This window comes from Akebia trifoliata, chromosome 1 (assembly GCF_017979445.1).
Source record: "Akebia trifoliata isolate Shusen 1 chromosome 1, ASM1797944v1, whole genome shotgun sequence".
In the NCBI taxonomy this organism is placed as follows: Eukaryota; Viridiplantae; Streptophyta; class Magnoliopsida; order Ranunculales; family Lardizabalaceae; genus Akebia; species Akebia trifoliata.
Genome location: NC_141375.1, coordinates 26,986,709 through 27,049,356, shown reverse-complemented (window position 1 = coordinate 27,049,356; position 62,648 = coordinate 26,986,709). Strand labels below are relative to the sequence as shown.

The window sequence follows — 62,648 nt, the reverse complement described above, 5'->3', positions numbered from 1 at the left end:
ACTCAAAGTGCCTAAAAATACAAACATGCCCCAAGTCCCTAACTCTAAAATCTATCTATTTTTCAAATAAATAGCTTAGGACCCCTTTTACTTGACACATCAAATCATATGTTTACATTGATCTAATCAAGTTCAACCCAACTCCTAAGTCCATTAGCTCTAAGTCATCTCACCTTTCAACCCAACCCAAAACCTAAGCCCAAATTTTAACTCAAAATCCTATGATAATATTTAATAAGACGAAATCAAAGATAAAATATTTAATCTTTGCTCAAGCATAGTTTAATTTGATTTTATCTAAGTTTAAATTATCAAAATCATACGATTACTTATTTTATTCAATGATTACTAAAGAATCTAGTATCATAGTAAAATATTCATGCATAATCGAAATAAATAACTATTTAAAATGATGTTTTTGGGGTTTTATTGACATTTCTAACAGAGATCTAGTCACAAATCATATCAAGAACAATAAAAACAAAATAGAAATAAAAGAATAGGAGATTAGAGAAGAGAAAGAAAATATCTTTATTAATCTTGATTTGAATCTGGCAAAGTAGTCTTTCTATTTACAAAGTTTGCACATAAACTAACCTAAAAACTATAAATTAAGGGAAAAAAAAGAGTTGAAAGATTATTTTTCTCTTTTTTTTCTTCTGATATCTTGATCTCTTATCTAGCCTTTTATTTATAGAGGTAGGATTAAGATTTATCTTGAATTTGGATTACTTTTGTGTTTTATAAAAGTCAAAAATCTAATTTATTTCGATATGGATTATGTTGTCTTACTAATGTATGAATCTCAAGGAAATTTGTCGACATCACCGCATCGCCCAAAGAGTTAAAGGAGGCACATATCATAACCTCAACCCATCTCTATAATTTATCTACTAACCCTATCACCTTTCTCTAAAACACCAACCTACCCACATTATTCAATCCAAATCCATCATCTCTTTCGCATAATCAACTCACCTAACACACCCCTTTAACACATATCACAATATCTTCCACTCTCCCAAAAAATCAACAACTACTCTTTTACACCCACATTCTTCTAATCAAAACTTATTTCATTCAACTCACCTAAAACTCAATTCAAATGGGTTGAAAGATTTAACCCATTTACACCATCTTCCACAACTATCATTCCACCACCTTTAATTTATACAAATCTCACACCATTTTATCTTTTTCACATTTTCACCATATTTTACCCTTAAAAGTCCCCTCAAAAATCCTATATACACCGCATTCTCACCACAATACCCCCCAAGGCTTGAACACCCCCCCCCCCCTCAAGTCATTTCCTTCAACACTTTCAACCTCATCTAAAAACCTTACACACTCTTAAACCTCTCCTCAATCTAAAATCTCTACTCAACTCAATTCTCTCTCATATTTCTTCATCTTTCTAAAATCTCTCATCCTTAAACCATCCATTACTCAACTCCTATTTCTACAAAAATTTGAAGAAATGAAGCTTCAAGATAAGGTGTTGTAGGGATGACATAATCCCCATTTCTCCACTCTCTCTTCTTTCTTTTCTTTTCTTTTTTTAAAAATTTTTTTTTTTTTTCAAAAATGTAATTTTAAGGCAAGATTTTAGGGTCTTCATCTATCAATGAGGAGACCCCTGTGATATGTGTCAAAATTAAGGTCCATTCATTTATGAACACAAATAAAATGTTTTTTTTCTTAAATTTTACTTCTTTTTTATTTTCATCAAAATGGCCATGTTTGTAATGTTATCATCTACGATGGAGAAAGAGGGGTGACTCACACCTTTCCCAACCTCTAATCAAACCCTTACCTAGATCTCTAGGTAGATTGGCTTTCTTATCCAAACCTCAGAGTCACTAATTACTTAAAAAAAGGAAATTTTCAAAATAATTAAACGAGTGACCATTATACCCTTTTCTAAAAAAGAATGATGGTGACTCCAAGCCAACGTGGTATCTTAGGTTCACTCGGTGAATTTGTCATGTTTACAAGAGTGTGTCATAGGGGGGGGGGGGCGTCATATTATCACGACTCTGATTAAAATTCCCCCGCCTAGGCATAGGGGGGGGGGGGGGTCATATTATCACGACTCTAATTAAAATTCCCCCACCTAGGCATTCATTGAACTCATTTTTCACATGCATATTTTTGTTCATGAAAAAGAATGGCATTTTAAGAAGGGCTAAATGGTATAAAGGGATGGTAAGTGAAACCCTTAAATAACTATAAGGGAGCAAGTGCAATTATCAAAATGTTAGGAGTCAAAATGGAATTATGCCAAACTACAGGGGGTTAAAGTGTAATTTACCCTATTAAATATTCACCAAATCGTAAAGGTGCATGTATAAATCAATCTAAAAATTACTACTGTAAAGTGTCTAATCCAAAGGTAAGAAGTCTCCAGTGATCCTGAATTTTGATGCGTAGGCCCAGTACAAAGTCAGCCTAATATTCATAAACCTTAATGGGCCTGGACAATATTCCAGATGACACACTGGGATGTACCAAAAGTGTGCTTTGTTCTGCGATATTTCGGAGAGAGAAAATTACCAAAACAGTCATTTATGAGTCCAGAATTACCTATATTTCGTAGAGGGAAAAGTACCAAAACAGTCATGTATTAGCCTAATATTCATAAACCTTATTTTGGTTTTTTTTTTTAATTATTTTATTTTACACAAACAGGTACCTGGATGCCCACATGTGCAATTCTACATTTTCAGTGTTCTTGTGAATCTAAAACAAAATATTATATTTTTTCTTTTAAAATTATCACTAAAAGAAAACAGAATTATATTTAGTGTTTAGGTTTTGCTTCAGGTTGAAAAATAGGTATAAAGGTAAATTTGCCTAAATGGGTTCTCTCTTTTTTTTTTTTCATGTGAAAAAGATAAGTTCATTTTGTGAAAAAAATCGCAATAACAAAAATAACACAATTGCACAAAACACAAGGATTTACATAGTTCGGCAATGTGCCTACATCCACAGAACAGAACAAGAATAATCACTATTTCCTCTCTTAAGTTGTACAGCCCTAGAAATCTCTATTTATATAATTGAGGGTGATCAAAATAAGTAAAACTCATCAAAACAGAAACTCCCAAAAATAGAAAATTCCTTAAGAAAATATTACACGATTGCCCTTTTCATGATCTTTAAAAAATTCAGGATGAGGGTTCCACCTCATCACCCCTGGGAAGGAGCACTGCCCCCTTCACCCCTGCCCGCCGACCAGACAATAGGACGCCTATAGCTCTGTGTAACGCAACATAATACAAGAAATTTATACAACAAATTTTATATGAAATTTGAAAAAACAGTTTTGAAGGCAAATTCAGTTTAATGAGGGCATGGTACACACTGTTCTTGTAAAAATAAACAACTACCAAAATGGATATTTGTTCCTTTGACAATATTTTTAATAGTTAACTAGGCCAATAATTTCATCAAAATACTCGGCCGTTTTTATCAAAAACACCCTTCTCTAAAATTATGTATTTTATGTGTTTGTACACATAGTGGATGCATTTTACCATTATTTCTTAGAGTTTGGATATATGATAGGAAACTAAATAATGATTCAGAAAAACATGCATAATCTGCAAACTTCTTTACACAGCACTGAAGGATGAATTTTCTGGGCATTAATCAATGTGGGAGCATGGAAAGCTTAGTCGATCCCATTAATGGAGTTCTCCCTCCAGTCTCCAGTAACTAGGATATGGTTAATCAGGAAGAAATGGGCAGGATTCTCCGATCATGAGAAAATCATCCAATAAGAAGGGTTTCAATTTTTTCAAATGAACGATTTAAACACTATAAATTCTAACAACTGATTGTAGAGTTGATCATTCGAACTTTTCAATTCATAGATGTGGATCTATAAATGGGGATATTCCCAATACTTATAAATAGGCAATCCAAGGATATCGAACACCCAAAGTTGCCATGGTCCTATAGACAAATGGTTGCTCATTTATGTGAACAAAGTTGCTCGGGAAACACATTTTTATGGAGTTCAGTTTTGTATCCTGAGGCTTACAAATTTACAGTTCTCAAATTTGTCACGTCAGGAGAGTCGATTGAGTGTGCTTCGTGGGATAGTCAGATTATCACGATTGAGTGTGACTAGCTCAATATATTTATCATACATCCACTTTTCGTGAGGCTTATGACTATTCAAATATTAATTTGGTTGTTATTTGCATCCCTTTATTTTAAAAACTTCATCATCATTTATTATCTTACGCTAGTAACATAATTTTATTTTTAAAAACAAAAAATGACAATATCTCTAAGAAAATAAATCAGTTCTATTTGGTACTTAAAAAAAAAAAAATCATTTATTACATTCTTGTTTGTAGTTTAATTATATATCACTCACTTCTTCTGGCTTAACGAATTTTACAAATGTGAGATTTCTTATATGAATCGGACATTTCAAGCTAGCTATGGCATGCAAAATGATTTTTGATTGATATTATGACCTTTTAATGATAAATATTTATTTTATTTTTAGCAATTGAAAGTTTTTTGCACTAGTACCTTAAAGCATTAAATTTACTTAAGAAAGGAAAAGAAAAGTAGTTAACAAAGTCGATGAAAGGTGATTATTCATGGAGAGCAGATTTACAATCTTTGAGATTGAGTATCCAATATTTTGCAAATGGGGTTTGGAGAAGGATCAACTCCCAAAGTGTTGCAACAAGGTTTGAGAACAAGAGCAACACCCCTAATAGAAGGATCCGATCGATCACTAAGGGTAATGTCAATCTTAAAAAGTTTGAGTTGGAGCATTTGCAACGATCTCCCTAATTTCCTCCACTCCTTATATTTGGGGAGGGAAAAACAAAAACCATATCCCAATGGTTTCCTCATTTTCTTCCCCTCACAATCTTTTCTATTTTCTATCTCAAATTTGGAGTAGTTTTTGTACAAGTCTTTTGAGGATAGGGAAGAGGTGATCACTACAACACCGTACTTTTTTAACCTCCCCAGATAGTGTTTCTTCTCTATATTTGAGGATATGGATGAGGAGCATGGTTGGCAATGGATCAATTCGATACTAAATTAGTACCACCCCAATATCGATCCAATTTTTTTAAAACTTGTACCCGATCCGATCTGATCATATTAATGAATATTGGAACTGAATTTGATCCATTTCATTTCATCCTTAATCTGAAATCGAACCGATCCAATCCAAACACATGCCTTATTTTCAAATTTTCAATATTGTTCAAAAATTAAAAAAATTAAAAAAAATCTACTTTCCAACTAAAAATTTAGAGGGAAACCAAAATAACTAAAATGTTTTATCTATATGTATTTATATGATATTAAAATATGCTCATCCTTCTACAGGAAATCCGACTCATTATTGTGGCACAATCACTCATGAATGTTTGTTTACGCTCTATAGCCATACACTCCATAAACCAACATACCACAAGTTAAATTTATTGAGGTGTATCTATACAATTGTTCTACATCAGGGATAATCAACTTTGAGTCTGTCTTTGTTTGTTCTACTCATAGATTAAGTAGTTAAATCATGAAATTATTAAAGAACCCAAGGACCTTAGGATAAGTAGAATCAAGATCCAGTGTGGAGTGTAAATTTAACACTAATCCCTAGTTCAAATTGATGGTCTAGAAATATCTCAAACCGATCAATTTTGTTCTCTTGAGACTATCATACATAGGATGAAGAGATTGAATATGTTGCCCCATAGAATCAAAGTAGGATGTGGGATTAAAATAGAGGTGTGATTCTAGAGTAATATGTGACAAATTCGTACAATTCAAGCTAAAATAGAGTAGTAGTGAGATCAATTATACTTTATGAAGATAAATTTTGGATGGTCAAGAAGGATCATGTTAATAAATTGGGTGAAGTTGAGATGAGGATGTGTGAAAAAGGCTAGAAAAGGGAAAAAAAAAAAGAAAAAAAAAAAAGAAAGAAAGAAAATTACTTAAACGACCTTGGTAGAGGGAGTTCTTTCTAATTAGTCTATAAGTTTTAGGACCTCTCTTAATAGTCCATTTAGTAAAACTTTTCTTTCTAATCAATCTTTGAACCCCATTTCCCACATTTCTTGTGATTGAATGCCCTAATCGTTCACACTTTGTGTTTTCATCCAGAAATTTTGGATTTTGGCATTCCAATCAAGTTTCGAAAATGTCACTCCATCGAAAAATATTTAAGAAGGAAGAAGTCATTTTCAAATATTTTAAAGATACATGTAAAAAAATTAAGATTTTTTCACTTTTTTTTTTTTTTTTTGCTTTGTTTTTGGATGAAAATCAATCACGAATGGTTTTTTTGGTTTGAAATCATCTCTACAAAGCATTATCTCAAGTTTTTAGTTGATCTTTCCATGAATTTTAGTCAAAAAAATAAAAAATGGATAGGTTTTATCAGTGTCGAGCACCATTTTAGTGGTGAGCTCAATAATAAATAAAAAGTGGTGAGCTCGACAATAAAAAATGTTCGCTTCGACAATAAATAAAATTTGTTGGCCTTTGAAAATAATGACGGACCATTAAGAAATAAAAAGGTTACCCGATGGACTATTAAGCTACCGCCCAAACCTTAGGGACTATTTAGAAAGAAATCTTTTCATTAGGGTCTTTTAAGTAATCCTTGCCCGCCCCCCCCCCCCCCCCCCCGTCCCCCGATGGACTATTAAGCTACCGCCCAAACCTTAGGGACTATTTAGAAAGAAATCTTTTCATCAGGGTCTTTTAAGTAATCCTTGCTCCCCCCCCCCCCCCCCCCCCCCTAAAAAAAAATTGATTAAAATGATTCGAGAGGGGGTTACAACCTCGTCAACAGAAATGTTCAATTTTAAGGTCCTAAAAAGGCTAGAGAATGACTCAAAAAAATGGATGGAGACAATGAAAATAAATACATACACATTCTCGATAACAAAAAACTTGACTTTGAACAAAATGAAATGGAAGAACAAGATTTGTTTAGTAGATCTCAAATCTTTGGGACAAGACTTTGTTCAAGGGCAAAGCTAGGATTTTTCCCACATGGGAGCAAGGTTTAAAATATCGTTTCGTCTCAATGTTTCAGGTTTATCAAAAATCGAAACATTTACGAGACTTTTCGAAATAATCACACATTAAAATAGGTCTTTCAAAGGATACTCAAATCAAGGGACATGTAATCAGTTTGAAAATACATGGGTCTTTCAAATAATATCTAAATATGAAGGAAATTTGCTTAAATACTTGAGTCTTTGAGAGGTGACTATGGTCAAGAGTAAGGCATCTCTTCAAAAGACGTCTGTGTGAAAAAAAATTAGAGAGAAGAAAAAGAGAGAAATAAATACCTCAAACTCCGACGAGGACAATCTAGGTACAAGTTTTTCTGAAATCACTATCTCTTATCAGATATGTAGATACGTGATTTTCGAATCTAAAAATCACCTCTACAAGAATTTGGGGTCATCACTGTGGACACGGGATTTTCAATGTTTTTCAAACATCCCTTCACTTTGGGGTGTTTTGGAGTCGCCACCATTCATTTTCGGAAAGGGGTGTGAATGGTCACCCGAAATTGTTTTTCTTTGAAAAACATGGCATTTTGACATGTTGATGACTCTCGTATGGATAGGGTACATATTTGATCCAACCTTGATTCAAAGGTAAGGGGGTCCATTTATGGAGTAGGGAAGGTGTTAGGCACCCTACTCCATCCACGTAATGTGGTAACCTCTCGGATTCGGTATTTTAAAATAAAAATAAAAATAAAATTGAAGAAAATCTGATGTGTGCCCTCAAGTGTGAGGGACTTTTAATGTTGGTTTCAATCATTAAGGGCACCCTTATGAGAAGGGGCCCTTTGGTGATTTAACCCATGGAGTGTGTGCAAGTGTGTAGAAGAGGGGGAAAGTAGAAGAGGGGATGTGGAGGGGGTGTTCCTTTTGTTGAACCCACCTTGTCCCAATCTTGATCTTCAAGTATGTCTTCCCTTGAGTTGACTTGGACTTGCTTGAGGTTGTAGAAGATTGAGTTGAGTTGAGAGTGAGGTGTTGAGAGTAGAGTGGAGTAGAGAGATGTTTTTTTTTTTTTAGAGGATTTTTTGTCAAATTTTCATTAGGTGTGGTGAGGGGAAAATGGAGGGGTTTTTATAGAGGTTGGAGAGATATTTTGAGGGTATAATGGGGTGAATGAAGAGAATAGTGGTTAATGGCATGGGTTTGAGAGGAAAAGGGTATGAAATTTGAGATGAAAATGAGGGTATTTTTGTAATGATGGAAATGGTTTTGTTTTAACCCCCAATGGTTTGGATCTTACCCAAATCCATTTGGGTAGTGTTTGGTGGGGTGAGATGAGTGATGGTTGATGGGAGGAGTGGTGGTGTGTAAGGGAGTTGTTTGGGAAGGGAGTGTTGAGCTGGTTGAAGAATATGGTGTTTGATTTGGAGCGCTGAGTGGTGCTTGGTTTTCTTTTGAGGGGTTGAAGGGATGATGACATGTGGCAAATGGAGGGATGGAGAGATTAGTTGATTGGTGATGGTGGTTAGATGATTAAAGAGAAGAGTATGGGAGGTATGGGTTGAGGTATGGGTTGAGGTGCTTTTATGGGAGTGTTTTTAAGGGAAAGTGATGGTTGAGGTGTGGGAGATATAGGTTGTGATGTGGGTGGTTAAAGGATGAGGGATAGGTTAGGGTGTATAGGGTTATGGGTTGAGTTGTGGTTGTTGAGGATGAAAGGATGGGGAATAGATTAGGTTATCGGTTTATGGGTTGAGGTTGTGGGTTGTTTAGGATGAGAGGATGGGGAATAGATTAGGTTAGGGTAGGGTTATGGGTTGAGTTGATTAGATGAGGGAGGTGGAAGGAGATGATGACATGTGTCATCTCTCTGGTGATTGGTTTGATGAGATGATGATGGGTTAGATTGAGTTTGGGTAGTGGATTGGGCTTTGGGTTTTAGTAATGGATTGGGTAGGGTTGTGGACTTAGATAGAATAGTGTTGAGTTGGGTTTATGTTGAATTGGGCTTGAGTTGGACGGATTTTGAGAGTGGTGAGGTGTGCGGGTCCATGGGCCACGTGAATGGCTTTGAACATTTATTAATTGAAACGTATTGGATTTCGTGTAGGTTTGGGCTTCAGGGCCCATTCCAATTTTTGATTTTTGGGGGCATCTTACGTCGAGGGCCCGCTCAAATTCGGGTGTCTACAATCACCATTCATTTTTATAAAAGAGTGTGAATGGTCACTTGAAAAAGTATTTTTAGAAAAAATGTCATTTTGGCATCTTAGTGACTTTCATATGGATTAAGATTCTGATTCACCTACGATTAGAGAGAGAGGAAGGTGTGAGGCACCCCCCTCTTTCCATCAAAAGATGATAACCTTAACAATATGGCATTTCTAGAGAAATAAAAGAAAACAAAAATTCAATTAAATGACGATTTTGCGTTCTCAGATGCAAAGGGCTTTGGATGTCGACTGAAACTATGAGGGTCATCTCATCGAGAAAAGAGACACTACTATGTTTTTGCCTTAAACTCACATAATTTTAGGAAAACTATGGGCTTTGTGATTATAGGCCTATTCTCATAGAATAAAAGGGCCCAACTATCAATAGCCTTAAAAAGTTTTTAAGGTGTGTATAACTTGTGATTAGGAATTAAAGATGGTATAATTTTATTTTGAAAAAAGAGACTTCAATCCGTACACTTTTATCAAACTGAGGTCTAATCTATCAAAGGAAGGGGAGGGTTAGAATTATATCCTATGCCTATTTTAAATTGAAATAAAATAAAAGAAGTAGGGGAGATGGAAGAGGGAAGATAAAAGAAAAAGAATGGAGATTTTTTACATCACATGTCATTATTTTACCTTATCTTTGAAGTCTTTTTTTCTTGAATTTTCTTTCTCTTGATCTTCTAATGTGTCTTCTTGTTCTTTTATTTGAACTTGAGGATAATAATGAATGTATTTTAGTATAGGGATTATGAGTTGTGAGTTGATGAAATTTTTTAGAGGGATTGATAGGAATGAGAGAGATTAAAAGTTAAGAGAGATGACTTGAAAGGGGGTGTTCAAGCATCGAAATTTTGAAAGGGAGAAGATAGTTTTATAGGTTTTGAGAATGACTTTTGAGATTAGAAATGTCAAAAATAAAAAATTAAAAGATAATGGCATAAAGTGTAAGCATAGGATTTTTATTATTTTAAGGTTGGGGAGGGGTATTTGTGAACGATGGTGGAAATGAGTCATTCTTGACCCAAGTGGATTGGACCTTTCATATGGGTTGAATATTATGTAAAGTTAAGGGGTGTGGGTGTTAGTTGAAAGAATAATTGTGTAAGGGAGGTACTTATGGATATTTTGGGAGAGTGGAAAAGATGGTGACATGTGTCCAATGGTATGAGATGAGTGAGTTAGGTGAGTTGATTAAGAAAATTGGGGTGTAAGAGGTATAGAGATGACATATGGAGTATTTTTAGGAGACTATGATGGGATTACATTATGACATGGGTGTGGGTTGATTTACTTTTTAAGGATGATGATGGGATTGGATAGAAGAATTTGGGAGGTGAGTGGTGGTGATAACAAATGTCACCATTGATGATCAACATGGACTTGATTGGTTATGATCGTAGACATGAGTGTGGGTTTAGTTTGGGCTTAGGATAGGGTAATGGTTTAGGTTGAATTAGATTGGTCTAGGTTCACTGGACTTAGGGGTTGGGTTGGGTGGATTTGATTAGGGTTTGGGCTAAAGTTGGGTTGCATTGGCTTAGGGTTAGGTAAGGTTAATACATTGGCTAGGATTAGGTTTGTTTTAAGATGAGGCTAAAAAGAGATTTATGGGATTGAATATTGGTGGGCCTTAGGTGGGTTTATGACGTATCCAAGTTCGAGGTTAGAGGGGTGAAAGGTTGAGAAGGTGGTGGGCTTAGAAAGTCTTATTGTGGGTCTATGAAACATGTGGGGGTCTTTAGGACATTTGATTTCATCAAAGTATCGAATTTCGAGGCTTTAGGCTTTTTAGGTCCGTTGATGGATTTTGTTAAAATAATTGACTTTTTGGATCCTTTCGAGTGAGGGCTTGTTCAAATTGAGATATCTACAACTGTTCTTCTTTGTAGAAATTACGTGCAAACATTTGTAAATAATAAACTGAATCCCTATTTGTACAGACCTGAAAATTCTGTTAAAATATGATTTAGAAAGCATAGAATGGATTAATGATTTTTTTTATAAAAAGTGGCTACCAAAACATGGGGTCTGACAGGGTTCGCCTTATTAATTCCTCGATCTCATGGCATGAAGCTCGTTTGAGACCTTAGATTCGATGAAAATTTGATGAGTTTTGAAATTCGAGTGTTTTTTGCCGTGTTTCGATAAATCATAGTTAAATGTATCTTAAAAGGATTTTTTGTGAAATTTCTTTTGACTTTTAATTTTTGATTGATTGATTTTTTTTAAAAACAAGATACATTAAAAAAACTTATTGGATGAACTAAGGGGCTTGTGATGTTCCTTTAATAGATTACATGGAAGAGTTATTCAAAACTCATCGTAATACTCTCTGATTGCAATGATTAGAAAAATATTAAAAAAAAAAAAAAAAACATGATTCTCCCAAGTTTTGAGTTTGATAGGGATGCAATCTATTATAAATAAGATGGTCTCCCAAGCTAGGAGTCTGACAAGAATTGAACCGATTATAAAAAATAAAAATGAGATTTGCAATCTAAGTATGTTTCAATAATAATGATTTGATATTTGTTACTTTAAATGACAAATTTGTAAAATCTAAAGGAAATCAAAATTATTTTTTCCTTAATTTTTTTATTTTTTACACATTGAGAATATCATGCAATTTATACGCATACGATAAAGGAGGAACATGTAGTTTAGGCTCTTACTGAAGAGCAAGATATAATTTAGGCTCATATTAAGGAGCATCATATAGTTTAAACTCTTGTTGAGGAGTTTCGTATTTCGATTTCGTTCAGTATTTCGATTTCATAAATGTTTCGTCTCAAAAAATTGAAAAATCAAAACATTTCAACTGGAAAAAACAAAATTTAAAATCGTGTATGGGGCGACTAAGAGCTAAAAAATTTTTGTGGAGGCAAAAAAAGGGAATTTTTTTTATAGGGCCAATAACGATTATCGATGTTGTTGTTACTTGTCATAATAGCTCATAATTATTTATAGGCTTTAAAAATTCTTGTTGGACTATTGCATTTGCCCTCATGTAAATCTGGTCTCTTTCTTTGTTATAGTCGGATATGTACAACTTTATAACCTAATCAAAGACACGTACAAAAAAGGCTGTCATGGAATAAAACTTAAAACCGAGTAAATGATTAGAATGACAGTTATATTGAAGCATAAAAGACATTAATTAGTTATCCAACACTCGAGTGCAGAATATCAGAATTATTTTACTAATTTTGTGAAGGTCAAAACTCATTTCATACTTGAAGCTTGGACTCTTGTTATATAAACTAAACAAGGGAGTCGACTACAACTCAACTCAGAAACTCAGTTAATCAGAATCATTAACTCGGTTGAGTCATTGGGTTGACTCAAATCCTTAGATATTTGCTTAGAAGTAAGAACCTTAGTGAGAGAGCCAGAGATAGTGAGAGGAATATGATGAGACGTCTACCATTAGACAGCTATCTAAGTATCTTACAAAGCTGTATAATTTAACTTTTTTTGAGATGTAATGGACCACTTGCCCCCATACATCTCACCAGCAATCATGGTAGGCCCCACGTCTCTTGCCAATGATTTGTGAGGGATGCACAATTTAATGGATAATTCAAACATATTATATATACATCACAACCACCACCTTACCAAGGGACACCATCTTTTATCTTTTACAAAGAAACAAAAAAAAAAAAACATCCATTATCTAAGTTATCTAATTTGTTTCTATATAATATTTTGATGTAAAATCACTTACATAGCCAACCTTTATATAGTGAGTCGTGATTTTGTGACTCGAAAATTTTCACTTAATTGACATGGCAAGTGCACATAACCATATATTGATTTCAAATTAATCCAAGTTCACATAATTTTTGAATTAGAAAATCATTAACGGTATCTTGTAGTCTAGTAGTTTCCTAATATCCCTTATGAATGGTCCTTCAAATTTGTGTGACATGAATCTCGAGGATCAATAATGGTCTTACCTAGGTATAGTTTAGGGATGTCAATGGGTCAGTTTTAAATTGATTTCAGATGAAGGCAAAACTAAAACTTAAATAAAACATAGGTTTTTGGTCTTATTGATTTCGAAAAAAAATGCACGACTTTTGAAGTTAGAACTAGCCCTACAAATATCTGCACCTACCTGTTAAGATGCACAGAATTCATCACTTAATAGTTGATATCGACTATAGATTCTTGAAGCAAATTGAAATTTTGAGAAGAAAACCTTAAAAAGTTTGATATGGAGTAATTGCGAAGGAATGAAAAATACAAATGAACATTTATGTGTAGAGAAAGTATATATATATAAAAAGTACCTCGCATCGTTTTTAAATTATAATTTTAGTCAAAATACATTTAATTAATTAATTGTACCCACCCTTATGTTAATAATTTGATCTGGGCTCAATGAAAAAGCAATGGAGGGCATGTGGGGTTCATCTCCACTCGATTGCCAATAATAATTCTATCTAGATGGACCCCTTTATTTATTTTTATTTTTTTTTTTGTAAATAATTATAAAATTTTCTTTTAGAAGAAAGATAAAAAGTAAATGAGTCATGATAATATGACTTGTCGGGTGGCATACTCAATCGATTCCTTTTTGTGACAAGTTCGGGAACCCTAGATTTCTATGCCTCGGAATACATGATTACATTTCCCCATAAAAAGTGTATCCCGAGGAAATTGTGAATTCCGAGACGTACAGATTTACAGTTGTCAAACTTATCCACGTTAGGGAGTTGATTGAGTATACTTGGCAAGTCATATTATCATGACTCAAAGTAGATCCCATATATTGTTAAAATATAAAAGTAGAACCCATAGGACATAAATAATGACTGCTTAATTTACTTTGCAAGTATGTTATCTATAAGAGTAAACTTAATAGGTTGTGTTTTACTCAATATGACTAATTTTCATACGTTAGATTGATACCTTTCCATTTGGATAAGAAATTTATTTTTCTTTCCAACTAAATCTGTTATTATGTCATTATTACAATGGGATCTTGTTTGGATGAATTGTGATTTATCTAATCATCTCTGGATAAGAATGGAAGTGACAATGGATCAGGTCAAACCCAAATTTCAATTCATTTTTTTCTGTTAATTAATGATTTTGATCCTAATAAGGATCCAATCCGATTGGGTAACCTATCATTGGTTCTGGAACAACCAAGTCCCAATATGATAGCCTAATCTGATCAAAGGCAACAGATTATCAAAATTATATTATATATTTTGTTTAAAATGCAAGAGATAATCAACATGGCCAACAAAATAGTCAACGTGTTTTGTCCTAGATGGATTAGAAGTTTCGGTATGGGCTGATTTTTTTGTGAGGATGATCTCCTCCGAAACTTCTAGCCCCATCAAAAGTGGTTTAAAAATTGACGGCCCGCAATTCTTCAACTTGCAAACTAGAGTTAAAAGTTTCAGAATGAACTGAGTTTTTGTGGACGATATCCTCAGTCATCATAGTGATCATTCTCACAAAAAATCAGCTCATTCTAAAACTTCTAACCAATGTAAAACAAAACACGTTGACTACGTTATTGGCTCTTGAACTTGACCCTTGTTAAATATATGAAATATATTTATTATTACATGAAATCAAATTTTATCCGATTCAATTGTTATTTGATTGGATTTGGATTTTATTATTCGATCCAATAAAAAATCCAATTTGGCAAGGATCCGGTCCAATCTTTATAAAATTGGTCCCAGATTGTCTTCAACCCGATCTAGAACTGATCGATTAACAACTCTAGTTATACATCGAGTTGACATGCGATAGGTAGAAAATAAATTACACTCTTCTGAGAGTCCGACTTATACATTTTTTTAATATAGAAACCAAGGTGTTTGGGAGTCTTAGAGCACCCAATTAATCCTCGGAGCAAGTGCATTTCTATCCCCCCTCCCAAAACCCAAGTAATTATTGAAAAAATCCCAAAGGGTGCCCAACAAGGGAGGTTGAGTTCAAGATCTCTCCTTTTTTGGAGGGAGGACTTGATTACTACGTCCAACACTTATTAGTTAAAGTCCTAGTTATACACAATACACATAATAACCAAGTTTAGATTTAGCAATTATTCAGTAGGATTTAATTAAGATAATTTTGAAAAAGTTTTGTAAATAATTTAAATTTTTTTTGAGGATTTTACAAATGATTTTTTTTTTTATTCCTTCCCAAAACCATCATCATCTTCATGCTCCCTTAAAACCTTACCTTGTTTTTTAAGATTTGAAGGTTGAAGAAGATGAAATTTTGAGTTCTTTTGAGGGTAAAAATGCTATCACGTTCAACAATTAATTAATAAATCATTGACTAATATGTTCATTTGTAAATTTATTGATATCTGTGATCCTTTCTACGAAGAAATTTACAATATTTTTTGAAAACTTCCTAGATAGCGTATGTTCAAAGGGGTAAGTTTATTATAGAAAAGCATGTGAGGGCCCTTTATGTTGGGGGTGGAGCCCATTAGTTGAAGATTACTTCTGATCCACCCAACCTTGACAAATTGTGAGTCGCCCCTTCGATCATAGCTTTGTACCTACTTTATAAAGCTAAAGACTAATGATAATCTGATTCTTTTCACTCGGTCTCTACTCGTCCGATCTGGCAAATGCGCAAAATTGTAGATTTTAAATTTTTTTTTATGTGTATCTCGAAGGAAAACGATCTATGGTTATGTGCACTTGTCACGTCGACTGAGTGAAAAATTTCGAGTCAAAATATTGCGACTCAAAGCTAAAACATTGATGTAGCTGCGTAGCTAGCAAGTATAGAAAGATTTTCTTTCACGTGAGAGGGAAACTCAGTGAGTGAGTGAGTTGTTTATGTGGTTGTGGGGGCACTATTATTATTCTTTGTCTACTTGCTCACTCCACAACTGTGACACCTGATCAGAGCACGAGATAAACTGCCCCTTCTTTTCGAAGTTAAGTTTCTATACGACTGGGAGTATTGCAACTACCTGTGCATCAACAAATACAATTTATAACAAGAGAAATTATAATTTATAATTATTTAAATATAGGAAAATTTACTTATTGGTCCTTGGTGGAGGAACTATTTTCTAAATAGTTCTTAACTTTTAGGGCTTCTCTTAATAGTTTATTTAGTATCTAATCAGTCCCTGAGCTTCACCCTCACGTTTCTCAATATTGAAATGTCGAATGTGCCCTACCTGCTTGAATTCACCATTTTCATCTAAACAATTAGATTTCAGGCATCCTAATGGAATTTAGGAGACTTTATTATGACATTAAGGATTAATTTGAGAAGAAAAAAGTCATTTTTAAGAGATTTTTGAAAACGTATGTAGAAAACAATAAATTCTTTTTCAATTTTTGTTGCTATTATTTTTGGATGAAAATCGATCAAAGATGATTTTTTTATTTTGAAAGCATCTAGAGAAGTTGTTATGTCTAGTTTTTAGTCGATCTTTTATGTTATTTAGTAAAAAAATATTAAAAATAAAATAAAAAAGGTGGGTTTTACGATGTTGAGTTTGACCATTTAAAAAATGATTGAGGAAACAATAAAAATTGTTGAGCTCAACAATAAAAAGTGGTGAGCTCGACAATAAATAAAAAGTGGTGAGTTCAACAATAAAATGTTGATCTCGACAATAAATAAAAAGTGGTGAGCTCGACAATAACGAGGGACCATTAAGAATAAAAAAAAGCTTTCCTAAATGGACTATCAAGCTACCACCCATAATTCAAGGACTATTAAGAAAGAAAATCCTCTGTCAAGGACTTTTAAGTATTTTTTTCTTAAATGTAACTATCAATGGTTGAGTTGAAGAGCAAATAAGGAAGCCAATAACATAGCCCAAGTGTTTTGTCCTATATGGATTAAATTTTTTAGAATGAGTTGATTTTTTGTGAAGATGATCTCCTCACTATAGAGATCATCCTCACAAAAAATAAATCCATTCCGAAACTTTTAGTCATATAAGACAAAACTTTGGCTCCCAAACCCATATATCAATAACAATTTTTAAATCAATTTAAATGATTATAATTATTTGAGTTAAATGAGTTAACTCACTATTTGTGTAGGGCAAGCATAACAAAACATCGAGTTGTAAAACCATACTTTCATGATGTCAATGGGTCGAATTGATGGATGAGTTTGGAGCTTCATTGATAACTTAAGTTAATGCCCCCCCCTCAAAAAAAAAAAAAAATCCCTTTTTACGTTTTCTAATTAAAAATATGAATTTTCTAGGGTGTGGCGATTTTAACACGACTAAAAACAACATGAAATTAGTAGGTTTTGGTTAAGTATAATTAGGTTTGGGTCATAATAGTATTTACTTGTTTAACATAATTATTAAAAGAGTCATGTTTAGGTTAGAGACGTCAACCCGTTTAACCTTTTTGAAATGTCTAGTTATTGTGTCATTAACATGTTTTAAATTATGAAACACATGAGGTATTTCAAATATTAACAATTATTTAAGAATTTTTAAAGAAGAACTTTTATTTTCATGCAAACTTTTGTTAACACCACCCCAAATTTGTGCTTATTATTTGGTGATTTGCATATGAATTGTGGTGGTCTTAGCAAAAGTTGGCGTGGGGATTTCTTTTTTAAAAATGACAATTTTTACTAAAATTTCGTAGAACTTTTTCATAAAATTTTTTAAATTTAAAAAAAAAATAAAATATAACCAGTGATTTTAAACATTTTTGAAATAATTAAGATTGGGATTTTAGCTTGTAAAATATAAAAAAAATTTCTTGACAACATTATCTTGTGGCTTCCAAAAACATGATCTAATGGCATAGGGACGAGAGGACAAAATTTTAAGAATTTTGGATTTTTATTTTGAAGACAACTTAATTTATCTCAATAGATATTAATTTATGATTGTATGATTTTATTTTTAATAATAATATTTTATTTTTGATGGTTAAAATATAATTTTTTTTATTTACTTAATAGTATAATTTTACTAAACATATTTCACGAATCAGGTCAAATTACCTATTTAATAAATATGTCGGGTTTGAATTTAAATTTTTAGTACGATTATTAAATTGGTCAGGATTCAAATTTTTTTTTAGAATACCTGGCCTTAATTTGACATGACCTGACTCATTGCCACTCTCAAATTTTTTGGAATCATTCAACCGTTTGGACGAATTATATTTTTACTAAAAAGAAAATTATATGATGAAATTTTCACCAATAAAACGACAGATGGCTAAGGAGGAGCCAGATATACACCTATTCAACCCCTTGAAGTACGATATCCACGCTCTTCTCGATTCTCCTACATGACAAGGTTACAAAATAAAAGAGAAAAAAAGCGACTTGTAACCAACCAACCCATTACCCATATCTTTCTCTCTCTCAACCTCTGAAATCAACCATGATCCAATGGAGTGTCGGCATACTTTGCGGACCCCACATTCAATCGTCAAATGGACAGCCTCAGAGCTATTCACATTTCACATGTGCAGAGCTTCATCACCTCTCGCTGGCACTCGCTTCTCTCATACACACACATACAGAGAGGGAGAGAGAGAGGTGATGGATTGATAATGCTGAGATCTCATTTTCTCTGCAACTGAACTTCAGAATCTCTCTCTCTCTCTCTCTCTCTCTCTTTAGCAGTATGGATTCAAGCACTCGCCTTGATTACGCTCTCTTTCAACTCACCCCAACAAGAACCAGGTATATTCTCCTTCCTTCTCTCTTTCTCTTCCGATCCAACTCACATTGTTTTCCGACTTTTAATGATCTGATACGAACGTATGCACATTAATTTCTCTACATCGGTATTTGAAGGTGTGATCTGGTTGTCTTCTCTGGAGGTGCAAGTGAGAAACTTGCATCAGGGCTTCTAGAACCGTTTATTTCTCATCTTAAATGCGCTAAAGATCAGATTCCCAAAGGTGGTTACTCCATCACTCTTCGCGCATCGACACCTGATGCGTCGTGGTTCACCAAAGGCACCTTAGAACGGTAATTTATTCGACGTAATTATTAGTTAATTTGAAACTCGTACGAGTTGACTCGGGGTTTTTTTAGATCTCCCAAATTATTGGCTCCATTTTTCATGGAGGATAACTGAGTCAGCTATTTGTGAAAACCAATTGACTCACTCCAGTCAAAATCGGGAATAGAGAGCAAGAATACTTCGATTTCGATTTAAAAATTGATAAATTTGCGTAATTATTGTGGTTTTTGGAGCAGATTTGTGAGGTTTATTAGCACTCCAGAAGTTCTCGAGAGATTTGTTACGATAGAGAAGGAGATCTTGCAGATCGAGAGTTCGGTTCACTCCAATGAGTTGTCGAACACTACTGGTACAGGAAATGCAGAAGAAGGTATATTTAGATCTGCACTGAGAATTCTCTCTGATTCTAGATTTTCTAATTCAGTTATCTTGGATTTGTTTTTGGGTTTCCTTCAATCAAATTGTAAACACTGTTTTAGGTTTTCTTCAATGTATTTGGTGCAATAAAGATCCCTTTTTTTGGGGGGGATTGGGTTTGGAATTTGCTTAAAAGAGAATAATAGGGATGAATCACAATGATCCCAATATTAGCCTAGAAAGCATAGACACATAGATTTATGAGGTTCACCTTTTGTGGAGCGATGGATCATCATTGCAAAGAGATTCACCTTTCTTCGTCTCCTGGGCTCCCAAACTAATATCACATTTCTGAGTCACAAACTGAATAGAAGTCACATCTGCTTAATATGCAGGGTATAGGGAGTTTATCTTTGAGGGAATTGATATGGGCTCATTTGAGAATCAATTGGGACTTGTGTATTAAGGGGTTAGAGAGCTTGCAAAATTTGGTCTCTCTGGGTAAGAGGATCGGAAAATTGATCTCTCTTGTAGTTCGCTCAATTTGTGTAGTTAAGGTTTTTGATCTTTGGTGCTTGTGAATATAGCTGTTTTTGTGAACCACGCAAGTTTTGGTTCCTTTTGTTTGCCATTATTCATGTGGATTCCCAATACTGTATATATATTTTTCCTGGGTTCTATTAACATTTGCTCTGAGGGCACACGTTAAAGTGCATTAAATAAACCTTGAGAATTGATTTAGGTACCAAAACTGCCCTCATTTAGTTTTATTTATCAAAAATCCCCCAGAATGCTTATTCCCAAGGTGTATTTAATGCACTTTAACGTGTGCCCCTAACAAAACCCTTTTTTTCCAGGTTTATTGGAACTATTTTAATGCATTGGGCACCTCATTCCAATTTGTATAGGAATGCTCTGTAACAGATACAATGTTTTGATTTCTTTGGACCATGTGTTCACATTGTAATAGAAGAGGAATATAAGAATTTAAAGAAGTCCTATGTGTTTATATGTAATAACTTTTCACTCGATACAACTTTCTTGAAGCAAAATAATGGATTGCAATTATATTTCTTAACTCTATGCTACTTCCCTCTTTAACGTGTATGATTCTAACTGGTCTAATGTTCCTTGGATATGACAGGAAATGCAACAGCACTGGATGGAAATGCCAAGAAGTCAATTGTCCCCTTTAAGGTATTTCACTATTTCATAAAACTCTGAGGCTGTGATGTTTAGTGATGCTTACTCAGAATTTCTCATCGTAAATTTGGATTTTTGTGATAATGACTGGGAATCAGGCAAAAGGTGAATCTAACTACGCTGATAATGCTGTACAAGAGGAGAGCTCAAAGTAAATTATCTTTTCTTGAAGTTGACTCTGTTTTATGGATTTATCTTATTAATCCTATTGCATCTTATTCTCGTGTTGTTTGTCCCTTGGTTTGTATGACCAGGCTTCGTCTTCAAAGAGTTCTGGAGACTCGGAAAGCAGTTCTCCGAAAAGAGCAGGCAATGGCTTATGCTCGTGCTTTTGTTGCCGGATTTGAAATGGATTGTATAGATGATCTCATATCTTTTTCTGATACTTTTGGAGCTTCCCGTTTAAGGTATGAATGAGCACCAACTATCCACAATAGTTAGGTGTAACTATTTTATGGCAATAAAACTCAAGATGGGTTGGATTTAAATATTGTACATTGTTACAAAAAACAAGTAGAAAAGAAATAAAGCTCAAGAGGATGCCAGCTTGATGAGTTGGTAAAGGTGTTGGGTCTTGATAACCCCGTGGTCATGCATGCTCTGCTTGTCTACTAAAAAAAGAACTAAAAAAGGAGGAAGAGTATAACAGCCATAGTTGGACAATAAAAATAGAAATTTCTAGATCGTAGCTTAATTGGTTGACACACGACGTGAGGCCACCTTTTCTATCCAAGCTTCCCCACCACCATAAAAGGCCGAACAAAGTAAACTAAAATAAGATTTTCATTGGTCCTTGATTGTGATATAGTGATCTTTATACTAGGCGTTGTCTATGAAAAAAAAAATCCTTTATACCAGGCATTGCATGTTCAAAATAACATTTGTTACTTCTTAATTAATTAATTGCATTTTCTAGTCGCTTTTCGTATTGCTTTTCCATTGTCGTTCAACCTTGGTATTTGAAGTGCTTCTGCCATATAAAGTCTAAATTCTTGGCTTCAGAAGCTGACTTGGCTTGTCCAAGGTTCACTGTATGTTTAGTAGAATTTGAGTGCATTGGGATGATTCAGCTGAGGAACTCGAATCACTTTCAGCTTACTCTTCTAACTAATTGAAAACTGTCAGATTCATAGTTAAATCTATAATTAGTTGCTCCTTTATGTGTTTCTCAGCTTCCTCCCAAACTGCTGCAAAATTCACTGATTTCTCTATGAATTTAACCCTTTTTTGTGTTCCTTTTATGCTGTTTCCAGAAACATTACAGTGATATTTCCCTTGAAAACGAACTCTGGTGTTCAGTCTTCTAAGTTCTAATTAAATATAGGGAAATTTTTTCTTCCTAATTACATGACTAACTATTTATACAAAGCATGAGGTAGAAAATGATAAATTGTGTACTTTGGAAAGGAAAAGAGAAATTAATAAAAGAAGTGCCAACTTAGCTAAGTGGTAAGATGCATGGAGTGTTGTTTCCATGTCCTAGGTTCAAACCCCCCTTGAACCAAACTTCATTTACTAATCACTAACCCTATACCGTTCACAAAAAAAAAAAAAAAAAAGGAAAAAAAAAGGGAGAGAAATTAATAAAACACTGTAGTAAGTCTGGAGCTCCTATTATATTCTTTTCTGCACGTAATATTTTTACCATTTAATAAGAAGTTTGCTCATCTTTCATTTTATGTAGAAGCATATTTTATCTGCCGACATCTCTTAACCTTCAATGATTACTCAAAATTAAAATTGACAATCTTGATTATCAGTAAATTTTAAATACAAAAATGTCAAGTTCCCTTATTAACATCTTTCTCCATAATATAATCGTGGAATTATACTTCAACATATTTCCACAAACTATACCAAAATATTTTCATTTCCAAAGGGGTGGAGAAGAAATTCAACTGAAGATTTATTTTTTGTGTGTATATTTTGGTGCACCTGTGCACCTTGCTGTTGAGTTGGCAAATACTTTGGTGAACAGTGAATGTTTACTGAAATAATTACATATTCCTTTCAATAAAATATAAATTTTGATCAAAATATTATTTTTCAATCGAAAAATTATTTTAAAATATTGATAAAACTTATAAAATAGGGGAAAAAAATATAATCCATTGCTGGTCAAATTCCGACATCTTCTGTATGCATGTTTCTTCAGTTGCTAGTTTCTGTGGACTTGCTCTCTGAGTTGGAGCTTTCTAAATTCTGGTGTCATGTAGGGAAGCATGCATTAATTTCAAGGAACTGTGCAATAAAAAGCACGACGACCGACTTTGGATGGACGAGTTAGCAGCAATGGAGTCCTGCGCTCAGCCAGACCTGACTTACTTGGGAACTTCAGGAATCATACTTACGAGTGAAAATAGTAACCCTAGTCAGAGTATATTGCAGAACTTTCAAAATGGTAGTCTTTCTAATGGGCAACCTGAGCTTAATGCCTCCTTTGATGCTTCAGTCTCTGATTCAACTACAAGTCAAACAAGCTCAGAAATTAATCAAGGTATAATTAACGCTTTATTTTTATTGTGAGCCACTTAATGATTATGATTTACTTTAATAAGGACTATGCATTTTTAAAATATTGACAACTCGGTGCCACATTCTAGAGACATGTCTCCCTTCTGGCTGACATTATTCCCATGCATGCCATACATGTGGCCCACCTATAAATTGATCCAGCACTTTCGATTGGCGAACCATCTCATGGATGGACTGTATTCTATGAATAGTAGTCTGTCATAGTTGTCCATTCAAGAGAAAAGTTCAAAACAAAAACTCGGTACTGCCTCAAAATCAGTTGCTCAAGTGTCTGAGGAAGAAAGAGTCCAGTAATCTAGATGGCTTGGAATATTAAGATTATGCAATTTTTTTTGTTTTGATAAGTGTAATATATTAAATGAAAGAAAATTAAGTACAAAGAGGCCGAGGAAGCCTCTAAGAGAGCAACAAACCAAAAAGAGAATAAAGCATCAAAGACTACATATAGAGTTCCAAAGTGATCCCCTTGAAGTCGATGTTCTGCTTCGCCCAAAGATATAATAAGCCCAAGATCTCCAAGAATATGCCGTGAGAGCTTCTCATTCTATTGTTAAACACCTTGTTATTTCTTTCGTTCCACATCCCCCAAACAATAGCCGAGGGAAGAATAGCCCACAAAAATCTTTTCCTGGAAGAGAAGGCATTATTGGCCCACCCTTCTAATAACAGGGAATACTTACAAGGAAGGACCCAATGAATACGGAAAAGACCAAGGAATATTGATCAAATTTGGTAAGAGAATGTGCATTGAATTAAGAGATGGTCGACAGACTCCCCATCTTTCATGCAAAGAGGGCAACAATTAGTAGTGATCCACCCTCGAGCAATCAAATTGTCCAATGTAAGAATCTTCCCAAGGGAAGCTAACCAAACAAAAAAGGATATTTTAGATGGGACGGAATTTGACCAAATGATAGATCCCAAGGGGGATTGTTTGGCATAAGGTTTAAGGCACTTAAAAAACGAGTTGACAGAAAATCTCAAGTCTTTAGTTCTCGTCCATTCCCATCTATCTTGTTCACTGTCGTTGAGAGGACACGAGTGCAAAAGATCAAGGAAATATATCACATCTGTTAGCTCCCAATCATTAAAGCTTCTCCTGAACCCCAAATCCCAAGTAGAATTGCAATTGTTGCTAGTCAAACACTGCTGAATCGAGCAGTTCTTTTTTTTAGAATGCCAGGCATACAAGGACGAAAATTGAACTGCTAGAGGCAATGTGCCACACCAACTGTCGCCCCAAAATCTGATCTTATTACCCGTACCCGCTTTGAACCTAATCTCTTTTTCGAACTCCTCGTTCATTTTCAAAATACCCTTCCAAACACTACACCCGTACGAGCCTTTAACCTCACCGCTATACCAACCCAGCCTCTTTTCCCCGTACTTCGCTACAATGACCCTCCTCCACAATCTACCCCTTTCCTTCTCAAACTTCCAAAGCCATTTCCCTAAAAGCGCTCTATTAGCAAGTCTAAGACCCCTAATCCCTAACCCTCCATCCTTCTTGGGCTTACATATAACCTTCCATCTAACTAGGTGATACTTTCTCTTACCACTCTTGTTATTCCATTAAAAGTTCCTCACAAGCCTTTCCAATCTGATTTCAACGGACTTAGGAAGCGTGAATAGGGATAGAAAGTAAATCGGGATACTCGTCAATGTGCTTTATCAAGGTAACTTTCCCACCTTTGGATAGGTACTTGGCCTTCCATGTACTCGGTCTTTTCTCCATTCTCTCCAACACCCCTTCCCAAATTTTGATGCTATTGTAGGGTGCTCCCAGTGGTAATCCCAAATAAGACGTAGGGAAAAACATCATGCCCACAACCCCAAGTTGCAGCCATCAAATGTATATCATTCACGTTTCCTACTCCAAAGAGCTTGCTATTTTGCAAGTTGATATGTAAACCAGAAATAGCCTCGAAGTAGCACAAAAGGACCCGTAACACCCTCACCTGATCCCTCGAATGATCCAGGAAAACCAAGGTATTGTCCGCAAATTGTAAGTGAGAAATCAACGGCCCATCGTTCACCCTAAACCCCGAAAGCCTTCCTAGTTCCACTGCTCTCCTAAACAATCTACCCAGAGCTTCTGCTACAATAAGGAACAAGAACGGAGAAAGCGGATCCCCTTGCCTCAATCCTCTCGATCCCCTAAAAAAATCAGCCGGACTCCCGTTGACAAGAATCGAGTAGGAAACCGTTGTAACACATTTCATAATCCAACTAATCCATTTTGCCCCAAACCCCATTCTCCCCATCATATACTCCAAAAAGTCTCAACTTTTATAACCTTTGGGACTGTCTTCCCATCAGAACTTGAACCATTTAGATGCCACATATGTAATATGGCATGAAGAACAACCAAATTTTGGTTCCTTTCAAAGACAAAATGCTTCCTCTATTATATTTTCCATTTAGTGTAATTTTTATGTTCTATTAGGTACACCAAACTAGCATCTAAGCATTACTGTATCCTTGACATGACCAAATTAATTATGGTTTGTGAGAATTACCAGGTCTGGCAACAACATTTGTGGTCATGTCATGAACATGTATTGAAACAAGGTTTTAAATTTCATTTTGGTGTATGTTTCAGCTGTCTGGGAAGTGGAAATATTTTGTAATAATGTTCTGATCAGTGTGAAAATAATTTAATTTTTGGACATTATGGAAAATATGCATTGAACTTTTCCAAAACAATACAATAGGCATGAAAGTACCCTAAGAGCTCATCGTGACACAATAAGCAACCTTTGTAGTCATAAAAGAAAAATCAGTAGCGGTTGCAACATATTAACGCTGGTATCTGAGAGTCAAACTTGTACATTTGATTTGAATGTGACAAGATCATGTGATTTAAGTACATGAAAGCAAAAAAGTGGTTGTCATACAACTTGAGGATGTCAGAACCATCTCTCTCTCTCTCTTCTAGTTTATAATTTCTATCTTTTAATTACACAGATTGTATAATACCCATGGTGTTGATGTTGCTCTAGAAAATTATATTCAATAGGATTCCACTTATATTTGTTTGTACAAATTTTTTTCTATACATCATTCATAGTTCTCAATTAAACTTTCTTTTATTTAAAAATGAAATTAGAAAATATATATGTATATATATATATATATTTAAAATATTCCAGAATTGTTTTCCTTTGATTCCCGCCAAAATGAAAATATTTCTAAATATTTTTTGAAATATCTTAAAAATCTAATCCCGTGCAAAGAATGCAATCTAGACGTACAGGAGCCCAGCCCACTGGCTGATGTGATATCAAAGAATTTCATATGCTAATAACAGCTTGCTGGTGTCAGGTCAGATGCTGCCACCAACTGCAAAAACACAAGTGCCCATGTCATGGCCAAACCAACTTCCTCATTTTATGTACAATTTCCAAAGTCCGGTTATGCAACAAATGCCACAATACCAAGGATATCCTTACCCTGGTATGCAGGTTGTTCCTCCATATTATCAAAGGAATATGCAATGGCCTCCAAACACACAAGAGGATGAAAATGGTCTCAGGGAACCAGATCACCATCGAAATCGTAAACCATCTTCTGTCAAAAAAGAGAAATCCACTAGAGGAAAAGAATCTGAAACTTCAGAACTGGATGAACCCAGTGACTCCACATCTGGGAGTGACTTGGATGCATATTTACAGCACGACAAGAAGCATTCTTCAGCAGAGCAGCCACACAAACGAAAGAATGGGAAGAAGTCCTCAAGAATGGTTGTTATCCGCAACATTAATTACATAACTTCGAAAAAGAATGATGGAGAGAAGGATGGTGCATCGGACAAATCTTCTTCGGGTGAGGATGAATTCATAGATGGTGATTCCCTTAAACAGAAGGTGGAGGATGCAGTCGGGTCTTTGGAGAAGCACCATAAGTCAACCACACATCATTCTAAGAAAATAAGTGGGACCAAGAAGCGTACCAATGCAAGCGAATCAAATGGTGTTGCAAAAACTTCTGAGGGAGGGAAAGCAAATGAAAACTGGGATGCTTTCCAGAACCTTCTGTTGAAAGATGATCCTGATGAGGTAGAAAAACAGCCTACTCTTGATGTTTGGGATGACCACTTCACAATTAAAAGCTCTGAATCGGGATCACAATTTTCTATTAGCCACTCATTGGACCCGGAATCAGAGAAAGGAACAAGGCAACGCTCGGTTGCAACTGATTCCTTCATTGTGAACAAGAGAAATTCCGATGATGAAGGTCGTATCCACTCAGAAAATTTTGAAAGAGGCGAAAATGTCTTGCCTAGTATAAAGAAAAGGGATTGCACGAATGAGGATTTGTTATTCTCGCAGAGAATGGAAGAAGCCGAGATAAATGTCCGTGACACTTTATCTGACTGCAACCTTGAAGCATCTGTGCTCAAGACTCAAAAAGGAGAAGATTGGTTTATTATCAATTCCCAACATGAGAAATCGGCAGAGCACTCAATCTTCGATGGTCATCGTTCCTTAACACCAGAGGGTGATTATCTTCACACTGAAAAAAATAGGAAAGATGTTATTGTTGATGACTCTTTCATGATACAGTCTCAATCAGTGGACAATGGTATGACTGATTCTCAGTGGAGAACAGATATAAGCATGGTTTCGGACCTTAATGCAGCTTATCGACATGAAAATGGCACACCAGATCTTTCAGGAGATAAGATTCGAATGTCTGGCACGTGTGAGCCGGACGACCTCTGCATGGTTCTTGAACGAGATGAGCCTTCTGGAGCATCTTGGACTCCAGAGATAGATTATGGGCTTGACATTTCATTTACAGAGGCTGATAAAACGCGCTCTTGTGTTGAACCAGATGCTTGTGTTGATGATAAGTTACCCGCTAATGGAAAGAATGGAAATCCTGAAACAAAACTTTCGGGTAAAGAACCAAGGTCTAAACCCTTGCGGGGATCTCTTGGGAAAAGCAAACCTGAGATTATATCGAGAATCAAAAAACCGTCCTCAGTTAACAGAGTCACAGTTCCAAAGAGCAAATTGGAGAAGGTACTAAATTGTCATTTGATTTAATTCATTTTTTATTGACTTTTGTCTTGCCTAGGTAATAACAATCTTTGAATGCAGGAAGAAGAGGATCGGAAGAAAAAGGAGGAAATAATGATTCAACGCCAAAAGAGAATTGCTGAAAGAAGTGCGGCTAGTGGTCTTACTTCTGCGACATCTAAGAGTAAAGCAACAATAACTTCCATGAAGGATGACAAGCAAAAATCTCGATCCACTACTGAAGATACAAACAGGTCAAGTTTGCCTAAACAAGGTATTACGCGTTCAACCATAGACCGCCTTGCATCTGGACATATCAAAGATAAGGGATTGTCTACTATGCCATCAAAATCAACTCAACCTAAAAAAGCAATCTCAAAGGTGAATGGTGTAGTGGCTACAACCTTGTCACCGAAAACTGCCAGGGATGCGAATAAGAAGTCTGATTCAAACAAGTTGAAACCTTCGAACTGTGGCAATGATACCGATCGAGACTTGTCCTGCTCTAGATCAAAACAATTAAATGGAGGTCACTTGGAGATAGAACCAAGTGCTCCACAAGGGGGTCAGCCCTTGGACAGCCTTGGTACTTGTGAAGACAAGGAGCTATGTCATCCGTCATCTACAATCATCAGGATTGAGAAGGAAAAGGTTTCTGATATAGATGATATGGTTGACAAAAGCTGCAATGAAGTTCTGATTGGTAATTCCTTGAAGGTGGAAGATGACAATATGGGAATATCTGTAGCATCTCCAGTTGTTCACAAAGAGAGAAATGCCAATAATGCCTCTCATATCAATGGATTCATTACTGAAGAAGTGATTGCTGCGACAAATGAAAATGTTTTGGTCTCTACTGAAATGTCAGAGCAAGAAATCATCCCTGATCCTCTCGACTCAACACCGCCCCCATCTAATGGATTGAGCCCAGAGCCAACCCACTCAAGGAAGAAATGGACCGGCAATGAAAGCTCCCCTCCAGCTACAAAAGGGTTCAGGAAACTTCTTATGTTTGGTCGTAAAAAGCCACAAGTGTCTGTCTAGTTAATCAGATGGGACCCTTTCCAGTTCTCTTCAATACACTTGTGAAGTTGTGCTTCTATACCTCGAACATTAGTTGCTTGTATCTTCCATTTTTGGGTTTTGTGGCCTATCTACAAGATCACGAGGCAGCTTGACCCATCGAGTGGTCCAGATTCAAACTTGATATGGCACCACGTGGTCAGCGGATGCCAGATGGTAATTATTTCGTAAATACTCTTAATAAGGCCTTGGGGTATGTGGCCATTTGAAGTGTTGGAGTGTAATTTTCTCTTGTCCAGTTCAGTATTTGTTACTCAAGGAAAGGATGCACATGCGCTTGAGAGTTGAATGCTGTCAGCATTCAAGGTTATATCCATATGCGTCATATGTGTCTTTCCCTTGGGAATAATCTTGTTCATTCTAAATTTCTGTTTGTATATGTATTTAAAACATTGTAACAGTTACATTGTTGTAATCTATTCTTTATAATGGGGTGATTCTCTTGGTTTTTATTAAGACTACTGCTTTGTCTCTGTCAGAATTATTGGGTTTCTCACTGGAATTTTTTGGGTTCTTACTAATGTGTGTCACTCATGTCAATACTAGAGACTCTGGACTGGGCATATTGATGATGCCTCTACTGAGTAGAGGTGTGATTTGTGTTTTGCTGTTAATTGGTTGGGCTCGTTGTTAGGCAATCCTTGGTTCTGACTAAAGTTTCAAGTGCGTTGTTTCCTATACGAAGACCAGAATTAAAACCACAACGTAGACACGAGACCTTCGGATTTTTGGTGAAAAAATCCAAGTGTTATCTGCAAGAGTTGCGGTTTGGCTAAATGGATCATATTTCTCCATTCCACTCTGTTCATAGCCAAGTCTAGGTTGAAGATAATGGTTTTGGGTTATTTAGGTTCATTCGTATGTGGCAGAAGACTGAAGTCAAGGGTTATTTCATCTGTTTGAAAAGGACCAAAACTTGGGTTGTATTTTTTTTTTCTGATTGATTGGAATATATCTTTGGACGAATTCTCATAATTGATTTAATTTCACCCAAAAAACAGGAACCAAAGGTCCTTTCCACGCCAATTCGTTGAATGTGTAGTTAGCTTTGCCCTTTGAAAGAAGCCAAAGAGTAGGATCTTCAATTTGGTTTTTATATCTTCTTCTCCTTTAATTTGTTTGACTTATTGTAAGTTGTGACATGCGTGGTCAATGGTCAAAGATGGATGCTTAAACTCATTTATTTATTTGATGAACAACTAAATCCTCAGTAGGTAAGGTAATGTGGTCCACCTAGAAAATTCTAAAGCTATTGTCCACAAGATTGAGAATGACCTTTGACCAAAAATTGCAGTCAACAATCTAATTAAAATAGTTCAAGATCAATGGTCCAGATCATCTATCCTTCTCAACTCAATTTTGACACTACTTCATATTCGTCTACCATGAGAGGAAAAAAGAAATAGCAGTCAAAAGGTGTGTTTCTTAGAAGAGGCCTGCCTTGGACTGAGCTTCCAAAGTTTTCATTTTGTTTATAAGAACTTCATAATTTTCCATATCTAAGTGCAACCCCAATCTTCTTTGTATAACCATGAACACTTTAGTTAGAAATACCACCTTGGCTTTCAGTCGTCGATCCGACTACTATGAAGTGCTGGATCAAAGTGGAAAAACATTGGAAGACGATGGTCGTGGTCGAAGAACATTATCGAAGAGAAAGAAGGAACAACAAAGCGTGATGAGTTCCATTAGTTATAGAAGAGACCGAGCGAAAAAACGTCAAATTTTCCTTCAAAGTTACAAGTTATCATCCGTAGAAACACCTACAGAGTCCTTGTCTCGGGGACTAAAGAAAGCGGCTAGGACGGCGAAGTCAGCAATAGTTACAATGCTAGAAGTTTCAGGGATGAGTTCCTTAAGATCTTGTAGTAAGTTTAGGACTCCAACCATTTGTGGTTTGTCATCAAGGCCAGTCCAAACAGTCTCTACTTGCTAGAGTTATTCCTGAATAAATAATTCTCTATCCTCCATGGATGATTACTACGAGCAGCTTAGCTCAATCACTAAGAACCAGATACTGGCCATGTTCACTAATTCAAATCTGAACCTTAATTTCTTTTGAGTTTTATTATTGATTTTGTTTTGTTTTGGATGAGCTTTGTATAGTTAGAACTTAAAAGAACTACCATAACTATTGTATTGTAAAGGAGATTCTTGGAGGCTGTATTCACCATTACAATCTTGATCTTCAAAGAAAATTTCATTTATCACATGCAAAGAAATCTGAAAATCAAAAGAAAGAAACATCTCTTCTTTAGGCACTTCAATAAATACTTTCATTGTAGATTATTAAAAAATCCCTTACTAGAATAATCTTGATTGGTGATTTGTAGTTGAATTTGAGCATTGAATTGAATGCCAAAATTCCAATATTTTTATCCTTGGGCCTGGTCGATCATGAAAAATGCTCAAACCCAATTGCTAGATGTCATCAGCCAAGACTGATTATTGGTCCGGCTTAAAACGGGTTGGGATAAAGCCAAATATGTGTATATCCATATCCGTATTTGGATTTTTTAATCTAGGTTCAGATCCGAATCTGACTACTTCAAACCATATTCAAATCTTTTGTTTTTTTGTTTTTTTGTTTTTTTTTGCTTTTAATTATATCAATATCTGGATATGTTCCGATTCGATCCGATTGAATTAATTGATTCGAATCAGTCAAATCGGATAATTTCAAATTATTTCAAGAAAAATTGTTAAAGGTATAGTCAAAAGGTAATTTGAACTCAAGACTTCTCTCCTTTTAAAGAAAGGCTTTGATCACTATGCTCAACACTTATTTGTTGATGAAAGATAATTTGAAAAATATAACATACAAAATAGTGTATCATTAGAATATAAGGATGGATCTGTATCTTACCCATAATCCATCTTGGGTAAAAGGATATTAACCCATATCCGACTCATATTTTAATTTGGATATACTTGAAGAAACCAAACCCACTAAAATTGGATTCGAATCACTTAGATAAAATTCGCCCCATTTTAAGCCCTAATTATTGGTGTGTGTTGGGTCAACCAAATGGTGGGTCATTTTGTTGGAAAGAATATGCCGGGTCCCATCAAGACGTGAGGAGAAATTTAACAATCGAATGCCTAGGAAATTATTTGAACCATCTGCTAATCATGATGAACTAATAAATCCAAGGAAGCATACCTTGTGGCACCATTAATGAAGTTGATAAAAAAAAAAACTATAGAAGATGATTGATACCCCTTTGCATGTAAACCATTCAAGTCCACCTTCAACACTCAACTCAACTGATCTTCCATCTCTCTCTCCAATATGGATTGGCTATACAACACTGCAATAGTGGTGTCGATCCCACTCCTATAAATGTGAGAAGAGGGCTTAGATCTTAATCCAATTAGCAAGCTTTATAAATCATTAAGGTTACTTTCTATATTCCTAATTGAAATATCTCCTTCGTATTACTAAATATACGAACTTTCTTTTTTATTCACTTTGGCATCTAAAGTAATTAAAACTAAAAATGTAGAGGCCTATGTATGGACCAGTATCAAAACATGGTCGAACAAGGGCAATATTGAACACTTGGGTTAATAGAGGCGTTCGGGCTTGGGCATGGATTACAAATGATTTTTGGATAGTGTTAAAGGCACTCCAATTATTAACAAGGGTGCCCTACACCATAGCCAACTTTTTTTTATATATTTTTTTATATGGATTCAAAGTTTTGTAATGGACTAATTTTTGGTGATGATGATATCTTTGGTGAGAAGATCATCCTTACAAAAAATCAGCCCATTCCAAAATTTCTAACCCCATAAAAAAAAATGATTTAAAAGAAAAATGAATGATTTACAATTCTTTAACTTGTTTTGATGAGGTTAAAATTTTTTGAATGATCTGATTTTTGGTAAGGATGATCTACTCACCATAGAGATCATCCTCACAAAAAATTAGTTCATTCCAAAACTTTTAACCCATTTGATATAAGACAAAAATATTTGGTTATGGTGTGGATTGCCCTTGATAATGATTGGGGTGCCTTTTAACAATACCCTTAATTTTTTTAGGAGTCGACAAGCCAGGGCTAGTAGTTAATCAAGGTGATTTTGAATTTAAGGCGTGTTGTCAACAATCCTCACGTCTTACCAATTTAGTTCAGTTGGCAACTTATTATCATCTATTTAATTGGCTCAAAAAAAAAAAAAAAATGACCCGATCCCCCCCTTGGTCAATATCAAAACAACTTCGTAATTACTGAATCATCTCCCTTAGCCATATTGGTATTTTTGTTATATTTAATTAGCAAGCCGTCCTCAACCATTGAAATCTTTAAAAGAGTTGAATATAAATAAATCCCTCCCACCTATTAAGCTCCTATATATTAGAGGAATGGAAGGGTTAACCGTTACATGCGCGCCAAAAACAAACAAACACATATCACCTAAACCCTCGGATACAGGTAGCCCTACGCGACCAGACTCACCAAGAAAAGACAAGTGCCGTTAGTAATTAATTAGTCTTTGTTGAAAGATCGCTCTCCTTTTTCTTTGTTTTTTTGGTTACAGTTTGTTTAATTCAAACCCTTCAGTTTCAATCCATGGAAGAAAAAAAAAAACAAAAACAAATAAACGAAAATAGTTAGGCTTTATTTTCTTTTATTCAATCTCATTCTCCTGCTAATGGAGAATCACAACCAAAGGGTGCACCCCATGGACATGGAGTCCCCTTACATGAATCCTAGTGGGCAACCATCAGCACCAAAATATGTGATGTTATCGGAGACTGGTGGCGACCCAACAGGCCTACGACCGCCTCCGTACCGTCGTAACATTCCTCGATACCATTCCACCAATCACAATAGTAGAGGTGGGTTTGGGTGCCTTAAGTGCATTTGTTGTTTCTATTGCTTCCTCTTCATCTTCATCATTGTCTTCGCGGGTCTCCTTTTCTACCTTTATAACTTCTTCCAGCCCAAGCTCCCTTCCTACAAGGTTCAAAATCTCGACATCGGGGCCTTCGAAATTCAAATGGATTTTAGCCTCTACACTGAGTTTAACGTAATGGTAAGGGCCGAGAACCCGAACGAAAAGATTGGAATTATCTATGGAAAAGAGAGTTTAGTAACGGTGTCTTATTTGGACTCGAATCTTTGTTCTGGAAAGCTACCAGCTTTCCATCAAGGATATAAAAACACGACGATAATGAAGGTTACGTTGAAGGGAAAAAGTGAGTTTGGGTCAGGGCTTCAAGCAGCTCTAATGGATAATAAGCAAACAGGGAAGATTCCATTGACAATCATGGTAAGAGTGCCTGTGATCATCGAGTTGGGGAATTTTCCGTTGAGGCAGTTTGCAGTTCTGGTTAATTGTTCGTTGGTGGTCGATAATTTGTCACCGAAAAAGAAAGTTGGGATTTTGTCGAGTAAATATGACGTAAGAGTTGAATTTTGATTTGGAAGAAATACCCAGTTTTTATTTGATGATCCTTCTTTGATCAGTTAATTCACTTTCATGTAATTATACATCATGAAAGGGAGAGAGAGAGACAAATAGAAAGCATCCAACCATCTTTTTAGATCTTCTACATTACATCCTTGTATTATTTCACCCTGTTTATCAGGGATTTATTTGATTCAACAAACATATTGATAGGTGTAGTTTGTGAGAAAATTATATAGCTCTTATGTTGGACTTGGAATTATCACATTATATTTTGTCAGAAAGACCTACTGATGGAAATATGAACTGCAATCTAGGGATGTCAATGGGTACCCATTTAACCGGAATCAAAACCAAAATCAAAAACCTGGTTCTGATTCCTTCTTTAGTGGAATTGATTAGAGCCGGGTCTAATATGGAATTTAACTGATAGAAACCGGAACAAATAGGTTCTATCCGATGGGTACCCGTGGGTTACCTAGAACCGATTTATTTTGTCAATTATTTTTACGTTATACATGATTTAAGGTTTTCTTATATTTTAAAATTAACATATATATTATATAAAGTTGTTCAGTTTTTCATATAAACTAAATATTAAAGTTTGAAATGACTCATCTTTTCTTAAACTTTATTACTTGTAAAGAATATGATTTTTAATTTTTGAAAAAATTCATTAAACCTTATTTTTAATGGAATAAATTATAATTAACTTGATATTTTGTAGATAATATGTTATTTTTTTTAGAAGAAAAAATTCTTTTATAATGATTTTAAAATATTTTTTTCCGGTCAATTCTTGAGAATCGGAACCAATGGGTATCTGTGATTTTTAGCAATTTTAGTTTCAATTCCACATTTTAAATTTGGATCAGGAACTAACAAAAATCAGAACTGAAAAAATATAGTGATTATGATTCTAAATCTATCAAGAACCGAACCGGAATTGACCTATTGACACCCCTAGTGCAATCCATAACATAATGCCCATGATCATGAAACCTTAGATAAAATGACAAATTCAATAAAAATAAGAGAACACAAATGCATAACTTAGCAAGATATATATGGTTTGATGGTGATTATCTATACGGATAAGATGAGAGTGATTCACTAACTCTAATATAAAAAAAATTGAGCCCGAAATTCTCTCTTGTACCTCTCTCAAACCTCTCAAACCTTCAAACCCTGATTTTCTAATACCCTGATTTTTGGGTGAAAGTGTTTGTTCATGGTGATGATCAATCACAAACAATATTCAAAATATCTATCACAACATTAATGACTATTTAAGATCAATTTGCAAATATGTAGAATCTATATAATAAAATAGGATTGTAGGACTTACTTGCTCTAATTTTGTGGGGGATAAATATCTCATTCAATTACAATTTTGGGTCAAGGTAAATCTCCTATCACTTATAATTTTTGAAAGTCACTTTATTGTCTTTGCTCTTTCCCTTCTAGCTTTACTACATTTTTTCTTTTACCTATTTAATCCATTTTATTATTATTTTTACTTTTTTAATCTCAATTTTTTTAATAATTAAACTAATAAACTTATTAAAAATGGATAGACCAATCATAGATCCCATAAACATTGAGGTAGGGAGGTCCACTACACAAAATTGAAATTTGACTTTTAAATCAATTAAAAAAAATCCATCAAATCAATTATTATAATTTGAAAGTCAACCCCACCTAAGAACAAGTTTGCACGCCTTTTTTTTTTTTTTTTTAAGAAGTAAAACTTCTTTTGCAATAATATTTGTACTTCAAGCTCTCAAAGAATATCAAGTCCACAAGTTCTTCAACTAAGTACAAACAATCTTTTCCAGAAAATCAAGTTTACAAACTTATATCTAGAAATAAAATATTCTTTTCAACTGATAAAATGCAAGTTCAAAGAGAAAAAAAAAATGATACAAATCTTCCAAAGAAGAACAAATATTATAAAACCTTTCTTAAAAAAATAAAATAAAGCCAAGTCTCTTCAATTGATAAACTGAGGAAGACACTCAACGCCTCCAAAGAAGAACCAGTAGTACAAGGCATTCGACAGAGAATACAAAGCACATTCTCAACTAATCAAGTGTGAATTGAAGTCAAGAAAAAATAAAGCACATAGAACTTCGTTTGATTATCAAAGATCATGTTAATTGCCGAGGTTTTCCATATCTAAATCACATGAAATATTTTATTGTTGACTAAAGGGTACAGTAATCAGCTTTTTCTTTTTTTTCATCAAAACTATATGAATCGTGATAATTTGACTTACTCACGTGGCATACTCAATGGACACCCCTAACATGACAGGTTTGGGAATTGTATATCTACTTTTCTCGGGATATAGAACTATGATTCCCCATAAAAAATGCAGTTTTGTATCCCAAGAAGAGCAGATCTACTGTTCCAAGAAAGGGGTGTCAATTGAGTATGCCAAGTGGGTAAGTCAGATTATCACGATTCAAAGTATATATATAAATCCCTCGTAATATATGTATCTCAAATTCACAATATTCATGATCAGAAACATCCATTGGACTCAGAATTTGAAGCAACCTGCCCGGTTCAAAATTTTGGAATAAGCCTCCTTTTTTACATGGCTTGGCCCCTCTTAGGTTTTTAAAATAAATGCATGCCCTTATACTTTGCATGAATATTGGAGATACCTCCCTAGTTGTTCTAAAATCTAAATTGATGAAATGCTACCCTTAACCTTGGTCTTCTCTTATGAACTAATAAAAAAAATGACATCATTGCCCTCATCATCATCATCAATAGCACCACAATAAATTTCCATTGCCATCAGCGAAATCCAAAAAGTTAAAAGATGACTGATTTTGAGAGGAAAAGTCAAAGATTTTAAAAATAATTTGATCATCAATTGGTGAGAGAAGACAGGTCAAGGGGCTGTCACCAATGAGAAAGTGACTAATGGTATATTTATATTCTTTGTACGTTCTCCCTGATGTGATAGTGTATATAACAATAGATCTTTTTCTTCGAGATACTTAAGGAAAAGATATATATTTCTATACACTACTGCATCACGGAGCGGCTCTTTAAAAATATTCACCGAAGTGTGAGAGACCATGTATCGATTAAGGGGGAGGGTGTCTCCAATCTCTTCCTTGTGTAGATTGCCACCTCCTTGATTAATCAAGGAGTGACCATGCACTTGAATGGCCAAGATTGTGCCACTTGTTTGCAACATATAAAACAACATTAAAATTACTAGACCCATTTCTCTTAAATATTGGCCATTCTGTATCCTAGTTTCTTCTTTTTGTCCTGAACCATTAAAAAATAAGCAAAAGACCATATTAAAATAGAAGTGAAAATCCATCTCACTTTCAAGACTCTATAAAAGGGATGGATCTGTTAGTCGTTACATGCGCGGCTGAAACAAAACAAAGCACACCGCGCGGACCCCTGTAGACAGATAGACAGGTAGGCCTACGCGTTCAGCAACCACCAACAAAAGACAGCAGCCGTTGCTACCTTTCTTGTCTCGTTGAAACAACATATTTCCTTCATTTCTTCAAAACCTGAGTTTTCAATCTCTCTCTCTCTCCCTCTTTAGGAAAAAAAATACAAGAGAAGAAGAAGAGAGAAACCCAAGAGAGTGGGGTGCACGTAAAATATAATATTTTATATAGCCGTTTGAATTTGAATAATTATTGTTTGTTAAAAGTCTCCTAGAGGAATCTATCCTCCTTGCTTCCACCTTTTATAGGTTCATTTTCAACTCCTTAAACTGGGAACCAGTCGTCTGACATGGTTTCCTCGGACAAACCCAGCTGATTTGATCACCTTCTTCTTTTTCTATCTAACTCTCTTCGGAATAATGATGGCGTCAGGAGCTTGCCGCACCGCACCATTGCTTATTGGTTGGAGGTCGGGTGGATTCGAGGTACATATGATTACTTCTTTATGATCCAAACTCTCTAATATTATATGAAATTAAATGTAGGATATAGGTATACTTGTTCTCTCTATTTACATATATAATTCATCTCTCCAATGGAAAATTAGATGATGTTACCTGTAATAGGTGCAGCAAAAATATGGTTTTAGATGTAAATTTCAATCTCAAACAATAGAAAATTGGGCCCAAGAATTTTGGATTATGTATATTACATACCAATGCATGCAATTCCTAGAATATCTAATGTAATGGCATTTATAAGGAACAATGTACATATCACAGATCATAGAATATCACATTCAATAATGTCATAGATTGGTGGGGTTCAACAATTAGATGAATGGTTTCTTTTTAATTAAAGAACTCAAGTAAAGGAGATCATAGAAGGGAATGCCAATGTAGAAAGAAGGATGAGAGTTCCTAGTCTTGGGAGAGGATGAACAAAAATTTATTTATTTTGGTTTAGTAAGGTTAAAAAATAAAAATAAAAACTTTCATTCTTTGGTGATACAAAGGCAAATATCTTGCAGGAGGAACATTTAACCTAAATGAATGAGTATTCGACAACATTCGCGAAGCCTTGTACCAACAATTTGGGATTGATAACAGATATCCTGTTTTGACATTTAGTTCCATCTAGTTATTTTCTCATAATCCTTTTTAAACAAATTTTTCGACAAACCGTGTCCGCAGAAAACCAATACATATAGAGAGACCAAAGTAAAACATTGAACCAACTCTATCCTTAAAACTGAACACTTGGAAGTCTACATATAAACTATGTAAACATCCATCTACTATTGAATTTCCATCCCCCTGAGAAGCTATATGGTATCCAGATCCTTTATTTCTTCCATATTTACTAGCAAGAGCCTGCCAATCAGCCTTTCAACCCAATGCCCAATCACCGAAGCATCTTTTGCTCTGAAGTCAGTTTAGTCTACCCATATTCGTGTCCCTTCATTTTTCACTTGATTGACAAACAGATTTATGGGCTGCAAAAATGAAATCAGTTTGAAGTGCCACATGTACATTTTTGAGAAACTATATTGAAAAAAAGAGAATCAACGGTGCAGGCAATCAAGATATCTGATTTACCTAAGAATCAGATGGAAATGCAAGGCTGCCTGGCGATAGATAATTCAAGTGGATGGGCGGACAACTTCCTAATGATGGTGGAGCTCCGGAAGAAGATCTTGAGCTTTAGAGACATCATTGATCTTCCTCCTTGTGATGAACATGGTCTCCTCAATGAGGTATTTTCCATTTACTTCACAGCTACACTCACAGGGATCAGCATCATCAGATTTCTTAGTCTTACTATGCCACATTACTTGAAGTTTCTAACGTGCATCTTCATGCAGCTGTTGATGGGAACCGTGGAAGATCTCTACAAGCTGTACCCAAAAATCGTACCCTGCATTCCGATGTCGGACATGGCTGAAACATCTCCACACAAGGTTTACTTGATGATTCATTGAAAACTAATTGATGCTTTGTATAGCTATAGAAAATTTTGGGTGCTAATTGAATGAATTTGTCATCATAGGTGTTGAGCCAGTTTTATAATGCTCTGAAATCTGTTGGAGATTCATGGGTCAAAAATCACAAGTGGTTGAGCAAATTTGAAAAAGAGAAAGAAATGGACATGGAGGATATCGGGTTGGAGCAATTGGGTATGTCATGTGCTTTTTCTTCATGGAAATAGCAAGAAATTTTTTTTGTACAAGAGACATATGGGAACTTTTTATTTGTTTATTATTGAAATAAGTTATTTATTGTTTGTGAAGGAGAAAGAGTCTTGGCGAAACTCGATTACATGATTAATATAGCAAAAGAAATGTTCGATGTGCTGGATGAGGGAGAACAGAAGAATGGGAGTCCACGGAACACCGCATTTGGAGATATCTTAAATGAATCCTATTCAGACAAAAAGACTTCATTTTGTCTCTCTCCCGTCACCCCAACTTCAGTCATTCCCGAGCTGGTTCAGAATTTTGCAGATTTTTCTTATTCCCCGCCCCTTCTCTGGCCTCTTAGGCTTCAGGCTGTGGGGAAATTGAAACCCTTCGATGTAAAGCGTCTTTCCTTCCACATGTTCCCTAATGTCTCAGCTAACAGTTCCATCCCCGCGAATAAAAAGTGTAAAACAATAGATGAAATGGAGCTGGAAACCCAAGAGACAAAGAGCAAGTCTGAAATGTTGCCAGTAAGAGGAATCAATGACGAATCAGACGACATTGGTGCACCTTCGAAACTGACTTCCCCGCCCATGCCACCACCTATGCCCACAACAAGACCTACAACACTGTCACCACCACCACTGGCACCATTTAATGTATCTGCAGCACCACCCCCACCACCACCCAGGTTGCCACCAAATGCATCTGCATCACCACCCCCACCAACACCCAGGTTGCCACCAAATGCATCTGCATCACCACCCCCACCAACACCCATGTTTCCGCTAAATGCTTCAGCACTACCCCCACCACCCTTATTGCAGACAAATGCATCTACAACTCAACCCCCACCACCACTCATGTTGTCGCTAAATTCTTCAGCACCACCCCCACCACCCTTATTGCCAACAAATGCATCTGCAACACCGCCCCCACCACCACCCACGTTCCCGCTAAATGCATCAGCACCACCACCACCCGCATTGCTGACAAATGCATCTGCACCCCCACCCCCACACCCACCCATGTTGCCACTAAATGCTTCAGCAGCAGCACCACCCCCACCACCCATGATTTCAACAGGATCAGTGCCATTACCACCACCACCCATGTTGCTGCTAAATGCTTCAGCACCACCACCACCTCCACCACCCTTATTGCTGACAAACACTTCTGCAAGACCACCCCCACCCCCACCCATGTTGCCGCTAAATGCTTCAGCATCACCACCACCGCCGCCACCCATGCTGGCGTCAAAAGGATCAGTGCCATTACCACCACCACCTATGTCACTAGCAAAAGGTTCTGCTCCACCACCTCCTCCACCTGGTGCAACAAGAGCTCTCCGTCCAAAGAAAGCAAATACCAAACTGAAGAGATCAACTCAAATGGGTAACCTGTATAGGATTCTTAAGGGAAAGGTGGAAGGATCAAGTCTTGATGGTAAATCATCTAATGGGAGAAAGAATCAGGTAGGAGGAGGCAACAGTGCTGGGGGAAAACAAAGTATGGCTGATGCATTAGCAGAGATGACGAAGAGGTTTGCTTATTTTACAACCCCTTACTAAGGGATGCATGTTACATTTAAAAGAAATGTCACATTTTGATTTAAATAATTACTGTTTGGTGTGTCAGGTCAGCTTATTTCCAACAAATAGAAGAAGATGTTCAGAAACATGCAAAATCAATCATGGAGATGAAAGCTGCAATAAATTCATTTCAAACAAAAGACATGCCAGAACTGCTTAAGTTCCATAGGAATGTCGAACTCCATCTCGAAAACCTGACGGATGAAACACAGGTCAACTAGGAATGCACTTGTTTCATTAATTCCAATCCATTCAGGTATCATTAACATGTTTTCTTGAGCTCACAACTTTCTATTTTTTGAGAAAAGGTGTTGGCAAGGTTTGAAGATTTCCCTACAAAAAAGCTGGAGACTTTAAGGATGGCAGCAGCGCTGTACGTTAAACTTGAAGCAATAGCCACTAACCTTGAGAGCTGGAAGATAGAGGCTCCTCTTGGCAAGCTACTTGACAGGGTTGAGGGCTACTTCAACAAGGTCAAAAAGAGAACTCTTTGGTTTACTCCATAAGAACACAAATATTTTTTATTTTTTTGATAACTGGGCATCCCTGTAGACAGCGGACCGGGCCTGTATTTGGGCTTTGCCCAGTCCATAGACCATGGTCTTGTCCAAGGACTGGTCCCAGGGCACTTGCAACGCCCCACATGTCACACGCACCAGGTACATGAGGGTGCGCCCTCACAGGTGGCCCCCAAGGAATTAATGCTCATACTAGGTATCAAACTCATGACCAACGGGCATTAACCGCTTATCAGTCCAAAATTGCCATTGAACCAATCCCTCAGGGTTTAAGAACACAAGTTTTTGTAATTCTATAGTATCATCATCATCATCATACTTCCATCACTAATAAAAAATGCTTACATACAGATCAAGGTAGAAGTGGATGCATTGGAACGAAGTAAAGACGAGGAGTCCAAACGATTTCAAAGTCAAAAAATCAACTTTGACTTCAATATCCTTGTACGGATCAAGGAATCAATGGTGGACGTTTCTTCGGGCTGCATGGAACTGGCACTTAAGGTGGGACAATTAAGAGAAATATTGTCTATACTAGCTGATTAGTTTGATAATGCATTTCATTAAGAACTGTGAAAATCTAGTTCTAGGGTTTTGAGAAGAAGAACTAGTGAGTTCAGCCTCCTCTCTCTCTCTCTCTCTCTCTCTCTCTCTCTCTATATATATATATATATATATATATATATATATGGGGAGACCAAATTTTTTCTTATATGGGTTAAAAGTTTTGGATTGAGCAGATTTTTTGCGAGGATGATCTCTATGGTGAGACCATCCTAACAAAAAATCAGCACACTTCCAACCCCATGAAAAGTGGTTTACAAATTAATGGTAAAAAAAGACGGTCCATAATTCTTCAACTTTGTAAACCACTTTTGATGGGGTTAGAAGTTTCATATTGGGCTGTTTTTTAGTGAGGATGATCTCCTCGCCATAATGACCATCCTCACAAAAAAATCAGCCCAATCCAAAACTTTTAACCCATTTAAGACAAATTTTGGCTCCCAACGTGGTCTCCCTAATGTGGGCTGCCGAACATTTCCCTATATATATATATAAAGGTTTTTTATTAATCTATGCCCACACATTAAGTTGCATTAAATACACCTTGGAAATAAGCATATGAGGGTATTTTTGGTAAACAAAAATTCTTTTAAAGGCATTTCTGGTAGGAAATTCAAGGTCCAAGGTGTATTTAATGCAGCTTAATGTGTGCTCTTAGGGCACACGTTAACAAAGGGAGCGGATCCTCTATAGTTGGTTTTTCCTACAGTTCCCTATAGTGGGATTTGACGGTTGAGGGAGGGCCACGTCATAGCTACATAAAATCCCATTCCTTAAAAACTGAAGTTTAAGGACCGTCCAATTTCAAAGCCTCTATAAGGCTTAAAAATTGTCTTTGTTTTCAATTTTGTTTTTTAAATCTCATCTGCATCATGATCCTTACAAGACTGTAGTGTTGGATTTTCTTTTCAACATGTTTATCTCTACTGCTTAAAATTCACTACAGGGAGCTATAGAAAAAAATTACTACAAAGGATCCCCTCCCGTTAACAAAACCCCATATTAATTTGTGTCGTGGGCTCATTCACAATAAACTGGGGGGCCAACATACATAATAAGCAAAAAAAAAAAAAAAAAAAGGAAAAATTGTAGACAAACTCTAACAACAACATATGTTGGTTGTATGTTGTTTGTCTCAGGAGAAGAGAGCAGCAAAAGCAGCAACAACCAATGTAGAACCAGGGTCCAAGACCGATGCCCAAATGAAGACGTGTGCTAAGATGCTTTGGAGGGCCTTTCAGCTAGCATTCCGGGTCTATACCTTTGCTGGTGGACATGATGATCGTGCTGAAAATTTGACCAAGGAGTTAGCGCAAGAAATAGAAACAGATCCTCAGCACTAATAAACTATTTAGTATACTTGATATGTAAACCAATATCAAAACACTTTTGATCACGTTGAAGCAAGCGTGGTCCCACTTTTGTTCGAGTTAATAACTCAAAGTGACGACCAGTGTGTCATGGCATGGCACTGATTTTATATAAGCTTAATAAAGCAAGGACTTATCATTGCCTTTAGAAGTCTCTATGCCAGGGGACTTTTATTGATGTTCTATATTTTATGTGACTTTAACACTATTAAGTATTATTTTTATGGGCTTTGGTTGTTGAAATCGAACCGAATCTTACTACTTCAGCTCAAGTGTTGGAATCCACATTGCGACGGGGCGGAGCCAGGATTTTGCTCATGTGGGGGCAACCAAGAGTAGAAAAAAATTTGTGGGGACAATCAAGAGTGAAGAAAATAGTTGTGGGAGCAACTAAGAGTGGAAAAAAAATTGTGGGGGCAATAGTGGCAAATTTCTTTATCTGCTGCTAAAATCTGTCACAATAGCACATTAATCCATAGAATTTGGAAACTCTTGTGGGGGCAAGTGGCCCCACTCTAAATCCGCCCCTGGCGACAGTATGTGAACAAAGATACGTTCCCAACAAAAAGGGCCAATGGGTAATAATCCAAGTAAGGATTTAGACCTAAACAGCTCCATTTTCTATGAGAATATTATTAACTCATTTGATTTGCTAATATGAGGTTTCTAACAAACATAACAACAAACAGCTAAGATGCTTTTTCTAAAACTTGCAAATTCTTATAATTTTGCAGAAAAATCATTACCAGTTTCGATTGCTAGGCAACGTGAATGTGAACTTGATTGAATAATCTTAATCATCAACAATTTTTAGGTCCTTGGAAGGACCCTTCTCATTCTTTCATGTAAACACTTAAAAGAGTTTGGGCTCTAACAAGATTTTCTTCTTGTTTTGTTTGTTATCTCCTATTTCTAAAATGAACTTCCACACTAATTACACAGATAGCCAATTTCCATGGAGTAACATTTTTCATTTCTTTTCCTAAACTTTTCTTCATTTGGTTACCTAGTTCGTTGGTTCGCGCGGTTGGCAAACTTTTACCCTTTCCCTTTTTTCTTTTTAAAGTAGACAAAATGGCTTAACTGTCATCTCATTTCTTGAACTTGCACCCGCCTTTTTTTTGCTCGTCTCACCTACTTAAAAGTAATTTTCTAAATTACTAGCCTTATCCACTCGAATGTATATAATTTTAAATACAGTAGACTACTTTTTGGTTGGTAGAAAGTTATTGAAAACTTTCATTATCAATCGGTAGGAACCTATCGATTGATATTGTAGGAATCTACTAAATCATTTTAGATAGATTTGATAGGGTGCTTATGATATTACTTTTTGTACCACCAAAATCTTTATTGAAGCCCTAATTGAAGAATATAGAAAAGAAGAAGAAGGGATCACATTTTGTAGGAGATAATAAATAAAAGTAGGGTGAAAACCAACTTTAATAAAGAGTAGATGCAAATAATGTGAGCCTCTTCATTTTGATAGTTTCCACTCGTCTAACATCATTATTAAGAGCAACTCCAACTTAGAACTTCAAAAGTTGCCTTTAAATTAGCATCTTCCCCACTTTGAAGGCTCGAACCCACTTTTCAACTCCCATCGGTCCACCTCCAAATCACTAGTCACTATTCTAAAATTATATTAAATCACATTAAAAAATTAAAAAAATGTAAAATAAAAAAGAAGACTGACATTGGCACTCCAACTTTAACTTTAACTTATCACACTCCAATTATAAGAAAAAAAAATAAGAGAATTGATATTGGCACCCCAACTTTTACTTATTGCATAAACAAGAAAATCTTGCAAAATTGGTGATTGACAATCGAACATAATTTGTGACAAATTTTTACTCAAGATTGATCGATTTGGTTTGTTTTTTAAAATATTAAATGAAAAGACTTTAAAACTAGTAAAAGGATAAAAGTGGTATTTAAATCATGTTACATGAAAAGAAAAGGTTAAAATTGACATTTACACAAAAAAAGGTACACAATAGGTTTATTGGAAAAGGTGAACAGTGATAGAAGTGGAGTTTCAAATTTTCTCTCCCCCCTTCATATTTGAAATAATTAATAGTGTTTTAGAGGGGTTTCTTTCAAATCTTATCTCTCGCCTTGAATAAAAGCAACTCCAACTAGTCTCTGTATCTCTAAATATAGAGATAGAGACCATTGAACCTAACTCCAATTGATCTCTATATTTTTGACAAGCCCTCTATTTCACTGTTCACATATCTAGATTTGGAGATGAAGCAAAAAAATTTAGAGATGATCTTTTATTTCACTATTTATCACATATAAATACCAATTGTATCCCAACTTTTTTACATAAATGTCATTCTTGACTTCAATTTTTTTTAATAAAATATGTTTTAAATATTATTTTTGTCCCCTACTTATTTTCAATTATTATTATTCAATATTTTAATGTCTAAATAAGTTCAATCTATAGAAATCTAAACAAAAAAAATTTAATTTCTATTAAAATTAATTTTTAATTATTTTAAATGATTTTTTATATTTAAATTAAAGTTGGGTTTGCTAATAACAACTTTATTATTTCCTAATTATGTGAACTGTGAATTAGAGACATGAATAATGATTTAGAGGGTGAAGTTCAATTTAATATGGAGGAGAGCATCTTCTCTTAAAATTAGAAAAGACACCAATATATAGAAGAAAAAAAGAATAGAGATTTAGGTTGGAGTTGCTCTAAATGGGTCAAGTCTGAGTTAGGGACGTCAACCCCCTTAACTCGTTTTGACATGTTTATTTATTATGCCATTAACATGTCATTTTAAATCATGAAACATAGGAGGCATCACAAATATCAACAATTATTTAAGGGTATATTTTTTTTTTTAATTTGTTAAAATTTTGTAGAACTTTTTCTTAACACATTTTTTTTAATATATAAAACAAAGAGAAGGTTTTAAGATATTTTTCAAATAACTACCCATTTTATTTTTCTTCTTTTCTATCCCTTTTAATAGGTTGTGATGCATTTTAAGTAATGAAATTTAGTTTACGTCTTATGATAATTTATGTTGGTAGACATTGATTTATGATTGTGTGACTTTATTTTAGTAATGATATTTTATTTTTTATGTTGGAAATAAAACTTATTTTTTTCTATTAAAATCAGAATTTTATTAAATAGGTTACATGGATCGATCAGATTATCTATTTGATAAATATGTCGAGTTTACACTTTAATTTTTGACATAATTATTAAATGCGTCAGGCTACTCTTTGATAAATTTTCATAATACCTTACCTCAACACCACCTGACCCGGACTTATTCCCAACCCTATTAGAAGGAAAGAAAACCTAAATATACATCTTCTTTGGCCACCATGTGTCACATAACGTATTAATTGGCCAAATTTTAGGTGGACCTAACTCTGAATATAGGCCTTATAGGCTCATTCCTAATTTGGAAGTGTTAGATTGGAGGTTGATAGCTAACTATCTTCCTGGTGTACAGAATCACAATTAAAATAGTCGAGGAGACTGAGGTTTGAGACTGCGAGGTAATTGTAACTTGTGGAAGATTCAAAGCCCAAAACAATACAAACTTGGAAATTTATTGGGAAATTTTAGTAATAACCCTGTGAAATTGATTTTATTAGGTTTACTCCTCCAAATGCAAGATTAGATTAATCATTTGACCAAAAGTCAACATTCTTTTTTGTTGATGAATTAAATGTGAAAATTTGTTAATTCATCTATGAAAGGGTATGTCAATTTTTTGTCAAGACAATAAATGTTGTAAACTTATCGTCTCTATACGATTTAAAACAAATACACAAACAATAGAATGAAAATTTTTACGATATCATTATTATAGACACCCCAATTTGAACGACCCCCACTCAATAGGACTCCAAAAAATCGATTTTTTTTTTGTTGTAAAATCCACCAACAAGCTAGCTTAAAAAGCCCGAATATTCAAAAATCAGCATTTTAATCAAATCAAAAGGTCCTAAGACCCTTAAAGGTCACTTACAATAAGGACTTCTAAACCCACCAACTTCTCAATATTTCACCATTCTAACAAAAAACTCGAGCACATTCTAAGTCTATCTAAGGCCACCAATCTTCAATCCACTAAATCTTAGTTTAGCTTCACCCTAAAACAAACATAACCCTAATCAATGTCTTAATCTAACATAACCTTAAGACAATGCAACCCAACTCTAACCTAAACCCTAGACTCAAATTAATTTTAAAAGCTAAGCCCTCATCAAGTCAAAAGCCCAATTCAATCAAGTCCAAACCTAAAATCTATACTTATACCCATGATCACCACCAATCAAGGTCCATGCAATCCTTGATCATCAAGAGGGACACTTGTCATCACCACAACCCATCTCTCAAAATCATTTTACCTAACATCATCATCACATTTAAAACCTACACAACCCCACCACATTACATAACCTAACCCCATCACATTCTCCTCAAAATACTCTATAAAGTCATCTTCATACCCCCTTATACACCAATTTCCTTAATCAACTCACCTAAACCACTCACCCCATACCATGGGACACATGTCACCATCTCCTCCACTTTCCCAAAATATTCACAACTACCCCCCTTACACAATCATTCTTTCAACTAACACATACACCTCTTAACCCCACCTAACACTCAGTCTATATGGGTTGAAAGATCCAATTCACTTGAGTCAAAAGTGATCCATCTACACTACCTTTCACATATATCCCTCCCCAACATCAAAATAACATCCCTCACATACCTACATTTCATGATGACCTTCTAACATTTCCTCTTTGACAATTATAATCCTAAAAGCAACTCAAAAATTTGATAAATATCCCATTACCTTTCAAAAAAAAATTCATGCTTTCAAGCCCTTAAAATTCAAAAAAGTCTCAACTTCGCTCCACTCAACTCTCATCCTCTCCTCAAAAAGAGAGCTCACATAATTCTACTAAGGACTCAAAAAGAAGATGAAGAAATGAAGGAAGAAAAGAAGAAGTCATGAACTCAAGGTGGGTTAGAGAAAGTTACCACACCCCCCTCTCTCCCTTCTCCATCTCCCTCTTCCACTCCCCCTTCACTTCTTTAATTTTGTTAAGAAAGCCTATAAGATGTTGTGTTCACCCTCCCCTATCTTCAGTAGATCGAGCTTCAATTAGGTCGAAAGTGTAGGGGTTGTTGCTACTTGAAAAAGAAAATTATTTTAAGCCCTTAAACACAATTTGCAAACACCTTACTCAATATGTTTTGAGGCAATTGATAATCGGACCCTTCTCAACCTATGAGAATGAACTCATAACCATTAGCCAACAATTTTCAAAACAATATTCCTAAAGCTAGATTTTGATAAGGATCATCTCTTTCAATGAAACGATCCCTATAATCCGAGTCGAGAGTAAATCCTTTACGTCTAATGGTACAAGTGATTGATCACCCGTTTATATTATTTTCACTCTTTCCATTAAAAATGACCAATGTTTGTGGAGATTATCATCATTTGATGGAGAGAACGAGAGGTTCCTAACACCTTATTCTCTCTCTAACTGAACCCTCACATATATCCTAGGTGAATCGATGTTTTAATCCGTACAAAATCCAATAAGATGTCAAAATGACTTTTTCCAAGAAATAAACTCCGAGTGACCATTCACACCCTTTTATGAAAAAATAATGGTAGCGACTTCAAATCTTGATAGAGGTTATATTTGAATTTAGTACTAATGAACATATTATAAATCCAACAATAAACAAAGTGTAATTAAATGTCTTTATATAAATGACTTGTTAATATTATAAGCAGATTTAGCAATTATTAAATAAACAAAAAAAATTGAGTTTTATTTATTTATTTATTTATTAGAAACTTAAGAAACTCCAATGTAAGCAAGATAATGAATTGATTTTAACTCAATCTCATTTTTTGGAAATATATCAAAGAAATTTAACTACTTTAATGAGAAACTTATTAATATTCCTTTACTAGTTAATGCAAAATTATCTAAGAATGACAGAAGAATTGCATCTCTATTGGACTATATAAGTGTAATTGGTAGTTTAATGTATGTCATGTAGTGGCTTAGTCAAGATTTTTCCCACATTGAGGTAACTAAGAGTAAAAAAAATTTTATGGGGGTAATTAAGAGTGATTTATTTATTTTTATTTTTTTTGTGGATGCAATAGCGACGAAATTTTTTATCCGCCTTTGTTTAATCTATTGCAATAACTCCTAAATCCTTAGACTTTGAAAATTCTTGTGGGGCAGGTGCTCTCCCTACTCCCACTATAAATCTGCCCATGATGTTATGTCTTATATTACATCTGATGTTGATATGCAAATAGAAAATAGAAAATTTAATAAATATATGAGTAACCTATGTTTTGATCATTGGAATAAATTAATTCATACTTCTAATATTTGATAAATAAATTAAAGTATAGTTTGCTTTACACTATTCTAAATATTTCAATGCATTAGCAGGATATAGTGATAAAAATTAAATAAGTGATCCATGAAAATCGAAGTTTACTAATGGGTGGATATTCACTTTTGGAGGTGATACGATACATGGTGATCAAAGAACTAAATTTTCATCACACATCCAATCATGGCTTAGAATTTTTTCTCTCAATAGCATGTGGAAAATACCGATCAAGAATGGCTACAAATTTATTATTATAAATATTGCTAATGATTAAATTATTATAACCACATATATATACATATGCATTATGATAGTGAAGCGACACTTTTAAAGATTTATGGTAAAGAGTGCTGATAATATAACGTCTTTTAGGCGCACTCCTCGGATGGTCTTTTTCTTTCTCTTTTTCATAGTGAAAAAAAGAAATTTTCTGATGTGATCACCTTGTGACATTCAAAAACATGATCCGATGAAATGTGGTTGTAGAGGATAAACTTTAAAAAAAAAAGAAGTTATTATTCATCATTGAAATTTATTTTTAAATTTGGGTGCTTGGTAGCTGTTTGTAAGTTTGGTAGTTGTTTGTCTTCAACACCTTGGATCACGCTCAAAAAATAATTTAAATATATATATTTTTAATATGAATATTTTCATGAAATCTAGAAGATTGTGTTGTTGGATTATCAATGTGATAATTAATGTGGGCCCAACAACCCTTTTTAAGATTTGAAATCTTAAAAAATAAATTTGTGGGTAAAGGACATGCGGGCAAGAGAGAAGCTTTCTCTCTATTGCTGATGTCATTCACGCCACATGTCAAAGACTGTTGGGCTGTAAGCAAACATGCCAGGGTGCGTCAAGGTGTGCGCCAAAAAATGCGTTATTTTATCAAAATTCAACAGTAAAACATATAATGAAAAAAAAATGTAAAGAATGATACAAGATATATTTATGCAAAATAATTATAAAGAGATTCAATAACATCTATAATTGGAGTTAAGTCAGGTTAGAACTAGCTGATCCGTCTAAAAAAAATATTGAAAAAGAAAAACTATATGTATATAAGACTTTAAATGAATGGATTTAAAGTCAATTACCAAAATGATCACTTTCAACTTTCAACAAGAACCGAACCTAATATTAATTTGTTTAATATTTAAATTAAATAAAAAATAACTTTTTAAGTATATGATGGATAATTGTTCACATTGTTTTAGTAAATTTAACATTTTGCACAGTTTGTAAAAATCGGATCTGACCCAATTGACCCAAATCCGATAGCTTCTATTGGTCGAGTCAATAAAGAAAACCCAATTGGACCGTCCGGTTCAACTGGTTTGACCAATTACTCATCCGAATTGGTGAAAGGACCTATCCAATATTTGGGCGATTTTTTAACATATCCCTCCATGATTTGGTGAATAGTTGAGATTCCTCTAACGTTTAGAAATTAATTACATGTTCCCTTTACATAAGGTCATCTCTAATAAACTAATGGAAAATGATCTAATTTAATAAGATTATAATTGTTGGACTCACATGGATTGCCACGTTGGCAAATAACACAGCAACCCTCTAAAATTAATGCTAACATTTAAAATGAAGCAAATATATATTTTTTTATCCATGCTTTGAAAAATGGACCACGATTAAACTCTTAAATTTCAAATTCAAGGCCAACAGTGGAAAATTATCATTTAAACATTAGATCACGTTTTTAAGTTGAAATAACCTGATTTGGGGAAGAAACAAAAATAACTTAATATTTCATTTTAGATTCGATTTATTTGACCCGTCGATTGAACCAATTTAGATATACCCGGTCAGTTATACGGATCAACAACCGATCCAATTTTTAAAACATTGATTTCGCATAAAGATCTTTAAAGTATAGAAACATATTTTTTTTATATATAAATCAACCTAAAGTGTGAAAGAATCGACTTTTTCAATGGAAAATGACTTCATCTCATAAAGAAATAACTCTATCCCATAAACAATTATAAAAAAAAAAAAATAGGGTCTTATCATAAAGCCTAAAATGTGATAACAATATAGTTTTTGACGGTAGGTTGGTAATACTTATAAAATTTAAAAAACGTTGAAGGTTGTTATAGAATTTTATCTATTACAAAAATTTACATTTAAATCGTTGTATCCTTGGTCAAACTTTCTTTATGACCTATTATCGATCACGTTTTCAGTGTTTTGGGGAAAATATAAACTCAAAGATAAATAATATTTCTTTTGTGCCTCAGGATCAATTGTCAACTTTGATAAAACATATAATTCTAGGCAAATTGGACACTGAAGACCGATTCAACGTAACTCAATTATGTGTTTCTTTTCCATTGGAATAGGCAGCCAAGTGATCTTAGTGCCTCAAAACTATTCTATTTCTTGATTATCTTCCTTTCTCCTCTCTTTTTTTTTTCTTCGGCTTTTTAAGCGATTTTTTTCTTATAGAAAAGTTAATTTAGGATTTCAAATAATTCCAATACCCGATGACCAATTGCACGAAATCTAACGACGATAGTTTTGTAAATTGGGAATGCCTCAATACAAGTGGGTGCGTATGATTGACTTTTCTGTGAGTAAAATTTTTCCCAGTTTTCCAACAAGGTTTAATGAAGTTTTGTATAAACTGCATTAGTGGTGGCTTCTATCCCTCCCTTTGAATTTGATGAAAAGAAGAGATGACATGAGAAATTTGATAGGTCCAATACTTTTAACACCTTAATGAATGATTAGAAGGTGGCACATGCAAATGCACTTGAATCAAAGGGCTTACTTTTTGTAATTTAAAATGTTAAATAATGGATTTTTGAAGATTACATATTAAAAAGGATGTTTTTATAATTTTAAAAATTGACCAACGTATTTTCTTAATTTTTGACTAAAATGCTCATGATTAAAATATGTTTAAATGTAAAGATGGGGGCATTTGTGAGATACAAATTTTGGTGTTTAGCCACTGTTATTCTATCTTCTCTCGTTATAACTTATAATAATAAAGATTTGAGTCAATCAATCATTTTACTTTTACTTTTACTTTCATTCAAATACTAAGATAAATCCTGCATTAATCCAACAATATTATTACGACTCTTCTTATTAAGGAGCTAATATTAATCATACATTCTTGATATGACACCAAATCATGACTTAAATGCAACCAGAATCCAATTGGTAAAAAAGAAACTCTCAAAAGTTTGAACTCCTTGTTTTAATCTCATCTCAAATTCAAATATTTGCACGAACTTGTGTGTCAAAGTTGACATATTTTGTTACTTTATTCATTAAATTGTTTTAGAATCAAACAGGTAACCTCTGTACAAGTAATTAAATATTTTGGTGATTAAGATGTACTCCTCTACGATTTGAACAATATAAGAGGTACCCATGTTTTCAAATGAATAACATGCCCCCTTGACCCAGGTCTCATTTGAGGGAGAAAAAATAAATGAACTAAATATCCTCCTTCAACCTCTAATAGAACAATACTTGATTTTATCTCCAAACATGTCTTCTTCAACTTAAGGGTAAATTTTTTATATACTCAGACTTCAATCTTAAGATTTTATCTTCTTCAATCTTTAAATCTAAAAGATAAAATAGGAAATTTGGAGAAGTAGAAAGATGTACTCAAAATCAATCATCTTCAATCTTAGGGTGGTAAAATCTTTTACCCTCATCTTTAACCTGAAAATTCCACCTATGAATCTCAAGAATGAGATGGAATTTCGGTTACCATCTTGAAAGATAACAGAACTTTATGGAAAAAAAATATCAAAAGTTTTTGGCAAGTGGTTGAAGACAAGGGCATTTTGATCAATTTCCATCACTCCTTTGAGGCAAAACCTAGGCCAAATGATCGAGACATGTCATCACTTGAAAAATTAGGGGGGTGTGATAATTACCAAAATGTAGAGGGATATCTCTAAATCGCAGTTACTATTTTAAAAGACATCATGAATAAATAAATACTTACCAGAACAAAACCAAATGTATGATAACCCTAACAGAGATTTACCGGGGAGAACTCACTATTGCATTTTTTTTATTACAAAAACTTCCTTGGAGTTGTTACTCACCGAACCTCACATTTTCAAGTTCGTTACCCAGCAGACTTTTTAATCGGATCCACGTCATCATACACTTTTAAATGTCCATTCTACCCTCATTTTCTTATATTGAACATCTATACTCTCTTTCCTCCTGGCGCGCCAGGGTAAAGGCTAAAGAGTGGCTATTGGCACCCCAACTTTTACTTATTACACTCACATTTCTTAAATTATTTATCACACTCCAATTAACTATTTAATAACACCACTCAAAATTACACATTAAAACAAATTTAACATTTGTTTACAGTTAGGATCAAGCCCATATAAAATTCTAAATCTAAGCCATAGAAGTCCTACGACAATATAGAGAGTTTCTATTGGCACCCTAACTTTTACTTATTCTCAATCATTATATTTTTATTTTATTTTAATTAGGGTGCAATAAGTAGAAGTTGGGTATTCTATTTCAACACTTATGATAAGGCATGAAAGGAAGTCCAAAATTAGAAATTAGAAGTAGATAAAATTACTTTAAGCATTTATAAGCATTAATCATTAGATGTAACTCCTATCTTATGAGGGATATTTATTCTTTTATATAGGGTTTATCCTATATATATAGGATAAACCCATGGAGGAAGATGTTTGTTTTATTGGGTAAAAAATAGATTAGGAAAAATATATATTTTTGGTAAAGACACAAGGGAAAGTTGTATATCTTTTAGGGTGTAAACAAATAAGGGAAGATGTTTTTTTTAGTGTAAACAAAATGGGGAAGATGTAGTTTTACAAAATTTATGTTTACATCTAATGATTAATCTTAGGACAACAACTCGGTCGGGTTGGGGATCAACACACTCCCAACCCAAACTTGACAAACCCCAACCTGTGCCCTTGCCCAATCCGACCTTAGGCATGAAATACTCAACCCGAATCCGATTCAAGTCGGGTTAATACATTCCTCATTAATACTAAGTAATTTAGTACCAATAAGGGTTTATATGAAGATAAATGGTGTGTAAATTAAAAGAACTTAAAATTTATAATTTTTTCCTTAAAAATGTGTTTCAAAAGTTTATATACATAAAATTGTAAGCCAATTTAAAGGGAGAGGAAAAATAATAAGATTAACAAAAATAATCATTTTTATTAATAATCAAAATTTGCAAGAAAATAAAATATTTAAAGTTATAATATAATCAGTGTATAACAATATAGAATTACACTTAAAATAAAACATTAATAACAAAGATGATTATTTATCTAATGAAAATAATCACACATTAATTTGAATATATAGATAAACAAAAGCATATATATTGAAATATGATTTATAAGTGAAAGAAATAATTTTAAATTATAATCATATTAAGTTTGGATTTGGGCAAATCGGGTTGGTTGATACCTATGCCTGTGGCCAACCCAATTTAAGTAGGGCATTTTTGTTGTTGTCCGAACCCGAGGCCAAATCCAAGCCAACTATGCCTAGACATGACCCAAGGTTGGATTCGACTCATTGGGTTCGGGCTTTGCTTGCCCAAGTTACAACCCTAATTAATGAAGGCCGGAAGTAATTTTATATTTACTTCCAATTTCTGATTTTGGACTTCCTTTCATGCCTTATCGTTAGTGTTTAAATAGAGTACCCAATTTCTAGTTATTGCACCCTAAGTAAAATAAAACAAAATTTTAATGATTGAGAAAAAGTAAAAGTTGGGATGCCAATAGAAACTCTCTCAGTATTTTTTTTTTTTTTTGGACTTCTATAACTTAGATTTATAATTTTATATGGCTTGATCTTAATTGTAAACAAATGTTAAATTTGTTTTAATGTATAATTTTGAGTATGTGAAATAGGGTACCCAACTTCTCCTTATGGCACCCAAATTAAAATTAAACAACAATTCAATGATTGAGAATAAATAAAAGTTGGGGTGCCAATAGAAATAATATTTATTTTCTTAGGACTTCTATGCTTGATCCTAATTGTTAGCAAATGTTAAAATGTTTTAATGTGTAATTTTGAGTGCATTGAAATAGAGTACCCAACTTCTCCTTATTACACCTCAATTCAAATAAAACAAAAATTTAATGATTGAGAATAAATAAAAGTTGGGGTGTCAATAGAAATAATCTTTATTTTCTTAGGACTTCTATGACTTAGATTTAGAATTTTATATGGGCTTGATTCTTATTGTAAACAAATGTGTAATTTGTTTTAATGTGTAATTTTGCGTGGTGTTGTTTAATAGTTAATTGGAGTGATAAATAATTTAAAAAATGTGGGTGTAATAAGTAAAAGTTGGAGTGCCAATAGTCATACTCTAGATTTTATGAGTGGGGCATCCCGACGTGTTAGAAAAGTGAGGGTAGAATGGACATTTAAAAGTGTTGGATAACATCGATCCGACAAAGAGAGGTTTGTTGAGTAACAAACTTGAAAAAAGTCGGTAACAAACTTCGACAACTCCAAGGGAATTTTTATAATAAAAAGGCATCAGTGAGGTCTCCTCAGTAAATCTCTCTAATCGTAATCATTATTATATTATAACGGATCCTTATCGTGACACTTGTCATCTTTGGATTTGTAGTGTATTCAAATTTGTTTGGTAGGCATACCCCGTTGAAAAAACTCCTATTAAAAATTCAATGTACGTCCCCGGATTCGTATATTTTATGATCCAGATGTGACAGGTCGGTTTGGTGCATATTCATATTTAATCAAATGCTTATTTTATTTTATTTTTTTATTTTAATATTTGTTTCGCGGAAACACCCCAGTCAACGATTACATATTCATATTTAATCAAATGTTTCTCGGATTCTTTTTATTTTAATATTTGTTTCGAGGAAACACCCCAATCAACGATTACTCTTAAGAAGATAATGTAAATTATATATTTTAATGGCACTCCAGCACATTATTCTTAATTCAAATTTTCTTTTATTACTTTGGAAGGTGATTCGTTGAATATTTTCAAAAGGATTTATTTATAATTTAAATCATTGATTTACGGGTTTTTAAAGGTTACATTACATAGTAAAAAATATACTTTTATAATTAAAAAAAAAATAATGTGAATATAACAGGTTGCTGACTTGCAATTTTTAGCTCATAAAAATCTAGGATCCACATGTATTGAATGACATTCATAACTTATAGAAGTGCCCTTGTTAGTTACAAAATTATCCTTGTATGTTTGACGTGGCAAGCATTGAGGAGTTTGTGAGCCTTGTGAGCAAAAAACGACTCCAATTTTCTTGTTATTTTACCGATTATATCAAATTTAAGGGTTCATTTGTTTGCAAGAAAAATTACAAGGAAAAAAAATTTCCATGGAAAAAAGGGATTTGAAGGTGTTTGATGTAACAAAAATTACAAATTTATAGGAAAGAGAATTTGCCTAGGCACTATGATTTGCCTCTTTGGGCGGCAAATCAGTTTTTTACCCCCTAGAAAATGATTTGCTAAGTATAAGGAATATTTAAAAAAAAAAAAAAATCTAAAATCTAAAATAGATATCGATATGCCCATATCTTCTAAAACTTTTCATCTCTTTCATCTTCCTCACTAGAAAACCCTCATCTTCTTTACTAAAAACCCATCACTCTTCCAACACACACATCCAAATCTTGAGTTGTAGCAATCTTCTTAACTTCTCTTTTTCAAATCAAAAGTTGACAAACTTTAAAGTTCAATAAATACACTTGAAAAATTGAATTTTGTATTGAAAATATCCTTAAAAAAATATGTTTTTTTTATTCAAAATATGCCCAGATGCTTATTCTTATAGTGTATTTATGGCACTCAAATTTTGGTGTCCAACCACCTGGGATGGCTGAACCAAACTCAACCTGATTGATGGGTGATACTGAGCCAAGTTATGCAGAAAATGGGTTGAGTTGGGTTAGACCTCAATTCGGGGTTGAGGGCTTGGGCAGCCCGACTCAACCTGCATCCAATGCCATGCACAAATACATAAATATTTTAATATTAGTCTTTTATCTATATATATATATATTATTTGACTTTTTTATTCCATCTTATTATTATGGCTTGTTGACAATTGGATATTATTAATTTAGGCTTTGGTTTCGTATGGTTTGTTTAAATATTCTCTTAATGATGGATTTGAAGGTTGTATATCTTTAAGTTATAAAATTTATTTGCTAATTGAAATAATATTAGGGTTATTCAAGAAGCCAACCCGATCAAATCACCCAAACTTATCAAATTGTGGCTAACTTGAGCTCAACCTAATTTTAGAAGATTTCAGTTAGTGAACTTAAGCCCAATGATCGGCTTGAGGGCTCTGCTACTTGGCGGTTGAGCTTGAGTTTACAATCCAACCGGAAAAGAATAATGATGAATGCACACTGTAAATCAAACATTAAAGCACTCAACCAATGAACGGTCATCTGCATTCCATAACACATAAAGAGTGAAGCACTTATTTGAACTCAAGTTTGTAACAATTAATACATAAAGGGTGCAAGTCCAATACTCCTACAAGTTTCCTCTGCAGGTCATGTGGCACGTTATTTCAGGCCCACTGATTCAGAAAAAATCGCCCCATCCCTTGGTGTACTACCCACAAAAATCAGCCTGATTGGTGATTTCTATCATACCAGTCAATTTTTTTTTTTTCTTCATCTATTTCTTGAATAGGCTCATTGGTGGGTTGAATTATCTTCACGAAAAAAAAAAAACTCTCAAATTCTATGGCTAGAAATTACCAATTGACCATATGTAGATTCACCAAGAGAGGCCCCAAACATTCATAGGTCAACAGGCATAAACGAGTGTCCTGTCTCTCGTAGGAATAACCCGAACTCATAAGGGAATGCTTTTCATGCAGAATCGCTTCCATTTTTCCATGGGCAGAAGAATCGGATGCTAAAAGCATTCCCAAGCACTATATTAGTCTTCAATTCTTGAGAGATAAAATGTGTGTTATGTACCTTTCAAGATTACATGCCCCACATCAACGAAAACGACGGCACCCTTTTCTCCCAATGCCCTAACAAGTTCTCTGAGAAAAAAAAACAAATCAACAAATAAAATAAAAATCAAATTTTTTTAGGAGAATTTAGTTTATTAAGAGGAATTCCTCGTAGATAACAAATTAATACCCACTGAAAGAATGAGTGCAAGTTCAAGATTTTTGATTTGTAAATCATGAATTATACTTATAAAATTCCCCAGTGAAGTTATGCGGACTGTTCTGTTCCATAGGCCCTAGTCAACAATTTCCATCTTAAAAACTAATACTCAAGGTATAAGGTTTTTGCCCATCTTCTGATAACTAGGGTCTAATTGAACTATGGTTATAACCCCTTATTGTTGCTGTTACCATTGTTGTTCCAGGGTATAAGCCCTTAAAATTATTAATTGAACTATGAGTATAACCTCTTAACCCCATTCTCATCTTCAACAACATTTGATGGAATAATTATAATCTAGAAAAAGTTGAAAAAATAATTAAAAATCATACATTTGAGATAAACTTCGTCAAAGTTGACGTGAGATGAACAATTGCATACGACAGAGATGAAGAAGACAAGATTGAGATAAGTTTTTTTGTTCGTCGTTATCGTTGAGGTCAGAATGTAGCAAAGATGGAGTGGTAATATTCGCCTGTATGTCTCTGTCTTCTTCGTGTTAATGGTTGGAACTATAGTGAGTCGAGGAGAAGAGAGAAGAGATGAGAGAAATTTGATCTACGTTTAGGGTTAGGGTTTGAGTTACAGAAGGCAAAATGAGGAGAAGCTAAAATACGTATTAGATTTTTCTCGCTTGATTTCTTCGCTTGATCTGCGTCGTCGTCGATGAACGGAGAGTAAATGATGGAGATGGTTAGGGTTTGAAGAGAATAAAAAAGAGAGAAATCTAATATGAGTTTAGTCTTTGTTCGGGGAGGTGTTTACAAATTCTAAAACTATTATGTGAGATTATATACACGTGGATTATTAACATTTCAATCCGATCTGCACCATTAAATCTATGCTGATCCAACAATCACAATAATTTGTACGATTGTTGGTTTGAGAATTTGGTTGTTGATCCTGACCTTATATATATATATATATATATATATTTATTCGTATTAGATTGAAGAATAGTTGTTTTACCAATTAGTAGGTTATCAAAATCAAAATCAAAATCCTTGATTCAAGACCTAAGTTAAGGATGGAGATAGATCCTCATCCAAGAGTCTAGGTTCGTTGCTAATAAAAAATTGTTCTGAGCTGATGATTAAATGGGATGATGCCACATGTACACATAATATTTTTAATTATTCTTGCACTATTCTTTTAAAACCTTCAACTAAATTTATCCCATATCACTTTGGTATTTTACTTTAAATTTCTTAATTCTTCTTATAAATTTATTACAAAAATGAATGCCTCTTCTCCTTTATCCAAGTGTGGGACTAACAAAGTAGTGTAAAATGAGACGCTACAAAAACTTGAGTTTGATATTACTAAATAATATATGTATGAAATATAAATCATCATGTTTTATTTGGGATGCAAAATCCATTAAGAAGGGGGAGTCCATAGTTGTTTGTAGTTTGTCCAAATCTCAATTTCCATGTATATGTATATTTGTAGTTAGGGCTGCAACTTGGGTGGGCTAGCTCAAACTCAACTCGATTGATAGGCTAGCTTGGGTTAGGAAATTTCGACTAGAATTGAATTCAGATTGAGTTCGGGTTGAAACTCTGGGCAATCCGAATCGAATGCTATATATTTGCATTTAAATATATTTATTTATTTATTTTAAAATAAATATAAATTTTCTCTTTGAAGAGGTACACAACTCTTAAAAAATATATGATATCGTGAGAGCGTGGGAAGAGACTATTATTAAATGGCAGATGGGTTTTATAATGTATGATTATCAAACATATACTATTTTTTGGACCACTCTTTCACCTATCAATTCACAGAAAGTGAAATTATGTACTAAAATACAAACAATGGCAGATTTATAATAGTGGTCCAAAAAATAGTTTGTCATTCCACCGTTTTCCTTTGTAATATATTTGACAGCTAGTTAATCAGAAGATAAGCACGTAATATTAAACTTGTTTCAAAACTAAATAAATTAAACAAACATTAAATTATTAGCGAGAGTACCCACTAGTGTTATATATATATATATATTGGATATTTATCGAACCTCGTCGGATTTGGTGAGTATTTAAGATACCCAACCTTATTGCACATACCTAATATAAAATAATTGAAATTGCCTTATCATCAACTCTTTCCATACCAACAAGAAAAGAAAAGAAAAGCCGGAATTCAACCTTAATTCCATTACGGGATTGTCATTTGCTCTTGACATGATTTAATAACAACAAAAAAAATACACAATTCTTGAAAAAGATACATTTAATACACCTCTTTGTAGAGGTACATAATTCTTGAAAAAGGTTACTGCAACTCTTAATAATTTTCTATCTACATGACTATTATGATGAAAAAGATACATTTAATACACCTCTTTGTAGAGGTACATAACTTTTGGAAAATGTATTGCAACTTTTAACAATTTCCTAATACATAACTATTATGATGAAAAAGATATATTTAATACACCTCGTTGTAGAGATACATAACTCTTCAAAAAAGGTATTGCAGCTCTTAACAATTT

The 62,648-nt window shown here is 34.3% G+C and overlaps 3 protein-coding genes across 3 annotated transcripts; all 3 read left to right on the top strand.

Moving 5' to 3' along the window:
* Positions 1-18,600: 18,600 nt before the first annotated feature.
* Positions 18,601-29,863, top strand: LOC147411340 (COP1-interacting protein 7-like). Its single transcript, XM_086447526.1, has 9 exons — positions 18,601-18,919; positions 19,034-19,210; positions 19,442-19,575; positions 20,707-20,759; positions 20,864-20,916; positions 21,020-21,172; positions 22,982-23,262; positions 26,625-28,327; positions 28,406-29,863. The coding sequence occupies exons 1-9, from the start codon at positions 18,861-18,863 to the stop codon at positions 29,366-29,368; spliced, it is 3,576 nt and encodes a 1,191-aa protein (XP_086303652.1). The 5' UTR covers positions 18,601-18,860; the 3' UTR covers positions 29,369-29,863.
* Positions 29,864-33,785: 3,922 nt separating this feature from the next.
* LOC147411339 (NDR1/HIN1-like protein 6) lies at positions 33,786-35,077 on the top strand. Its single transcript, XM_086447539.1, has one exon. The coding sequence runs from the start codon at positions 34,067-34,069 to the stop codon at positions 34,835-34,837; it is 771 nt and encodes a 256-aa protein (XP_086303665.1). The 5' UTR covers positions 33,786-34,066; the 3' UTR covers positions 34,838-35,077.
* A 3,130-nt stretch (positions 35,078-38,207) lies between these two features.
* On the top strand, positions 38,208-44,452 carry LOC147411338 (Hydroxyproline-rich glycoprotein family protein). The gene is made up of 10 exons (XM_086447511.1): positions 38,208-38,741; positions 39,833-40,012; positions 40,121-40,216; positions 40,306-40,432; positions 40,547-41,126; positions 41,172-41,978; positions 42,074-42,239; positions 42,336-42,500; positions 42,897-43,049; positions 44,249-44,452. Exons 1-10 carry the CDS (start codon positions 38,676-38,678, stop codon positions 44,450-44,452), a joined length of 2,544 nt encoding a protein of 847 aa, XP_086303637.1. The 5' UTR covers positions 38,208-38,675.
* Positions 44,453-62,648: the final 18,196 nt, after the last annotated feature.

Bases quoted from the DNA above. Each gene is read 5' to 3' on its own strand.
- LOC147411340 (XM_086447526.1), top strand. From the start codon at position 18,861: ATGGATTCAAGCACTCGCCTTGATTACGCTCTCTTTCAACTCACCCCA. The intron at 18,920-19,033 runs GTATATTCTCCT...CGGTATTTGAAG, and splicing joins CTCACCCCAACAAGAACCAG to GTGTGATCTGGTTGTCTTCT. The intron at 21,173-22,981 runs GTATGAATGAGC...GGTGTCATGTAG, and splicing joins TTTGGAGCTTCCCGTTTAAG to GGAAGCATGCATTAATTTCA.
- LOC147411339 (XM_086447539.1), top strand. From the start codon at position 34,067: ATGGAGAATCACAACCAAAGGGTGCACCCCATGGACATGGAGTCCCCT.
- LOC147411338 (XM_086447511.1), top strand. From the start codon at position 38,676: ATGATGGCGTCAGGAGCTTGCCGCACCGCACCATTGCTTATTGGTTGG. The intron at 41,127-41,171 runs GTTGCCACCAAA...ACCAACACCCAG, and splicing joins CCACCCCCACCACCACCCAG to GTTGCCACCAAATGCATCTG. The intron at 42,501-42,896 runs GTCAAAAAGAGA...GCTTACATACAG, and splicing joins TTGAGGGCTACTTCAACAAG to ATCAAGGTAGAAGTGGATGC.